Source organism: Gossypium hirsutum, chromosome A10 (genome assembly GCF_007990345.1).
Source record: "Gossypium hirsutum isolate 1008001.06 chromosome A10, Gossypium_hirsutum_v2.1, whole genome shotgun sequence".
In the NCBI taxonomy this organism is placed as follows: domain Eukaryota; kingdom Viridiplantae; phylum Streptophyta; class Magnoliopsida; order Malvales; family Malvaceae; genus Gossypium; species Gossypium hirsutum.
In genome coordinates, this window is record NC_053433.1 from 12,553,643 (window position 1) to 12,625,731 (window position 72,089).

A 72,089-nucleotide genomic window follows, 5' to 3' on the forward strand; every position below is an offset into this window, starting at 1 on the left:
GGCCTATGAGGCTAAAATTTTAGATCTTGTTTCCTTGAAATTGAAATGAAGCAGATCGAAGACGGTGAATCTGAGCTTCCTGAAGTTGCAGTGAAGCAGATTTAAGCCACCAACCTAGCTCCCTAAAGTTGTAGTGGAGTAGGCTAAAATTTCAGATCTCGTTTCCTTGAAGTTGCAGTAAAGCAGATCGAAGACGGCAAATCTGAGCTTCCTGAAGTTGCAGTGAAGCAGATTTAAGCCACCAACCTAGCTCCCTAAAGTTGTAGTGGAGTAGGCTAAAATTTCAGGTCTTGTTTTCCTGAAGTTGCAGTGAAACAGATCGAAGACGGCGAATCTGAGCTTCATGAAGTTGCAGTGAAGGAGATTTAAGCCACCATTCTAGTTTCCTAAGGTTGTAGTGGAGTAGGCTAAAATTTCAGATATTGTTTTCCTGAAGTTGCAGTGAAATAGATCGAAGACGGCGAATCTGAGCTTCCTGAAGTTGCAGTGAAGCAGATTTAAGCCACCATCCTAGCTTCCTAAGGTTGTAGTGGAGTAGGCTGAAGATTATAGATCTTGTTTCCCTGAGATTGTAGTGGGGCAGATCGAAGACGGTGAATCTAGGCTTCCTGATGATGCAGCGAAGCAAATTTAAGCATCCTAGCTCCCTAAGGTTGTAGTGGAGTAAGCTGAAGATTATAGATCTTGTTTTCCTGAAGTTGCAGTGAAACAGATCGAAGACGGCGAATCTGAGCTTCCTGAAGTTGCAGTGAACAGATTTAAGCCACCATCCTAGCTTCCTAAGGTTGTAGTGGAGTAGGCTGAAGATTATAGATCTTGTTTTCCTGAGATTGCAGTGGGGCAGATCGAAGACGGCGAATCTAGGCTTCCTGATGATGCAGCGAAGCAGATTTAAGCATCCTAGCTCCCTAAGGTTGTAGTGGAGTAAGCTGAAGATTATAGATCTTGTTTCCCTGAGATTGCAGTGGGGCAGATCGAAGACGGTGAATCTAGGCTTCCTGATGTTGCAGTAAAGCAAATTTAAGCAAGTCCTAGCTTTCTAAAGTTGTAGTGGAGTAGGCTGAGGATTGTAGATCTCGTCTCCCTGAAGTTGCAGTGAGGCAAATCAAAGACGATAAATCTTGGCTTCCTGAAGATGCAGCGAAGCAGATTTAAGCAAGTCCTAGCTCCTTAAAGTTGTAGTGAAGTGGGCTGAAGATTGTAGGTCTTATCTTCTCGAAGTCGCGATAGAACAGATCAAGCTAATTACAGAAGAATAGATTAAAGCAACAAGCCTCAACTAGCCACAGTGGAGTAGATCAAAGCAACAGTTCTTACACCTTTAGAAATGCAATGGGGCCACTTGAAGAAGAGAAGCACCAAAGAAGTAAAGATCCTGCAAGACCAGACAGATTTGGCGTCTTTGTATTGGCAGAGAGCAGATCGAAGCTAGCAGATTTGGGCGTCTCTGTATTGCCAGAGAGCAGATCAAAGATAGCAGATTTGGCGTCTCTGTATTGGCGGAGAGTCAGATCGAAGATAGCAGATTTGACTTCTCTGTATTGGCGGAGAGCAGATCGAAGATAGCAGATTTGGCGTCTCTGTATTGGCAAAAAGCAGATCGAAGATAGCAGATTTGGCGTCTCTGTATTGGCAGAGAGCATATCGAAGATAGCAGATTTGGCGTCTCTGTATTGGCGGAAAGCAGATCGAAGATAGCAGATTTGGCGTCTCTGTATTGGCGGAGAGCAGATCGAAGATAGTAGATTTGGTGTCTCTGTATTGGCAGAGAGCAGATCGAAGATAGTAGATTTGGCGTCTCTGTATTAGCGGAGAGCAGATCGAAGATAGCAGATTTGGCGTCTCTGTATTGGTGGAGAGCAGATCGAAGATAGTAGATTTGGTGTCTCTGTATTGGCAGAGAGCAGATCGAAGATAGTAGATTTGGTATCTCTGTATTGACAGAGAGCAGATCAAAGATAGCAGATTTGGCGTCTCTGTATCGTCGGAGGGTAGATCGAAGATAGCAGATTTGGTGTCTCTGTATTGTCAGAGGGCAGATCGAAGATGTTAAATTTGGTGTCTCTGTATTGGCAGAGAGCAGATCGAAGATAGCAGATTTGGCGTCTCTGTATCGTTGGAGGGCAGATCGAAGATAGTAAATTTGGCGTCTTTGTATTGGCGGAGAGCAGATCGAAGATAATAGATTTGGCGTCTCTGTATTGTCAGAGAGCGGATCGAAGATGACAGATTTGGCGTCTCTGTATTGGCAGAGGGCAGATCGAAGATGGCAGATTTGGCATCTCTGTGTTGACAGAGAGCAGATTAAAGATGACAGATTTGGCATCTCTGTATTGGCAGAGAACAGCTCGAAAATAACAGATTGGTGTTCCTGAGTTTTCATGAAGCAAGTTGAAGATAGCCAATTTGACCCTCCTGAAGACATCATAATACTTTTGGGGAAGATGAGGATCACGATTTTGAGACTTAGCCAGACCGGGCAAATTTGGTCCTTTTTATAGTCTTTGCTCCATTCTCGTTACACGACAATGAGCAAAGAGGGGCAGCTGTAATGGGCCAAATCTGCCCGGGCCCGTGTAAACACAAAACAAACAAAAACAAAACAAAAAAAATACAAAAAATATATAAAGCCCAATACATGACCCAAAAAACCAAACTTAATATCCTAGCCCAATAAGCCCAATCCCGAATAGCCCAAAAAGCCCAAAAACTTCAACACTTTCGGGAACCCTAGGTCACCCTCTTGCGCCGCAACAGCCTCGCAACGACCGTATCACCTCCGTACCCTAGCCTAGACCCGTACCCGAGCGCCAACGCACAGCCTCGTGCTATGTACCTGCAAAAGAAAACAAACGAAAGCAGCAACAAGCCAATACAAAAGCAGAAGACAAAAATTATTGTTTTCTTTAGTTATTCGGCTATAAAGCCTTTGATTTTCGATTGTAAAAGGGGACTCTTTTTTTAAAAACGGAATATACGCACAAAAAAAACTCATTCGCATACTGAATAGAAAGAGATAGCAAAGAAAAGGTGATTTGAAACGCATTATATTTTTATTCTTCGAATCTCCTTCGTCTTTTTTTCTTTTCGTTTTGTTTTTTCTAGTATAATGAAATAAAATAGCTATTTTACCTCGTGAAAGTATCATGGATTCCGTCTGCTTCGTCGAGATCGGAGTGTAGAAGCTATTCCACGGTCGAAATTGTCGCCCCTTTAAAGCTCGAATCTGTTCGTCACCGCTGATAGGAGCAGATCGGCGCTTAGAGGGATAGTTTTAGGGGCGAATGTGGAGGAAATAAAAAGAGATCTAGGGTTTGCTAAATGAGAAGAAAGGGGGGCTAGGGTGATTCGGCCAAATTTGGCTGATTTTTAGCCTTTTTAAAAGAGTAAAAACGACACCGTTCAAAGGGGGAAGGGTCCGCGCGTCAACCCGCTCCAGGACCCGTACCCGCGCCCTTATACTTCAAATGGGTTATTTACGATAAAAGTCCTTCCCTTTTGCATGGTTATTCGATTATAGGCAATTTGCTTTATTTCTTTTTTGAATTTAGTTCGGCAATTTTGGCGTGTTTGCGCTTTGGTCCGTGCCTCTGTGCTGCGTTTTAGAGCTGGGTTTATTCTCAGTTCTGGTCCCTGTATGCTGGCGCGCTTCGCGCATTGGTCCTTCGTGGAATGTTTTATTCGCAAATCAGCCGTTTTTTTGTTTTAATTTTATTTGAACTAATTTACCCATACACTCATGTATTTTAATATGCTTTGTATGTTTCGTATAAATGTTTTATGTGTGCTATTTTATGTATACATATATACACGTATATAGTTTGTACTAAAGCTTTGTTATAAATGTATATATATACTATTTTCAATTTCATATTATTTTCCTACACATAGTTTTCTTCATATACATATGTAAGTATGCCTTCAAAATTATTATATAATTTATAATAAAATTAACTTCAACTTGCATGTATTTCTACACTTTTACAAGTAATTATTTTTAAAAGTTATACGTATATACTTATAATTGGTAGAATCATTATGTTTTTTAAGATTATATCATATTACACATTATTATTATTTGTAATATATTTTAAACCTTTCATATCACAAATCCTCGTTTTTCAAAACCATGTTATTTAATGTTTTGGTATGATATCCGATTAAAACATTCATTTTATAATATGCATTAAGTACATATCCCTAGTTCTTTTTACGAATAGATTTAAAATGCATCAATTCGTTAATTTGCATGTCGTATGAATTATTGGTTCATTAGATCGTCTTTGTTCCGACATCGTTTTATACCACTTTGACTTTTAAATTCTATTTGTTCTACATGTATTTTGTGGGTTGTTCTATACTATAGCATATACATTATTATTGCATGGTATTCATCTTATTGATATGTCAATTGTCATTCATATGTGATTGAAATTAGGTCATAATTTCTAGCTAATTATATTTAATTGCTCATTTTCTTGGTTGATCGATATTCTTATTCATCAAGTATGGTATCTTATATGCGCCTATTATCCCATCTCATCGTTTTCATTTGGTTTTTCAAAATGTGGTTTTATAAAATCTAATTTCTACGATTAGTTTCATCTCATTTCAAATCGAATTAATACGTTTTAAAGCTAGTTTTATAAGCATTCATTCAAAAATTCTTCAAAAACGAAGACGAGATTCATTGTTTGGCAATTCGCGGAATCGTGCCCTAACGTGTTGGGTTGCAATTTCGCGTTTGCTCAAAATAACCGAATATCACTTCAAAATTTCATTCATGTCTTTTAAAATTCTTCAAAACGAAGACGAGATTCGATATTTAGTAATTCGCGGAATCGTGCCCTAACGTGTTGGGTTACAATTTCGCGTTTGCTCAAAATAATCGAGTATCCCTTCAAGATTTCATTCACATCTTCTAAAAATTATTTAAAACGAAGGAAATATTCGACATTTGACAATTCGAGAATCATGCCCTATCGTGCTGTGTTGTGATTTCTTGTTTGCTCAAAACGATCGAACATTCATTTATATTCTCACTCATGTTTATAAAAAATACTTAAAAAACGAAGACGATGTTTAATGTTTGGCCATTTGAGAATCGTGCCCTACCGTGCTGGGTTGCGCTTTTTCGTTGGTCCGAAACAATTGAAGATCCCTTCGGAATTTCACTCACATTTTCTAAAATCTTTCAAAGTAAAAGCGATGTTCGATTTTGGCGATTTGAGAATCGAGCCCTATCGTGCTGGGCTACGTTTTTTCATTTGTCCAAAATAGTCGAATATCTCCTCGGAATTTCACTCATATTTTTTTTAAGGTGAGGCAATGGTCAATGTTTGGAAATTCGAGGAATCGTGCCCTACTGTGCTGAGTTTCAGTTTTCCGTTGGATTAAATAGTTGAGCATCCTTTTGTGATTTTCAAATTATAAATTTTCAGACTTCGAAACAAAAAGATTTTTGACAATCAACTCAGGTTATTCAACTTTTATTAAAAAGAGCCACATTTCAAAAAACATTTTTTAGACATAAGGATAGTATTTAATTGATTTGGTACCAATTTTGGGCGTAGTGAGGGTGCTAATCCTTGCTCATGCGTAACCGACCCCCGAGCCCGTTTTCTAAAATTTTCGTAGACCAGAGTCGTTGTTTTAATAAATCGCAAATGTTCTATTAAAATAACCAAATTCTTAGGTGATCCGATCACACCCAAAACAAAAAGATCGGTGGCGACTCCATGCATTTGTTTTTCAAAAGACGATTTCCCCTTTTTTTAAATTTAAAAATTTTAAATCGAGGGATGGTTTTGACAGTTTTAATCTTAAATTTAGGATTAAATTCGTTTATGTTTTATTATTAATAATTTTACTAGTCTTTTCTTTCTTGTTTTGTATTTTTATCATTTATTTTATTATATTTATATTTATTCTTTAATTATTATATATAAAAAAAAGAGAGGAAAAATTATAAAAAAACCCTTTGTTATATCCAATTCCTCTTTTTTTTTTCAGTTTTGCTAGGCTTTTATTAACAAAAAAATCCAATACAACAGGGCAATTACAGCCGAGCAAAAAATAAGGCAGGTATAGTGACACCAAACTTCGCAAGTGAATCAGCTAACCCATTTGATTTCCTCAATATATGATGAAAAGACGCGTTCTTAATAGATCAAATCAGCCCATCGATCTCATTAAAAGTCTTTCATAGTCTCCATGGACGAGACTCCACATTGCGTACCCACGAAACTGTAACAAGAGAATCTCATTCAACCACCAAAGACACCTATTCTCAAGATATATTATATAATATTGCCTGTTGATATATCATATAATATATTATGCATATGCATATGCATATGTGATATTATTATTATTATTATTATTATTTTGATAATTGGAAGTAGGGTGAGATTGCTAAATATTGAATCCAAACTCTCATACCATAACACAAATGTTTTTATCATTAGGTAAATCAGTTGTTAGCATATGACATATTATTATTAGTTTCAAACTATATGTTATATCTTTAATATATTATAGTTTTTATACATGCGTCTGTTTATATAATTTTAATTTTGTACATATGCATATGTTGTATTATTACTTGTTTCAAATTATATGTCATATTATTTATATATTTGATTATTTATATTGCAATTTTTATATAAATATAAGTTTTAAAATATAATTTTTACATACGTATATGTGACAGACTTGCTAATATTATATAGTATATATTATAAATTTGCCTGTTGATATATTATATAATATATTCTATAAATATATTTGCATGTATGTGTGTGCGTTTGGAGCTTGGGAGATAGATAGATCTATATATAAATTTATATTACATGTATGGGGTATATAAATATAATATAGGTGAAATTACCTTGAAGGTCTTTATATTAGAAGATGGATTATTTTTTGTCACATCTATTAAAAAAGAAGAAGATAAATTTGTATGTTAGAAAAAAGAATGTAAGTTGATCTTTCTATTAAAAATTTCATATTGCTAAGAGATGATTTGATTTTTTTCAAAGTTTTTTATGTAAGTGGCATGGACTTAAAGGATGAGTAGGATTAGATAAAAGTACCATGGAGGTCTTTGTACTAGGAGCTAGATTGCAATTTACAATTTTCTCTTCTGCTCAAAATGATTAGCAAATTAGTCATTGTACATTAAATCAAAAAGTAATTTGATATTTCTGTTAAAGATTTCATCTATTTCTACTTTTAGGTGATGACGTGACTGACGGAGCAACCAAATAGTGACACATGGTGTGCCATGTGTGCCTCATTCTGATCTGGCATATTTTGCCATCTCAAAAAATATTTAAAAATTAAAAAATCTGAGAAATAAATATTCTTTAAATAATTATTTTAAAAATTACATCCAATATGAATCTAGACAAATGGTCACCCATATTTAAATGAACCTAGGTAAATGGTTGTCCAGGTTCATCTTATGTGTGGTTTTTGAAATAATTATAAAAATTATAGAAAATTATTTTAAAATAATAAAATTTATAAGAAACTATAATTTTTTTAAAATTATTAAAAATGTCTAGAATGAATTTGGACAAATTGTTGTCCAGGTTCAAATAAGACTAGACAAACATGTGTCTAAGTTAATTATGAAGTTGTTTTTTTAAATAATTATACAAAATTATGTATAGAAAATTATTTAAAATTCATTAAGAATTATAATAAATTAATAAAATAGGACTCATCAACTTGATTAACTAAAAATATCAACTAGATTACGAATATGTGGGGGTTTATATTTGAATTCTTTAAACATGCTGTAACACCCCAATACCCGACCCGACCACTGGGTTCAAGTTATAAGGTGTCACATTCATTACCAGAGCAACTACAATCGATAACATCTAATTCAATGTCAATATACATTTAAATACAATTCATGCTAACTAAACAATGCATTATCAATTATAGGCCTTATAAAAGCCTACGAAAGCTCTTTTATTAACCTAAGGTCGAAATGGATCAAATTGTAAATGTTACAAAATTTTGAATTGATGTTGCGACTTTAGGGTTTTCCTCGTCGCGACGTGACTTTCTGACTAGTGTTCGTCATGACCTCGAGGCTACGTTGTCACAATGTGAGCCCTAAACTAATTCTTGTCACGACGTTCGAGGTACGTCGTCGCAACTTGATACTTGCAATTCAAGAACTCCAATTTGGTACCTAAATGAACCTTACCAAAACATCATCAACCATATATATACTAATCTCAAGACTTCAATTTCAGCCATTCCCCATTAAAACAAGCCTAAAATACCACGTTCAACATTAACACATCTTTTATAAACATGTACACTAATCAATTCACATAATTAGCACATATGCATTTACAATAACCATTTGTGACATTAAACAAAATGTCGCTAGGTACATGCCTTAAGACCAAAATGAAATACACTTTACAAACTTTGTTGAGCCAGAAATGGTAGTCTACACACAAAGAAAACAAATCGTACACTGAGCAATAGGGCTCAATGGTACTTTTATGATTCAAAATAGCATAATAACACCATAAGTAAGATATAAACATATGTCAAGACAATGTATGAGATTATGCACTCAAAATCCAAGCCATTGTGTTGCAAAATATCAATCATTCTTACCAATTTACCATTTATTAAAACATACATATATTCATACTTAATTAACTTATCCAAAATCACCATGAGCATGACCAATTCCATATAATTTTCCAATTATCAATATTTAACCCTATACCCACTCAATAGCATTCATGAGTCAAATGCTCACTTTTAGTTGCCTTTGCTAGCATGATGTTTCATACCATATTTGATCTAATATCATTTACCTGATCAACTATCTTTCAATCCATTTTCTTAGAATCGTTTGACTCATTCATGCTCGTTTTCGACCTCTAGGGCTTGTTTTCAAACATTTTATACAATAGCTCATATGCTCTTTCTATCACCATTCACATAAAGTATAAGTGAGGCCTTATCATTAATTATACCATTTCACAAAGTCATTTGTTAATCTTACCATTCATAACCCTATTAACACAACTTGGAATTGAACGGATACACCAATCATCCATCCAACACACCAAATGGGCACCGAAGTACATCATCGGATAAACCAAAAAAAGGTAAAGTGGCATGTAAAGTTTATGCTGGCACACATAGCGCATACTAGCACACGAAGTGCATACTGGAGCACGAAGCGCATCCTGGAACCTGAGGTTCATCTTGGAGCATAAGCCCATAATCTCGTACACAATCAAAACCTATGACATGCCAACTATATCTAACTCAGCCTGACTAGTTAATAAGGTACCAAAGTGCAATAATAATATACAATGTACATATAGCATTTCACATTCATTTGTATATCCATAGCCAATTTTGTCATCAAACGTTTATAATTCATATCATGTTATATGTATGTAACCTATCTCATTTCAATTTTCGTTTTACCTATCACAATTCAAATATTTCAAGCCATTTTCTATTTTATTCATTTTAGTCTTTTAATACGATAATTTATATCACAACTAATCAAAATCATTCACAACCTCATCATTTACTTGCCTTAACATATATTGATGGTCACTAAACTAACTATAAATAAGACTAAGGCAAACCACCTATCGAACAATAGTATAGTTATGGTGAGTAGGGAATATCGTATTCTCTAGGACTAAAAGTACTAGTAATTACCGTTTTTCTATTATTTCGCCAACAAATTGGAGCGATTGTTTTTAATCTAAAATTAGTAAATAATCTAACTAAGAACGCAGCAGAGAATGAAATAGGAAAATAATCGAAGATAACCAATGAGATAGACAATACCTAGGAAAGAATCCACCTAGACTTCACCTATTATTCTGAATCTGAATTAAACAATTTATTCATTTGTGTCTTGATCCTTAGAAATCCCTAAATTATGTTAATATCTCTTTGGAGAGTAAGAACAACTGACTCTAGGTTGATTAATTGAAATCTCTTTCTAATTAAACCCCTATGTCACATTAACTCGATCTATAAATTCCCCTATTAGATTTGACTCTAAACCGGTAGATTTATGTCATCCTATTTCTAGGATTGCATGCAACTCCACTCAATTATGCTAGATTTACTCTTAAACAAGGACTTTTACTCCAATAAAATAAGCACATTAAACATGAATTAATATCCCAAAAATATTAAAACACGAAATAAGCATACATAATTGAGAACAAGAATCAAGTATTTATCACGTAAAAATAGAAATTAAATAATAAGATTCATCATAGGTTTCATCCCCCCTAGGTATCTACGGAATTTAGTTCATAATCCTAAATTGAAACTTCTCAAAGTTAGGATAACCACAAGACATAAAGAAACTCAATAAAACTCCGAAAGAAATTAAATGGAGATCTTTGATCTTGAGGGAGATCCACTTCTAAGTTGATTCTGATGGCATTCTTCGAGTGTTTTCTTCTATCTTCTTTAATTGTCCCCTTAGATATTCTTCTAATTGGTATTTATAGGCTTTAGAATGCTCAAAAAGCCTAAAAATTGGGTTTTTTCGCGTATCTAGGAAGCAGAGTGTGATATCGACATGGGCTGGCACATAGGCGTGTAGCCAGCCCGTTTGGCTCACACGGGTGTGTAGCTAGTCCGTGTGGAAATGCCCAGGCCGTGTGGATCCTGAAAACAACTCTTTTGTCTGATTTTGGCTTATGTTTCGCTCCTTTCACTTCCGTATGCTCACCTAAGTATAGAAACATGAATTTAAAGGATTAGGAGCATCAAATTCACTAATTTACATAATAAATCATCCAAGAACGCATTAAGAATGGGATTAAAATATGTTACTTTTACAGATTATCATATATTCATCAAATTAACACATATAATCAAGAATTCAATCTATTCTAAATCATAGAAGTACAAATTGAGGTTTCGCACGTCACTCGTCAACGATTTTCACTTTTTCTTTCCCTCACGGCTGTTTGGTGTTGTCATTAGCTAAAAATCATCAAACATATCAAATTATCAATTTCCAGCAAACTCATAATCAAATACCAAATTTCACATGTTTTGCAAATTATTTAATTTAGTCCCTAAAATGAGGACAAGCATAACTTTTAATTTAAAGCCTCGGATTAGAATCTGATTTCATCAAAACTCATTAAGGACTCTCTATTTTCTATTCCTACAAAAAATTCATGAAAATTTTTCATTTTATTCAATTTGGTCCCTAATGTAAGAAATTACAATTAAGCTTTACAATTTAGTCCTTTTCATATACTAAGATTAATTTCTAATAATTTCACACCATTTTCATTCAACTTTCAACAATGGAAACTTTTAAAACTTTAGCAGTAAAACAAATTATTACATGGACTAGCTAAATCAAGCTCCCATGACCTCAAATCTATAAAAGTTAATGAAAAATGGCTAGGGACTTGGAATTAGAGATTGAAAGCTTCAAACTATAAAAAATGGTGTTTTTCTCTTAGGTTTCTTCTTTTTTTGATTGGAGAAGATGAATCTATCTTCTCTCCTTCCACTAAGCTTCCTTTTATACATGGTTTAATAGTTAATTAAGCTTTATTTACTTAATTAATCATGTTTCTTAACTATTAAACTTTTATTTTCTTAATTTAATTAATACATGCATGATCGTCTACTAGAATATAATTTAAAAGGTTTATTAACCATTTTGGCCATTTGGATTATTGCAATTTAAGTCATTGAGCCTTATTATAATTAAAAATCTATAGTTATTGGACTTTTACGAATTAGTCCCTGAGCTTTAATTTCTCACAATTTCGACTAAATCTCTTAACCAAATTTCAATTCATCAATATACTAATTTTTTAAATATCCCTATTAAATATTTAAGGACTTGATTTACGAAAATGGAGTCCTAAAATTGCATTTTTCGACAGCACTAAAAATTGAGTCGTTACACATATACGTTTGTATATATAATTTTTATAATTTTTAAAAATTTTAAAAGTTATTTAAATTTTCTTATAATTCATAATAATTTTTAAATATTTTTATAATTATTTAAGAATCCACTCTAGAATGAACCTAGACAAAATGTTGTCCAAGTTCATTCGAGCTTGGACAAACATTTGTCTAGGATCATTCTAGACATTATTTTTATTAATTTTAAATTTTAAAAAATTAGGATTTTTTTAAAAATTTTAAAATATTGTCACGTCAGCATGAGGTACATGAGACATGCCACGTGTTAGTGCTTGGTTTCTCCATTAGCAACATCAGCATTTAACTGTAGAAATGGATGAAATTTTTAACAAAATGACCACTCTGCTCTTTGATCTAAAGTATAATGACTAATTTTCCCATTTTTTGAGTAGAGGGGATAAAATGCAACCCGACTCCTAATATAAGGGCTTCCCTAGTACTTTTACCTAATATTATTCATCATTTTATTCGAAGCCACTTATATATAAGAGAAAAAGCCAAATCATCACTCATTACACCAAAAATATTTTTTCTTGACATTTAAAAAACGTTACAAAAACAACACAAAAAGTCATGAAAAGGTAGTTTTAGAGTTTCGTGACATTTTAGGTGAAATATAGGAAAGCGTAACGCATGAAAAGTAACAAAAAATTTGTGACGCTTTAAAAATGTAAAAGAAATGCACTTTTGTGACAATTTTAAACGTCACAAAAAGTTAAAATGTCACAAAAAATGTTATATTTTCTTTCTCTTATAAGTGTCATGTTGACCAACCAAAATGTCATGAAAAGCTTATCTATTTGCTGATGTTAAAAACGTCATGAAAAGTTAGACAAAAAAAGGTCACAAAATATCTAACTATTTGTAATGTTTAAAAATGTCATGAAAATTTAAACAAAGAGGACACAAAATAAGTATTTTTAGTTACTTTTATTTCTAATCTAAAGTAACAATATAATTATAAAAACATCACAAAAAGTATAAACTCATAATATAAAATAAATCATCACCAAAAGTCATAATATAAATATTAAAAGTCACCAAAAGTCATAATGTAAATAAAGTAACAAATTGTATACAATATGAAGTACTAAGCTCCTGAACCTTAGATTGGAGGTCATGAACTATCCACCACAAAACTAATAGAAGGAGTATCTTAATCGGGGGTCTCTGAAGGCAAAGACATATCAACACCTTGGGAAGATGAGAGCTTGACTTTAGAAGGAGTATCTTTCCCATCCTTTTTTATATCGAACATGAGAGCTTGACTTTAGAAGGATGGCTTTGAAAGGCATCACTATTGTCATAGTCCATAGTAGAGAAGGAAGTGGGTGATAGGAAAAAATGGTGGGGTATGGCTTTTATTCTTCATTGTTTTCTCTGCAGGAAACATGATAATTAAACATAGAATAGACATGAGTACCAGCCAATTATGAAATTTCCAATGAAATGAGGTTTTAGCAAGATGGATTTACTACAATACTTGCACCCAATAATATATAATTTTGAAATTCCCTCAAAAAATAAAACGAAACAGAAATATATAGAAGAAATAATAATAATAAAATAGATTTATAAATTTTCTTACAACAAATCAAGAAAATACAACTTCAGATGGGGATAACTAATGAGGCAACATGAATAATATAACTCATAGAGAACAAAGACAAATTTTATGACCTAAAGGCTTTCAATAAAAAATGACAACTTGTTCTTGGTAAGGTAATTCTTTAGGATGGCACAAGTTATTTTTCAAATTATATTTATGCAAAATTCAATCTCAACAAAATAAAATAAACTTGAAATAAAAATCCCTTCAACACACATATATACATATAAATAAACCATACTTTTCATATGACGTTTATCATAGTCAAGATAACCGCCATTAAATTCAACACTAATATTAAAATTAATTAAACCAACACGAATATACTCCCAAAATACAATTTTTTGCCATAATCAATTTCTATCCAATTAATATATATTATATCCAATGTTTGGGTTTGATTTGTTGGTTGTTGTCATGTGATGTGTTCTAGTTGGGTGGTTAAATACTTAGTGTCTCTGCTTGTGGTTCCATGCTTGGGTCTCCATATGTGTAAGGAATAATTTTTTTTTTAGCAAGCTTGTAAAAGATTTTAGATTTTTATTATACTTCTAAAAATCTGGTTAGTTAAAATTGGGATAAGATTTAAATTCTTTTTGAAATTGGGATAAGATTTAAAGGAATAATTTATTGTTTTATTTTATTTTCCTTCCCAGCCTAGTGTCACGTTTGACTTCTTTTATTTTTATTTTTATTTCATTTTATTTTATTTTGTTTTGAATTTCCAAGTAATCTGCTCCTTTTTTTTTCCCACGTTTGTTTCCTCCTTTCCCTTTTTCACGCCTCCATCTACCCTGCTGTGCAATCGTTCTATTTAGTTCCTTTCTATTCTTTCTTTTGATTCTTGTTCTTTTGTTTTGTTTCTATTTTTATTTTGGCTGTCATATTTTTGTTATATTTTATTCTTTCCTCATGATTTCGAGCTCGGGTGTTGGGTAAGAGATCAGTTCGTCTATTGTACGTTTGGTATTTTATTTTAATTATGGGTTGTTATGTTCAATAGAACAAGGGGTTGTTCACTAGGTTTTGTTTGCAATTGCATCGTTGTGCCTTTAGGAGATGATCAAGGGGTGTTTGGTGTTCCTCCAGAGACTTAGGATTTGCGTAGTGTTGCTCGTTTAATGGTAAGTGTACAGATAAGTTTGTGTAGTGTCGTTTAAGCTCGGTTGTGGTTAATTCTTGGTCAGATTTCATGAATCATTACTAAAATTGGTGGTGTTTATTTGACGTGTTTAGGTATTGGAATATTCGATTTTGAGCATGCATTAGATTTTTGACCTAGGTGTGTAACGAAAAACACGAAAATAGCGATCAACAAAAGCCGAAAAACTGCACAGTCGGTGCCACACGGTCGTGTGCCAAGCCATGTGGTAGGCCGTGTGTGACACACAGTCGTGTGACGAACCGTGTGATGGATCGTGTGTGACACACTGTCTAAGCCGTTTGGGTGTGTGGGCTACACAGACGTGTGGGCCCAAAATTCTAAATTTTTTCCTAAGACTGTAAATATTGTGTTGATCGATCGTAAGCCTTTCATAGGGTCGGTATGTTATAAATTAAGCCATAAAACTCAAAATCTGATCATATGTTAGCGTAAAATTAGATATAAATATGCATGTTTGATATGATATAAGATAGGTAATATGCTATGAATGACCTGAGAAATGTTGTGTATGATCTGATATCCGATAAACATAATTTGAGTTTGATATTGAGCACGTATGAAAAATACATGTATGACATCTGATATTTTTGTATGTGCATTTAGGTTGGGATGGTATATATGAAGTGTGAGCAATATAATAACTTGTCGTATTTGGTGTCTCAACCACACATATTTCTATAAATCTGGCAGCTAAGCTGCAAATATTCTAAAAAATGTCATATTGACACTAAGCGGTGTGTAGGGTTGGATGGGTATTTAATACCCTATATGGTGCGTAGAGATGGTCAGAGATGATGTGTAGCGGATGGGGGTAGGATTGAAAATATGCATCTGATTCTATTTTTGTATGTGATATATGTTTTATGTCTGTTCTATTATGAGATATGCCCGAGATTTAATCTATGATACTGATTTAATGAGTTACACACTGAGTTTTGAAAACTCACTTTCTGTTTGTCTATCTCTTTCAAGTAACCTTTAAACTTAGACGAATCAGTATGTTAGGAGCTTGGTTATAATAATTTGGTATATTTGATTTTTCTTAAATTTGAAAATAAGGTGCTTCGTATATTTTGGACTACTTGGACACCTAGGACTGTTTTAGGTTTGGACTTTATTATTGTTTTTTTGTCTAAAATTGTTTAACCGTTTTTATTGATGATGCTCAATTTTCCTACGAAGTAATGGATTTTCAAAATAACAAATGGTGTTTTTTTCAAAATCTAACACATTAAAGATTTTCGCTCCAAAGTTATACGTTTTAGAAAATGTAAACAAACAAAGTTTCACAAAACGGGAAATAAAGATGTGTTTTCAAATAAACCGAATTTTTGCATAACAAAAGTTAACGATGCTTTTCAAATCAACGAATTTCCAGGTTTTAAAACAAGTCTACAATAACATCTCTAAATTTGGCCATAACATTTAGGCCGAGTTTAAGGTGTTACAAGGTGTCTTAAATAGAAGATGTTAATAAGTTTGCAAGAGCCTAAGTTGTGAAGAGGGTAGCCCAAATGCACTTCAATTGAAGATCAAGCCCATTTAAAGCTCATTTAGATCACTTGAAGACTTAATTACTTTATTTTTATTGGCTTAATTTGTCAATGGCTCAATTAAGACGTTTATTTTTAAGCCCAAGTTAATTTGTTTTCTTGTAAAATTTGGTCCATATACAACTATCATAAAGCTAACCAAATTCATTTAGTATTTTATTTCTTCCTTTTAAGTTTCTTATGAAGTAAGAGTTACCTTTCTTAGTTGCCCACATATTAGTCTACATTTTAGGGATTTGTTTTTATTTCTTAGCCATCATAATTTTATAGGTTAGTTTTTAGGGATTTGTTTCTCTCTTTTTTTAGCTCGCTTTTCGTATAAAAAAGGGTAACCACCCACCATAGGGAGCACCTAACTTTGATTTGAATAAAAGTACTCTTTGAGTTCTTCTCCTTTGCAAGAAATATTTTCTTATTTGTTTTAGAAGAGTTTTCAACTCAATCTTATTTTGAGATTGTTGGTGAGAGTTATTCACCCCTCGGTTTGCCAAGTTATCTAGCTTGGAGGGTCAGTTAAAGTCATTAGTGGAGTTTATTGAAGCTTGTTTTTCGAGGGGTTCCATTATATATCTTTCTTCCCTATCTCGCCATCATCATTTTTATCATTCTTCCATCTCTCTTTATTTATTCTTAGTTTTCTTTTTTTGAAGAACAATATTTGACTTTTCTCCTTCAAAAATTCATAAAAAATAGCTAAATCTATCTCCACTTATTTCAATCTCCTTCTTTTCAAATCAATTATATTTTCATTCTTACTAATCATTTGTTTGTTTAATTTTCAGATTCAAATTCTAAACATTTTTAGCAACTTGGAAATTGATCTATCCACTGCCCTTTATCATTCGGTATCAAATTTTGGAACGCTTTTTATATCCTTGGTGTGCTAAGATTGAATTCATGTCAGTTGTTACTTGGATGCCTCCCAAAGATGTTGTTACTTTATATATATTAAAGTGATAATTTTTTTTTAATTTATAAATTTACTTTGTAATATTATTTGTTTTGGTATTTTTCATGGTCGTTTTACGATCCATGTTCGAAGTTCATGGCTGCCTCTTCAACAATGTCACCTCCAAAGTTCGAATCAGTATCACCCCTTAGGAATACAATGTGCCTTACCACTGCATCCAATACTTATGGGTCAGAGTTAATTTTTTTAATTTATAAATTATTTTTTATATAATAATCATCATTATATTTTAGATTATTCAAGAGATAATATATACAAACTTTAAATATCTTTTTAAATTAAAAAGATTTCTATTTCATTAAAAATTAATTAATAAATTGTAAAAGTTACTTAAGTTTTTTAAAACAAAATTAAAATATATAAATTTGAAAATAAAATTACAAAAGAGAAATGAGTTTTTAAAAGGTTTTTAGGTTTATTTTATTCTCATATTTTAAATTTTTAAATTTTTTTACATAAAAAAATTACATAAATTTTGAAAAGTTTATGTAACCTTTCAAATTTTATTTATTTAAAAATTTTATATGAAAATATAATAATTTAACATAAAAGTTGTTAATGTGTCGTTAAAATAAGTTGTCCACATTAGCTTTGGTCTCAGGCCTTGTAATATATATATGTTATAAAGGGAGGGATTCATTTACGCTGATGTAAAACTAAAGTTATTTTATATTTTTTGTGTATTTTTATACAATTAATTTTTAACGATCCAACTATTAAATTTATTTATATAATTGTACTTGTTGTACATGTAAAGTCTCGAGCGAATCCGATATCTCTATTATATTGATTTAAAATATTGTATATGTTAATATTTATTGAACAATTGACTTTTTTTTACCTAAAATAAATAGTTAAAAATTATCGGTATATGTCAAATTCAACATACATAACCTATTTGGATGAAATATGATAGTTAAATTACTAAAATATTAATTGTATAAAAAAATGAAAGACAATAAAACAACCCCAAAAATGTTCAAACTAATTTCAAAAAAGCTTAGAAAATGTTAACGAGTTTCAAATTTCATATATATTTTTTAAAATTTATCCTTTTATCTTACAGCAACTATGATATAAATTGAAAATAGGTTAATTATGAAAATCATAGTTAAAAAAATAGCTTAGAGTACAGGAAAAACATGAAATTTTTTTATTTATCTGATTTTTTATATTTTAAAATTTATGGTTTATCTTATTAAAATATGAAAATAGGTTAATTAAATATGAGAATCCTATTTTGTTTTTTGGCATAGGAGGAAAGTGCCATATTAAGGTATTGAATGGCATGTATCATTAAATACGGGATGCTATGTGTTATTTAAATAATTGGTCCACATCAAAAATAAATTTAAAACCTTATAAAATGGGGCAAAACACATAATTTATTGTCAAGGAATTAAAATTTAAAAATGCGGATAAGGACAAACACAACGCAGCCGCGGTGTATAAAGGTTGGGTCAGCTCAAAAACTGTTCACACAACATCCATCCTTCCCTACATTCAGGATGTTATCAGTCAACTCCTGCGCGCCTTGTGAATATATTGATTGCGTATATAATAAAATAATAAATATTATTAAAATTATGGAAATGATGACGGAGACATCAAAGGAATTCTTGAATGTTAAATGACAAACTGTTCATCATTCATAGGCCGGAAAGGATAAAGGCATAGCTGAACGCTGGAGCTGTGTATAAATTCTGCTCAATCGCTGCTTCACATCTCACCATTCACAACACAAAATTAATTCACAAATGGATTCCCAATCTCCTTTGAAGCTTCCAGTCATTGATTTCACTAAGCCGGAGCTAAAACCGGGCACCCCTGAGTGGGATTTGGCCAAAGGCCAAGTCCAACAAGCCCTTCAACACTACGGTTGCTTTGAGGCTTTGTTCGACAAGATCCCTCTGGAGACTAGGGAAGCAGTATTTGGAGCCATGGAAGAGTTATTTGATCTCCCCTTACAAATCAAAAGTCGCAATGTTTCCGAAATACCTTATCATGGGTATATTGGCCAACATCCTAAAATACCATTGTTTGAGAGCATTGGCTTTGATGATGCAGATGTTATCGAAAAAGCCGAAGCCCAGACTCGTACATTTTGGCCTCAAGGAAACCCAAGTTTCAGGTTCATAAAGTCATTGCACTTAAAATAATTTCCCAGTAATTTCTCCTCAATCTCTTTATGAATTTTGGTATATATATGTTTGTCTGTATTGATCAGCAAAACTATACAATCCTTCACAAAGCAATTAACAGAGTTAGATCAAATGATAAGAAGAATGATCTTAGAGAGTTTCCAAGTAGAGAAATATGTGGATGAGCACATGGACTCCACAGGCTACCTTCTCAAGGTAATGAAATATGAAGGGCCAAAAACCAGTGGAACGCAGGTTGGACTAGGTGCTCACACAGATCAGGACGTAGTGACCATTCTGTACCAAAATGAGGTTAACGGATTGGAGGTACAGAGCAGCAGCGGAGAATGGATCGGTGTCAAACCATCCAAAGACTCTTTCATTGTCACCATTGGGGAATCTCTCCATGTAATTATCATTCCATGTTTTTTTTTTGTCATAATTGATGAAGTAAATGAATTAGTTGGGTTGGTTTGTTAATGGTGCAGGCATGGTTAAATGGGCGATTGAAGGCTACTTATCATCGAGTGATGATGAGCGGAGACAAGCCAAGGTATTCGCTTGGATTGTTTACAATCCCAAAAGCAGGTTACATGATAAAGGCACCAGAAGAGCTAGTGGATGAAGCACACCCCTTGCTCTACAACCCCTTTGATTACGCTCAATTCTTGGGCTTCTACTTTTCCAACGAGGGTCGATATCAATCTGGTCTTAAAGCTTATTGTGGTGTCCAACACTAGGATAGTCATATAATAATCAAAATAATAAGTTTTAGGATATCTTTATCGGTGTGTTTCTACATCGGTGCTTGACCAGCTTTAGCGGTACTCAAAAACTGAGGTCTCTATTTTTTTTTAATGGAACCCTATGGGCTTCTTGTGATGGTTGCAAGTTATTTTATTTCTTCAATAATCAATCATATCTTGCTTTAACGGTTAGGTGCTGATTTTATGGTAATCTCACATGCATTCTCTATACTAGAATTGAATCTGAAAAAAGAATCCTTTAAATTTTTTTTTTCAAAGTTAATTATATTTTAAAAGAAAAATAAATAAAAAAATGTGTTGTAAATTCATTGATAAATGGAGATCCGTAACTCCCTCAAATTTATCCTATTGTAACCCCTAAAGAATGAATGTTCATAATCCCTTAATGCTTTGTAACTTATGGTATTTGAAGCCATATAAATTGAGGGCATGTACAAGCTTATTGTATCCTAAGTGAAAGTCAAATCACCATTTCATTGCTTTATCTTTCTTTCTCTCTTAATCTTTGTATTCTTCTTTTAGTTTTATAATACACTATCAGCACACATCTCTACAAGTTCATAATGAAGTTAATGTCATTGCAACTATATATAACTTGCCCGTAAAGCTCCCATTGAACTATATATGGTATACATATTTTCATCATTGTTTTAATTTGTTCATCTTATTTCTATAAAAAGAGAATTATTCAAAGCATACAAATTAATTTTATATACATATTTTAATGATAATGTTATGAATATTTTATTATTAAATGGATGTCCATTAAGATCAATATAAGTTTTAATATACTTTAAATTCTAATAGTCATTAGAAGTAGAGTTCTATTTCATTTATACTTCTTATGTCTATAAATATAGATTTTGGAGAATCATTGTAGATTATTTCTGTAACACCTCTAACCCGTGTCCGTTGTCGGATTAGGATTACGAGTCATTAACGAACAAAAATACATTTACGAACAATCACACTCATATATATATATAAGTCATATCCATATATATAAATTAAAAAATATATATAAATTCAATTAAATAATAATCATGATTTCATTAAACATAATATAATGTACAAATCAGATTAAAAGCAACTCAATAATATTCGAATACCTAGAAGAAATCAAACCATTTATATCTTATTTTACTCTAGCACATCTTTAACACTTTAAAATGTTTACATAGTACTTTATTCAATAGCAAAAACATACAATATTATCAACTTTATTGAATGGTCTTATAAATAAGTCATATAGTTAACTGTAATTTAATAATGAACCTCCATCCAAAATACATCAAACAACTATGTTTATTCACTTAAACCAAATCCGTATATTCAACATCAATTTTATATACTTACACCATTTTTGTATACGAATAACAATTTCTGCATATTATTACATAATTTAACAAGAAATTATTCATGCAACTTAATACATTATAACATGACTAATCATGTAATTAGGGTTTTAGTTACATAATACGAATTTGCCTTAGTTTCAAAGCCACATTTAACAAATAAATTCATACCACATAATTGATTAAAACAATCATGGAATATTTTTCCTAACTCAATACCTAGCATAGCCGAATCACAAATTGTAATATATTCAAAACATAAATCTTGCATACCATGTTATAAACATATCAAAACATATTTATATCAAGTTCAGATATAGCTAAACAACTTTAGATGCCAATTCACTTATAACACATTAACTAATTACAACAAACTAATGCACGTATATACTTTTACCTATGCATATCATAGCCAAACCAGCCACACATTCAACCAAATTCTTTAACCATTCTAAAACATATAACACCATTCATCCATAGCACATCACACTATAACCAAGAATGAATTCAAACACAACCAAGCATAACCGAATTTAACATATAAATTAAGCCATTTTTCATGGCCTATATACATAACCCAAGGTTCATTATTTCAAAATGTAATCTAGCCTATACATGCCATAATTCAAGTTCAACCTTTTAAGTACCGAAACAGTAGATAGTGTGATGAACTTTGCTGACGATCCCCGAGCTTGTAACGTGAATCCAAAATCTATAAAACAAGGTAAACATGTACACACAGAGTAAGCTAACTTAGCTTAGTAAGTCATAAGCAAATAAATAGCACAATGATATAAATATCTCATTTTAAACTAAACTAAATTGTATTAAAGATAAATGCTTAACCTTAAATTACTAATACATAATTAATACATTTTCATACACATTCCATAGCAAAAATTAACCAAATGACATTCAACTTTCAAAGCTATGAAGTCATTATTTAATCATTTATACATATACTCATGAAAATAAGCTCGAAAATCATAATAAAACATTATGAACATGTACCTCTTATTTGGCCAAATATGCATGGTCATAATTACACACATATATATATATATCAAAGGCCGAATATTCATACTAAATTCACATGAAATCCACATTTGCATTATACATAATTTGTAACATGTTTCAAGTCACATACTTACCATATTTCAAGTAGACAACAAGCTAACCCATACTTGTCCATTTAGCTCATTTTATACATTCGATCACAACTTAGCTTTACCCGATGAACCATTCGGAATTGGATAGGACACTAGGATAATCACACATATCGTACAATGCCAATGTCCCAGACGTGGTCTTACATGTAATAACATATCGATGCCACTGTCCCTGCAGGGTCTTACTCGCACACATATATCGGGATCACATATTGATGCCATGGTCTTACTCGCACACATATATTGGAATCCTATGTTATGACATATGTATCCTAACTATTCTTAAGGTTCATACGGGGCTTTCGAACGTCATAACTCGGTCGACACGAATTCAGAAATATAGTAACCAAGCTTTTTCATGTTCGGCCATAACATATATAATTTCATAAATTTAATTTCAGCATGTATATTTAGCATTTAATTAAGATTAAGTACGTCTATTTGCTTATAAACTTACCTCGGACGATACAAAACGGAACAGGGCAGCTAGTCGACAACTTTCATTTTCCCCCAATCCAAATCTGATTTCTGTGGTTCTTGATCAAACATATTCAAATTAAGATCATTCAAACATATTTTTATTCAATTAAGTCCAAAAACACATAAATGGGCAAATTACCATTTTATCCTAATATTAACACTTTTTACAATTTACTCCCTATTACACTAAACACAAAATATGCAAAATTTCCCTATACCCATGTTGGGCCGAATTTTACCCATGCTTATACAAGTCCATATATTTCATTTATTTCACATTTTATTCCCTCAGATTATTATTTTTTCAATTTAGTCCTAATTACTCAAAATCATCAAAAACTCCAATACAAAACATGTTAATCTAAAACATATCTTTCATTTTTTATAATCAAACAACAAAAATCACAAACTCTCATCAAGACATAACTCAAAATATTCATCAAAATAAAAAATTCAAGCACGGGTTTTGTAGTACTTGAAGCAACGATCTCAAAAACGTAGAAATTATCAAAAACCGAACTGAACTCTTACCTTGATTGAGCTTGAATGAAGTCGAACCCTAGTTCTTTTTCTTTTTCTTTCTTATTTATGTTTTCTGTGGATAATAATATAAGAACATGGCTTTATTTATTTTTATGTTATAAGATATAAAATAACTTAACATTTATTTTACCTTTTTAACCTTAGTTAAAAACATTATACTTTCACTTATAAATGTCCATTGTCGTCCACCCATTTTAATAATGGCCTAGTTACTTCATAAAGGCTTCCATTTAAAAATTCAATAGCATATTGGCCCTTTATACATTAAACTACCAAATTTTTAATTTACGCAATTTAGTCCATTTTATTTAATCGGACACTCAAACAATAAAATTAATTCACGAAAATTTCACACATGCTAATTCACATACAATAAACACAGAAAATAATTTTAAAATATTTTTCTGACTCAGATTCATGGTCCCGAAACCACCGTTCCGAGTAGGGTCTAAATCGGGTTGTTACAACTCTCCCCCCTTAAGGATTTTCGTCCTCGAAAATCTTACCGGTGAATAGGTTCGGATAACGTTCTCTCGTTGCATCCTCTGGCTCCCACGTTGCTTTCTCAACTCCGTGTTTATGCCACAGTACTTTAACTAACGGAATTTTTTTTATTTCGCAACTCTTTAATCTCAAGAGCCAAAATACGAATCGGTTCTTCCTCGTACGTTATATCGGGCTTAATCTCAACCTCAGCTAGACTAATCACATGTGAGTGATCAGATCGATATCTACGAAGCATCGAAACATGAAATAAATTATGGATCTTTTCTAGTTTAGGTGGCAATGACAGTCTATAAGCAACTGGCCCGATACGCTCTATAATCACATACGACCCAATAAATCTCAAACTCAATTTGCCTTTACGACCGAATGAGTATTTTCTTCCATGGTGAAATCTTTAAGAAGACTTTATCTCCGATCTGAAACTTTATATCTTTACGTTTCAAGTCCGCATATGATTTTTGACAATCTGAAGCTGCTTTCAGACTTTCATGGATCACTTTTACTTTCTATTCAGTTTCTCTGATCAAATCGACCCTGTGTATCTTACTTTCACTGAGCTCAGTCTAATACAATGGTGTATGACATTTACGACCGTACAAAGCCTTGTAAGGTGTCATTTTGATACTCGATTGAAAACTTTTATTATACACAAATTCAATCAGAGGTAGGTATCGTTCCCACGTACCTTCAAACTCGAGAATGTAACATCTCAACATATCCTCAAGTATCTGAATGATTCGTTCAGACTGACCATCTGTTTGCGGATGGAAAGTAGTGCTGAAATGCAATTTCTTACCTAATGCATCTTGCAGTTTCTTCTAAAACCACAATGTAAACCTCGGATCTCTATCCGAAACAATAGATATAGGTACCCCGTGTAATCTCACAATCTGAGAAACATACAATTCAGCTAGCTTATGAAGTGAGTAGTCTATACGTATCGGAACAAAATGAGCTAATTTAGTCAATCTATCAACAATAACCCAAATTACATCTTTCTTGCTTGGTGTTAACGGTAAACTGGATACAAAATCCATAGTAACTCTGTCTCATTTCTACTCCAGTATCATAATCGGCTGAAGCAATCCAGAAGGTACCTGATGTTTAGCTTTTACTTGTTGACAGATTAAGCATTTTGAAACAAAGTCAGAAATGTCTCGTTTCATACCGTGCCACCAATAAAGCTGTTTCAAATTATTATACATCTTCGTACTACATGGGTGAACAGATAACCGACTGCTGTGAGCTTCATTCAAAATCATCTAAATCAACTCTGAATTCTTCGGGACACATATTCAGTTTTTGAATCTCAAACAGTCATCAGCATCAACTCGAAACTCTAAATCTGCATTTGAATAACATTGAGCTCGTTTTGCTTTCAACTCATTATCAACCTTCTGGGCATCACAAATTTGTTGAACAAATAATGGTCTTGCTTTCAATTCAGCTATTATTGAACCATCATCAGATAGCCATATGCGCATTCATTACACGCAAAGCAAACAGTGATTTTCAGCTTAAAGCATCAGCAACAACATTAGCCTTTTCCCGGGTGATAGTCAATTACAAGCTCGTAGTCTTTTAGCAATTCTAACCATCGGTGTTGTTTCAAATTAAGATCTTTTGAGTCATCAAGTATTTCAGGCTTTTATGATTAGAATAAACATGACATTTCTCACCGAACAAATAGTGGCGCCAAATTTTCAATGCAAACACGATAGCTGCCAATTCTAGGTTGTGTGTCGGATAGTTCTTTTCATATGGTTTTAACTGTCTTGAGGCATAAGCTATAACTCTACCTTCCTGCATCAAAACATAGCCCAAACCATTTAAAGATGCATCACTATAGATAACAAATTCTTTACTCGATTCTAGCTGAACTAGCACTGGAGCTTCGGTCAAAAGGGCTTTCAACTGATCAAAGCTTTTCTAGCACTTTTCTGACCACTTAAACTTAACATCTTTCTGTAATAGCTTTGTTATCGGGGCTGCAATCATAGAGAAGCCTTTCACGAACCGTCTATAATAACCAGCAAGTCCCAAAAAGCTTCAAACTTTAGAAACATTCTTAGGAGGTTTCCAATCGAGTATAGCTGAAATTTTACTCAGATCAACCTGAATACCCGATCCTGATACAACATGGCCTAAAAAATTGACTTCGCTTAACCAGAACTCACATTTACTGAACTTCACATACAACTGTTTATCTCGCAAAGTCTGTAACACAAGTCTCAGATGTTCGGCATGTTTGGTTTCATCACGAGAGTAGATCAAAATGTCATCTATGAACACAACCACAAACCAATCCAAGTACTGTCTGAAGATCTGATTCATCAAATCCATAAAAATAGTAGGTGCATTAGTAAGTCTAAAAGGCATAACCAAAAACTCATGTGTCTGTACCTCGTTCAAAAAGCAGTCTTTGGCACATCAGAGTTTTTAACTCGCAATTGATAATAGCCTGATCTTAAATCTATCTTCAAAAAATGTTGTAGCCTCTTTCAGTTGATCAAACAGATTATCAATCCATGGCAACGGATTCTTATTCTTTATAGTCACCTTATTGAGCTGTCTATAATCAATGCACATTCTCATAGTTCCATATTTCTTTTTCACAAACAGTACTGGTGTACCCCAATGAGAGAAACTCAGCTGCGCGAAACCTCTATCTGTCAACTCTTGCAACTGAGCTTTCAATTCTTTTAATTCTGTAGGTGTCATTCTGTACGGAGCTATGGATATCGGGGTCGTCCCAGGCATTAACTCAATACCAAACTCTACCTCCTGAATTGGTGGCAAACTCAGTACTTCTTCAAGAAACACATCCGGATACTCGCACACAACAAGTACTGATTCAATGTTTCTTTCGGCCACTTTACTGTCAAGCACATATGCAAAGTAAGCTTCACAGCCTTTTCTCACATATTTCTGAGCTAACATAAAAGAAATCACTGCTAGTAACCCATTCAGATTATTAGATTCAATCCGAATAATCTCATCATTCTGGCACCGTAAATCAATAGTCTTTCTTTTACAGTTTACAACAGTATCATGCAAAGTTAACCAATCCATACCCAAAATTATGTCGAACTCATCAAATGGCAACAACATCAAATCAGCCGAAAACACAAATCTTGAACTATTAAAGGAGAATTCTTACACACTTTGTCAACCATAACACACCGACCTAAGGGGTTTGACACTCTAATCACAAACTCAGTAGACTCAACAGGTAAAGTCTTACTGAATACTAATGCCTCACACACATAAGAATGAGTAGAACCAGGATCAATCAATGCAATTACATTTGTATCATAAAGAGTGAATGTACCAGTAATGACATCTGGGGATGAAGCCTCCTCTCGTGAGCAAATAGCATAGGCTCTGGCAGGTGCACGAGCCTTAGATCTGGCTGCTGCATCTTTAGTCACTCTCTGACTGCCACTCGTATTACCCGTATTTCTGGGTGGCCTACATGGAGCTACAGTATTACCCGATCTCGTATTCTATACTGGATTTTCTTCAGCTAATACTGGGCAATCATGAATATAATGATCCATCGATCCACATTTAAAACAGGCCCGATCATGCAATCTGCAACTACCAGGATGTCGTTTGCCACAATGTTTACACTCGAGTTGATTTGATCTGACATTACCCACACTAGCTACTGAGGTAGCTCTTGAGCTCAGAGGTGGTCTACTCTGATCTTGTCGAGAATAACCCGAAGTAGATTTTGAATGGCTGAAATCATCTCTGAACTTCTTTGGTACCGATTAGAATGACTTACCAAATGTTATTTTACGTGCATCTCTAGCTTCAAAGTCATCTTTCCTTTTCTCTTTCCTGAGCTCTTCAGCTTTGCAGGCTTGCTCAACCAGTACTACGAACTCTTTTATCTCAAGTATGCCAACTAACAGTTTAATGTCTTCGTTCAGCCCATCTTCAAATCTTTTAGACATTATGGCTTCGTAGAAACACACTCTCGATCATACCAACTGAGTCTCTCAAATTTCCGCTCATACTCTGTCACAGTCATACGACCCTGTTTCAACTCCAGAAATTTCTTACGCTTCTGGTCGATAAATCTCTGGTTGAAATATTTCTTATGAAATTCAGTCTGAAAGAACTCCCAGGTCACCCGCACTTTCAGAACCACTGATACTAAGGTATTCCACTAGTGATATGTTGTGTCTTGAAACAAAGATATAGCACATTTCAAATATTCATCCGAAGTACAACATAGCTCATCAAACACACGGATAGTATTATCAAGCCAGAACTCAGCCCGTTTAGCATCATCATCAGTAGCTTTAAACTCTTCAGCCCCGTATTTTTTAATTTTATCAACAGGTGGCTTATACAATCTCAACGGATCACTTACTTGACGTACAGCAAGAATCGAAGATGGATTAGTCGGGGGTGGAGGTTGTTGTGCAGCCAAGTTAGTCCGGATATACTGAGTAAACCAGTCATTCATCATTTGGTAAAAGGCTTGCCTAGACTCTCCTTCCTAGTTACTCGACATCGGTCGAGAATCAACCGAAGATGTTCCTTGCGAGGGAGCAGGCACTACACTCTCGACATCATCGGCTACAGCTCTGTCGGGATCCATTTACTATATGAAAACACATTTTCAATTGTTAGAAGTCATTATACTATCACAGTATATAATATGGCATGTATAGCTAAACTCACACCGTTATATTAGTCCTAGAATGAACTAAACCGTAGCTCTGATACCAATAAAATGTAACACCCCTAACCAATGTCCGTCGCCAAATTAGGGTTACGAGGCATTAACGAACAAAAACAAATTTATGAACAATCACACTCATCTATAAGCATATCCATATACATAAATTTAAAAAAAAACATAAATTCAATTAAATAATAATCATGATTTCATTAAACATAATATAATGTACAAATCAGATTAAAACCAACTTAATAATATTCGAATACCTAGAAGAAATCAAACCATTTATATCTTATTTTACTCTAGCATATCTTTAACACTTTAAAATGTTTACATAATACTTTATTCAATAGCGAAAACATACAGTATTATCAAATTTATTGAATGGTCTTATAAATAAGTCATATAGTTAACTGTAATTTAATAATGAACCTCCATCCAAAATACATCAAACAACTATGTTTATTCACTTAAACCAAATCCGTATATTCAACATCAATTTTATATACTTACACCATTTTCGTATACAAATAACAACTTCTGCACATACTCTTAATAAAATCAATCAAAAACTTATTACATAATTTAACTAGAAATTATTCAAGCAACTTAATACATTATAACATGAATAATCATGTAATTAGGGTTTTAGTTACATAATATGAATTTGCCCTAGTTTCAAAGCCACATTTAACAAATAAATTCATACCAAATAATTGATTAAAACAATCATGGAACATTTTTCCTAACTCAATACCTTGCATAGCCGAATCACAAATTGTAATATATTCAAAACATAAATCTTGCATACCATGTTATAAACATATCAAAACATATTTATATCAAGTTTGGATATAGCTAAACAACTTTAGATGCCAATTCACTTATAACACATTAACTAACTACATCAACCTAATGCACGTATATACTTTTATCTATGCATATCATAGCCGAACTAGCCACATATTCAACCAAATTCTTTAACCATTTCTAAAACATATAACACCATTCATCCATAGCATATCACACTATAACCAAGAATGAATTCAAACACAACCAAGCATAACCGAATTTAACATATAAATTAAACCATTTTCGCATGGCCTATATACATAACCCAAGGTTCATTATTTCAAAATGTAATCCAGCCTATACATGCCATAATTCAAGTTTAACCTTTTAAGTATCGAAACAGTAGATAGTGTGATGAAATTTGCTGACGATCCTTGAGCTTGTAACATGAATCCAAAATCTATAAAACAAGGTAAACATGTGCAGCAGAGTAAGCTAACTTAGCTTAGTAAGTCATAAGCAAATAAATAGCACAATGATATAAATATCTCATTTTAAACTAGACCAAATTGTATTAACGATACATGCTTAACCTTAAATTACTAATACATAATTAATACATTTTCATAAACATTCTATATCTTGGCCGAATACTCACATAAGCAAAAATTAACCAAATGTCATTTAACTTTCAAAGCTATGAAGTCGTTATTTAATCATTTATACATATACTCATGAAAATAAGCTCGAAAATCATAATAAAACATTATGAACATGTACTTCTTATTTGGCCGAATATGCATGTCATAATTACATATATATATGTATCAAAGGCCAAATATTCATACTAAATTCACATGAAATCCACATTTGCATTATACATAATTTGTAACATGTTTCAAGTCACATACTTACCATATTTCAAGTAGACAACAAGCTAACCCATACCCGTCCATTTAGCTCATTTTATACATTATATCACAAGTTAGCTTTACCGGATGAACCATTTGGAATTGGATAGGACACTCGGATAATCACACATATTGTACAATGTCAACGTCCCAGACGTGGTCTTACATGTAATCACATATCGATGCTACTATCCCTAACAAGGTCTTACTCGCACACATATATCGAGATCACATATTGATGCCATGGTCTTACTCGCACACATATATCAGAATCCTATGTCATGACATATGTATCCTAACTGTTCCTAAGGTTTATACGGGGCTTTCGGACGTCGTAACTCGGTCGAAACGAATTCGAAAATATAGTAACCAAGCTTTTTCATGTTCGGCCATAACATATATAATTTCATAAATTTCATTTCAGCATGTATATTTAGTATTTAATTAAGATTAAGTACGTCTATTTGCTTATAAACTTACCTCGGACGACACAAAACGGAACAGGGCAGCTAGTCGACAACTTTCGTTTTCCCTCGATCCAGATCCGATTTCTTTAGTTCTTGATCTAAACATATTCAAACTAAGCTCATTCAAACATATTTTCATTCATTTAAGTCCAAAAACACATAAATGGGAAAATTATCATTTTACCCCTAACATTTACACTTTTTACAATTTAGTCCCTATTACACTAAACACAAAATATGCAAAATTTCCCTATACCCATGTTGGACTGAATTTTACCCATGCTTATACAAGTCCATATATATCATTTATTCCACATTTTAGTCCCTCAAATTATTATTTTTGCAATTTAGTCCTTGTTACTCAAAATCATCAAAAACTTCAATACAAAACATGTTAATATAAACATATCTTTCATTTTTCATCATCAAACAACAAAAATCACAAACTCTCATCAATGGCATAACTCAAAATATTCATCAAAATCAAAAATTCAAGCACGGGTTTTGTAGTACTCGAAGCAACGATCTCAAAAACGTAGAAATTATCAAAAATCGAACTGAACTCTTACCTTGATTGAGCTTGAATGAAGCCGAACCCTAGTTATTTTTCTTTTTCTTTCTTATTTATTTTTTCGGTGGATGATAATATAAGAACATGGCTTTGTTTATTTTTATGTTGTAAGATATATAATAACTTAACATTTATTTTACCTTTTTAACCTTAGTTAATAACATTATACTTTCACTTATAAATGTCCATTACCGTCCACCCATTTTAATAATGGCCTAGTTACTTCATAAAGGCTTCCATTTAAAAAGCCAATAGCATTTTGGCCCTTTATACATTAAAATACCAAATTTTTTATTTAAGCGATTTAGTCCTTTTTATTTAATCGGACACTCAAACAATAAAATTAAATCACAAAAATTTCATACATGCTAATTCACACACAATAAACACAGAAAATAATTTTAAAATATTTTTCTAACTCGGATTTGTGGTCCCGAAACTACCGTTCCGAGTAGGGTCTAAATCGGGCTGTTACAATTTCTATTGATCAATAAAATACATCTCTCTTTTACTCTATCGTTTTCTTTTTTCTTTGTTATTTACTCTCTATCTTTTTATTTTATAACATATTATCAGCATGATGATTCTCTATTTTCTTTTTCACTTCAAAATCTTTTGAAGTCTTCATCTCCAAGATGTTAAAAGATTCAATTTCAAAATAGATCATGGTTCTTATTCCCAATCTTCGATTTATCATTGTACAAGCATGAGTAAAGTATAGAATTAGTAAGAAACTTTTATATTTTGATATTATTTTCTTTTTCAATTAAGGTATGACTACTACTAATTTTTATTTAACATAAATTTCACATTATAATCGTATTTGATTTTTGCCTCTCTAGGTTCATTTTTTTATGTAAAAGATATAATTGTTGGTTAGATATATTTGCTATCAATATGGTATATATCACTTTTTGATAACTTATTTTTTTAGGATGAGTCCTCTTTGATTAGATTATTTCATGAGTTATTTCATGAGTTATTTTTTTGATATCTTTTATCATGAGTTATTTCATTTCTTTCATAGTTGAGTTATGATTAACTTATATATCAAAATTGTTAAGTGATTGTTTTTGTGCTCTATTAATGAATAAATCAAAATTGTTAAGTGATTTTTTTTTTGTGCTCTATTAATGAATAAAACAATTATAATCCTCTTTGACTTATTGATTTATTTTTTTATTTTTAAAATATATATTATCTTAACATTATTTGTATATATGTCATGTGAGACATTATTTTATCTCTAAATTGGTTTCCTACTTTTAGCCAAATTTTGTGAAATTATTGAATTATAGAGATTTCAATCAATTGAAATAGTTTGAAGTAGGTGCTTGTCGATGAAGCATTAATAAATTATATATTTTTGTGATTTAAAGTAGGTGCTTGTGGATGAAGCACTAAGAATTTATATATATATATATATATATATTTGTGATATTATTTTAAATTATGTGATTTAATTATAGGTTATGATTAAATAAAGAAAGATATGGCCAAAAGAATATGATAGTTTTATGATTAGATGCATTTGAAAGATCTCCTGACGTTACAAGTTTTTAAAATCATAAGTATAACTCTACAATATTCAGAACAAGTTCTAAATTAAATTCATGTGAAAAAAAATTATTACTGATGAGAACTTGCAAGAGAAAACTTATTCAACTTTTCATGCTTCAAATGTACTCTTACAGTAGCAATATCATGAATATTTTCTTCAAGAGTTAATATCATGATTACTTATTATTGAACAAAAGTTTTTAATCACGAAACCTAACCATTCCTTGAAGAGAAGGTAACAATATGTAATAGTTTCAAAAGGCATAATCTTAGACATGGATGTTTTAAGTTGGACAGTAATAAAATTCAAAGGGGATGGTCTTAATAAAATTTCTCACCACCAGAAGTGGAAAAATGAAGAAAGTAAGAAAAGAACAAGAATTCTTAAGAACTCTTTAAGGAGTGGAGATAACTTATATTATCACTATGGTATGGAAAGTCATTAGTTGCATACCTGTCGTACACCTAAACATTTAGTTGAACTCTATCAAACGGAAAGGAGACAATGCGAAAATGAATAATAAGAATGGTGTTGAATCAAATTTGGCATACCAGATTGATCATTCTGATGAATTTAAACAATAAAAGGATATTAACATTTTCTTTATTATGGTGATCATTTTAAATATTAGTATGTCAATTTTAGGATTTTTTTATAATCCATATTCAATTTTAGGATTTTTATATAATCCATATTAAGGAATTTGTTGCTAGAATTTAATGTTATTGATATTCATTACTAAACTTTAAGTTAATGACTTGATTTTGATATTTATATGCAATCTTATAGTCAATTTTTTTAGGATTATATGTATTTTGTTAAAGACGAAATCTTTAGTATAAGTTGCATTCTTTTTTTGTGAATTGTGACGCTCATTGCTTAATTCCTGGATATCTTACTAGTAATATTTCTTTTCGCCATTAGAAGTGAAACAAGAGAGATAAATAAGAGAACAACAAGAGTTCTCGGTAATATTAAATGTAAAATTAGTACTTGAACTTGTCCACTTCTCCCATATTGGTATCTATGGTTTTTTTTGTCCCAGATTGGTACCCGAACTTTTTTTTTGTTCACTAGTTTGGTACTTGAGCCTAACGACGTTAAAATTTTGTTAACATGGCAATGCTGGCCACTTGCGCACTACCACGTGTCACACTCCCAAGAACCTTTTGGCCGGTGTTTTTTTACTGTGCACTAATTTTGCATAGAACTTATCCCGCCTTCTCTCTGTTTGCTGGAATACGAAACTGTATCTTCTTCATCCTCTTCACTTCACCACATACCTTCTATTCCCTTATCCCTTTCCCTTTTGGTTTTTTCTTTCCCTTTCATCACCATTACACTGTTAATCCCTATCCCAATATCTGGGTTTTTGAAGGAAAATGTAACACCCAGATTTATTAAATCCTGTTTTTACGAATCATATCATAAATAAGTATTTGCTTCAGTGGTTAATTGGTTGATATGTACACCTTAAATCTTGAGTTCGAGTCTTAGCATGAGCAAGATGGTTTTATTTTTTCTCCTTTAAAGCATCTTAATGGTAGAGTTTGGAGTAAAGTTGAATTCTGATGAGTGGGTTAGTTGTAGAAGTCTATTTAGCAGAATATTTTATTTTTATTTGACTTTATATTTTCCTTTTTTCCCCAAAAACTGCGCCATTTTACTTCATGTTTGTTTCCCTAAAAGAACCCACCATTCACGTTATTTTTTTTTCATGTGCTAGTTTCTTTATTGTTTGATTTCTTGGTTTTTGTGCCTTCTCTTCAATTTTTGTTTGTCTTTCTATTTTGAATCTTGATTTTATTCCTTAGATTTTTCTATTACAATTGTTGGTGGTCGTTGCTGCTATTCAATTGTCAAGTAAGTGCTGATGTTTTCGAAGTTTGGCTTCTTATTTTTGTTTGGTTAGGATGTTGTGATTTTGTTGTGAAATAGGGGCATGATTCATTTAACCTAATCATTTACACACTGTTAGGTGGGGATCGAGAGCAGTGGTTGTTCTTCCAGCGCTTTAGGATTGGTGTGGTAGCGGTTCGTTCAACGATAAATACGAGGATGTGTTTTTGTAGGGCCATTTTAGTTCGAATGTGGTTGATTATTTGTTAAATTTCAAGAATTACTACTGAAATTAGTGGTGTTAATTGTTGTTTTAGGTGTGGGATTGTTCATGTTTGGGATTGTTTTCTGAAAATACAAGGTGTGAAATAAGAAACTCAAAAAATGGCGATCGGCAAAAGCTGAAATTAGGGCCTGTCGACGCCACACGGTTGTGTGGCTGACCATGTAGTAGGCCATGTGTAACAAGGTTACACCATTTTGGGTCGTGTAGGCCACATGAGTATGTGGGCACAAATTTTAGAATTTTTTCCTAGGGTCATACATGTCATCCTGATCGACTATGGGCCTTCTGTGGGGTCAGTATGTGTTTGGTTAAGCCTTAAAGCATGAAATATGATAATCTCATTGTATGAATTTGACGTAAATAATGTTTAAATCCATGTAATGTAATGCAAAATGTATTATCTGTTATGTATATACATGTTTATTATTTGTTATACGAGCTAGCTTAATATAATAATTATGGTATCTGATAACTCTGTTATATCTGGTTTTTTTTTTGTATCTGACTATGGAGCGGGATATGTAATATGTGGAGGAAGTGTTCTGTGTGGGTGATATCTCGTCATTATACTAGCAGCATAACTGCGATTATTCTGAAAGGTGTCGTATAGACACTATGCGGTGTGTAGGGTTGAGTGGGTGTTTTATACCCCACGTGGTGTGTTGGGATGGTCGGAGTTGGTGTGTAGAGGATGTGGGTAGGACTATGCATATTTGAATCTATACGACTCTGTTATAAATCTGATTTTGTAAAAGACTTATGTTTGCATCTGTTTTGCTATGTGATTCAATCTGAATTTATGTTTAAGTATGCGTTACACATTGAGTTATCAAAACTCACTCTTTGATTGTCTATTACTTTCAGGAAACCTTTAGGCTTAGACGGGTTAGTGTGACGGGAGCTCGGTTGTGTCCACAATGCCGTAAAACTATTTTTACTTTAATTTAGCTTACTTAAATTTCAATTTTGAGAGTTTTATATAATTTGGACTCTCCGGACTTTTGGGATTGTTTTTGGTTTCAGATTTTTTTTATTTTGGTTTTCCAACATAATGTTTGATAAAACAGTTTTTACGAAAACGATAATTTTTCTAAAAATAATGATTTTCAAAGAAATAACTCGATTTACCAAAAGATAACGTTTTAAGAAACTCCACTATGAAAATTTGATTTACTTGAAAGACGTAAACAAACAACGATTTTAAATTAAATAAGTACATCCACACATTTTCCAAACAAATCAAGCTTACTAAGTAACAACGATTTACGATGATTTCAAATAAAAAAGAAGTTGGATTTATAATGTTTCTTTGTAACACTTCTAGATTCGGTCGTAACGTCTAAGTCGAGTTTAGTGTATTATAGAAAACCAAAAAGAGAAAGGAATAATAATAATAATAAGAAACCTCATTCTTTTTCTTTCTCTATTTTTAAGTGATTCAATTTTAACCTTTCATCTCTTTTGATTCAATTTATCATCTCATTTTTTTTAAATGAACCTATTATTCTTTATTAACCTAACCCAAGACGGATTGAAAAAAATTGCCACTTACAAAGCTGTTGAGTTCGTTGAGATGAGTTCGGGCACAGGTCCAATAGCCAAACATGTCATAGGTCGAATCGGGGAGTTACTCCAACAAGGCATTGTTCATCTACCACACCAAAACCCTTTTGATAATGCTCCGACAAGGAATTGAAAAAAATTTCCACTTACAAAGCTATTGAGTTAGTTGAGTTGAGTCCGGGCAGGGGTTTAATCGCCAAACATATCGTGGATCGAATCGGGGAGTTGCTCCGACAAGGCATTGTTCATCTACCACACCAAAACCCTTTTGATAATACTCTAAAATGGCATACTTTTATGTGTTAATTACATATATATTTTTAGTATGATCGTACTAATTTGGGCTGTTTATGGTTTTTTTTATCTTGTAGGGACTAAATTGAAGGCAAGAGGAAATTTGGAGACAAAAAGTGTGAATTTAAAGACAAAATGGGTCAACATGTGAAAGAAGAAAGAAGTGGTGCCAAAAATACAAAGTGTGGAAGGCTTGGGGAAAAAATTCAAATAAGATATTTATGAACATAACACTTTATTTAAATTTGAATTTTAGTTTTAGGATTATTGTTAGGATTATTATGATATCGTTTAGGTTTAGTTTCAAATTATATCTTTTAAACATTACCATCCAGAGTTTAAATAGGAACAAACTAGGTTTTTTATGTACTATAAATAATGGATGGAGTGGCATAAATATTCACTATTCACTTCTATAAAAAAACTCCTTCCCCCTAAGGCTCTTAGCTTTTTTGTTTCTTTTTCAATAAAATTCCATTTCATTAAAACTTGTGTTTTTTTCTCGAAAAGCATGAGTCACTAAACTCATCTAGCCAAAAGTTATCAAGACTCCTCCAAAAGAGTTCATGAGGCTTAGAACCCGCACTTAGCCTTTCTCAATGAGTATTCATCATTTCTCTGCATTACGGGATTGATGCTTCCTTTCATGTCCTTCTAACAGTAATCTTTTCATCTTGTGCAAAGACGACCGATTTGTATGTTTTATGAAGGTTGCACAGTCGATTCGCTAACTTATTGAGTTAGAGGTTGTCGAGCCCAAGAGACAAAATGATGTGGTATTCGCCATTAGGAAATGATGATCTAGTGTAAGACGGTCCCATAGAATTGACAGTTGGCTAGAGTTAGGTTCCTCTAGATCACAAGGCTATAACCTAAATGGAGCTGATGGTCGTAGGCATCCTCTTCCACTATAACTAACTTATTTGGTCATGAGAAAAATCACCTAAAAAGCCTATGATTGAACCAAAGGATGATCGAGATAACTGGAGGTTGGAATCCCTCAAGATTGAAAAACCCCTTTCCTTACTCTATTTCTTTTTACAATTAAAATTTCAATTTATTTAATTTCAACTTATCCATATTTCTAATTTTGTTTTTTTTTTAATTTTTTCCAGGTCAAACATTTTTCTTGGGCACAATTGTGCCCAGTGTGTAGGTTCACTACCATCACCCACTTATCACAGAAGCAACTTGATGATCGTTTTATGAATCACTAAATTAGACTACGATCACGACTAAGGAAAGCGCACCTATCGAATGGTAGTATAACTATGGTGAGTCCAGAATATCGTATCCACAAGGACTAAAAGTACTAGTATTAACTATCTTTCTATCATTTAACCTAAAATAAAAGGGATTTATTTTAATCTAAGATTAACTAAACTAATTAACTAATGAACGCAACAGAGAGTGAAGGAAATAATTGAATAAACCAATGACAAAGACAATACCTAAGGAAGAATCCACCTAGACTTCACTTATTATTCTGACTCTGAATTAAATGATTTATTCACCTGTCTTGATCCGTAGAAAGCCCTAAATTATGTTAATATCTCTTTCGAGACTAAGAACAATGGACTCTAGATTGATTAATTGAAATCTCTTTCTAATTAAAACCCCTATTGTCGCATTAACTCGATCTATAGATTTCCTTATTAGATTTGACTCTAATCTGGCAGATTTATGTCGTCCTATTTCTAGGATTGAAATCAAGTCCGCTTAATTATGCTAGATCTACTCTTAAACATGGACTTTTGCTCCACTAAATAAGCACATCAAACTTGAATTAATATCTTGAAAATATTAAGGCAAGAATTAATAACACATAATTAAGAATAAGAACAAGTATTTATCATGTAATTTAGAAAATTAAATAATAAGATTCATCATAGGTTTCATCTTCCCTAGGTATCTAAGGAATTTAGTTCATAATTTTGGGGAAAAACATCTCAAAAATAGCAAAACAACAAAACATAAAGAAACCCAAAAACTTCGAGAGAAATTGAAGGGAGATCTTCAGTCTTGAAGGATATCCTGCTTTCGAGTTGAATCCGTTGGCGTTCTTCGCATAATTTATGCTTTCTACTCCGCGTGCCCCCCTTTAGGTCCTCTTCTAGTGTGTATTTATAGACTCCAGAATGCTCAGAAACCCTAAAATTTGGGTTTTTCCACGAAACAGGGAAGCAGGGTGCGAAATCGACACGGACTAGCACATGGGCATGTGGCCAGCCCGTGTGGCTAGCTCGTGTGGCTTACATGGGCATGTGGCCAACCTGTGTGGAAATGCCCAGGTCGTGTAGATCCTAGAACAACTCTTTTTGCCCAATTTTGGCTCGTTTTTTGCTCTTTTCGCTCCCCTATGCTCACTTAAATATAGAAACATGAATTTAAAAAAATACGAGCATCAAATTCACTAATCCATATAATAAATCATCGAAAAACACATCAAGAATGAGATTAAAAACATGTTACTTTTATGGCTTATCAAATATCCCCACACTTAAGCATTTGCTTGTCCTCGAGCAAAATCCTCAACTTACAATTAAAATTAATCTTTCTCAACTTGTAATTCTCATCAATATTGTTTTGTCATAATTCAAAAATAATCACACATTGATAATTCAACTAAAAGAGCCCTAAAGATTCAAACAATCCAAGTCATACATTTTTTTAAGACATGAAAACATAAGTATCTCCCCTTATCTAAGTAATTACCTTTAACTTAAAATTGACAAGGTTTTACATCTTCACAAAGATTCACTCAAAGTGTTTAAGGTTCAAAAATTAAGCACTCAAAAGTCAATTATGAAATGTCATTACCATAGGCTTGCATGAAAATCAAATCTCCACCACTATAAAATGATATGATACACAAATCAAAAGGTTTTTAAAGGGTTGTAACGGGGATTGGGTTAAAGGTGTGGATAAAGGCTGAAAAAGAAGGTTAGAATCGAGATCGAATTAATAAATTACCTAACTAGAAAAATAAACTAATATTGATTAATTATATTAATCAAAATTATTTAAGAATAACACGAGCTTCTTCTCAGAATATCTAACTACTTAAGCTCAAAAACATAAAACTAGTAATAATCAACATAAATGTATTTTTTTCACTTATTTTTTTTTCACTTTTTTTTTTGAGAACAATGGATAAGAAGAGAAAATTTAACAACTGAAATAAAAGAATATAGTTAAGCAACTAACCAAATCAAATCTCGACAAAAAAGGAGTTAATAAAACGGGAAACAATTCTCAATGAATCAAAAAAAAAGTTATGGGTTAATATTAAAGGGTAAATCAAGAAACGATTTGCTAGGCTTAAAGGGGGTTCACTAAGGGCAAATTATGAAGGTAGGCTTATGGGATAAGTGGGTTAAAAACTAGGTGTCTTTATCATCTCAGTATATCAAATCAAATGTGTGGTCTTGACATGTATAATCTAAGCAAGTTCTAGAATTACCAATCAGTATTGACACACTCATAACCAATAATTTAGTGAGCAAGAAAAGTGTATGCTCTAAAGGCTCAAAATCTCACAAAAATTATGGTTTTTGATGTTAATCTTGCAAATCTCAAACTTCAAGGTAATACTTCAGTTTAGGGAAACAACCTAAATTTTTTAATTCTGAAAATAGACTTATACTTATCATACTTGATTCTCTAGTGTCTTAAAGTTTAAACAATCAATGCACAATTACTTATGAATTTAATCTAAAACACATCAATGATAATCATAAATCAATTAGAATATATTCTAATAGTAATGTGAGAAAATTACTTAAACACAAGATATAATTCAGGGATTTTCTAATAATTCTACAGATAACCTCCCCACACTTAATATGTACATTGTCCTCAATGTACAAACATATATAACCACAGTATAAACAGAATATCATAAGAGAGGGAGAAAACTGAAACTGCCCTGAATATTGGATGAAATCTTTAGAATAGTGAAAAGCGGAATTGCAGTCAAATTTAAATGTAACTCATGATTCCAAGCAAACTAACAAGAAAATAAACACAAATAATAAAGAAGATTAAGGGGTTATAACTAGATTAGAAACAACCATAAATCTTTCAAAAGATAATAATGAAAATAAGTTGAAGAGAAAAAAATAAAATAAAACAACTAAAACAAAATTAAAAAGAAAGATAAATAATAATAATAATAAACTTAATGATATCAATAAACTTAAAAGGTAATTGTAATGATAATAGTAAAAAAATAAGAAAGAAAAAAATAGAAATAGCAAAATAAAAATAATAATTATAATAAATTAAAAATATAAGTATAAGAAAAATAAATTAATTAATTAATTATTAAAATAAAAATAAATAATATAACAATTAAAAATAAAACAAAATTAGGGTGATTAACCCAATTTTCACATGGCCATGGACATGCCTGTGTGTCCAAGCTGTATGGGTCACATAGCCATGTCGCCAGGCCGTGTGTGTTTCCTTCGCTTCTCCCAAGCCCATGTGAGATCCCACACACCCGTGTGGCCAAGCTGTGTAACTCTCTGACTTTGAAAAAAATTAGCTCCAGGTTTCACACGGCCTAGGACACACCCGTGTGTCCAGGTCGTGTGGGTTACATGGCCATGTCACCAGGCTGTGTGTGTTTTCCTTAGCTTCTCCCACGTCCATGTAAGATCCCACACACCCATGTGGCCAGGCTATATGGGTCAAAAACACACTTTTTTTTTAGATTTTGAAAATTAATTAATTTAAAAAAATCGTGAAATAATGTTAAGAAAATTAGCAGTGTTACACTCAAGTTGTCTCCCGAGAAGTGCTTATTTAAAGTCTAAGCTCGACTTACCTCGTATTCGCACGATTACGGTGGTTTACGGAGCCGAAACTCCTATTTGTCATTGTCATTCCTATTATCAACAAAAGGTTTTAGCCGAGTAATATTTACCTTAAAAGTGCCAAATTTAGAATGATTTACCTCAACTGTATCATGTGGGAAAATATTCAGTACCGTAAAAGGAGTTGCTTCGTTTGCATTAAGCTCTGAAGTGGCGATTTGAGGGTCCATTTTATCCAACAATACCTGATCGCCAATCTTAAATTGGTTTTTCCTATCCTTAAGCTCGCCATGGAGTCGTTTTGGTTCATCATGTATTCTAGGTTTCTCCTTGACGTGTGTCCGCCATTCATCTAGTTCATCGATTTGTAATATTCTTTCTTCATTATTTGTTCTGTTTTTTTTATGTAAGCTAGACTGCGGCTTTGTCATGTTTTTCCAAGGTGTTTCCTGCAAAGAATGTTGAGCCAAAAGGTTATTAACATTAACAGTGCTCGTAATATCATCTCGATCATTAGATATCCTAACAGAATCACGAGCTTGGATTTTAATCGTGTCATCACCAACACGAAGTATTAACTCACCTGTACCAACATCTATAATAGTTCTAGCAGTTGCTAAAAAGGGTCGTCCTAAAATCAATGGTACGTTACTATCTTTATCCATGTCTAGAACAACAAAATCAACTAGGAAAATAAATTTATCAATTTTGACGAGTACGTCTTCAACAATACCCCTAGGAAATTCAATTGTTCTATCTGCCAATTAAATGTTCATCCTAGTTTGTTTAGGTTTCCTAAGACCTAGTTGCTTAAATATTTTGTAGGGCATGACATTAATACTAGCCCCTAAATCAGCCAAAGCATTATTAACACTTAAACTACCAATTAAACAAGGAATAGTAAAACTCCCTGGATCTTTCAATTTGTTGGGTAGTTTATTCTACAAAATGGCTAAGCACACTGCATTTAGCTCCACGTGTGACGAATAATCTAACTTCCGCTTATTTGCTAAAAGCTCCTTTGAAAATTTAACGGAATTTGGCATCTGCGAAAGAGCTTTAATAAACGGTAAGTTAATATGTAATTTTTTCAATAGTTTAAGGAATTTATTGAATTGTTCGTTTGTGTGGTCTTTCCTTGTCGCATTTGGATATGGCACATGAAGTTTATATTCCTTACCGAACGAATCTTGCTTATTTTGGCTTACCTTAACCTTACCATTGCTTACCACAGTTTCTTGTCTAGATTCAGATTCAGATTCAGTTAACCCTTCTTCATCTCGAATAGTGATCGCATGAAGCTGCTCTCTTGGGTTAGTTTTGGTGTTGCTTGGCAAGCTACCTTGTAGTCGTTCTGAAATCATCTTTGCCAATTGACCGATTTGATTCTCAAGCCCTTGAATCAATGTTTGTTGATTTTTGAGTGCTGTTTCGGTGTTTTGGAAATGAGTTTCTAACACTGAAATAAACTTTTTCAACATCTCCTCAAGGTTCGGCTTCTTCTCTTGCTGGTAAGGTGGTTGAAAGCCTGGACCACCCCAAGAGAATTTGGATGGTTCCTTCAACCTGCATTATAAGTGTTACTATACGGATTATTCTGAGGTCTATAATTATTACCCATATAGTTGACTTGTTCGTCTTCTATGCTTAGGTTGTAGGATCGATTTTCTGGATGGTTCCCTCCTCCATTTGCATCGTATTGCATCACTGGATGTACCTACGTAGAACCAGATAAACCATCAATTTTTTCATTCAAAAGTTCTACTTGATTTGACAATATGGTGACAGTATCAACGTTAAAAACACCAACTTCTTTCATCGGCTTTGTCCTCATGACTTGCCACTTATAATTATTCAGTGACATCTCTTCTATAAACTCGTAAGCCTCTTCAGGTGTTTTGTTATTCAAAGTCCCACCGGTAATTAAGGGGTTCAAACCGTTGTAAAAAGTTTGAACCTGTAGCTATAGAGGTAATCCATGGTGAGGGCACCTTCTTAATAAATCCTTATACCTCTCACATGCATCATATAAAGTCTCTAAATCCATTTGTACAAAGGAAGAGATATCATTCCTCAATTTGGCTGTCTTAGCCGGTGGGAAGTACTTCAGCAAAAACTTCTCGATCATTTGATCCCAAATAGTGATAAAACCTCATGGTAGGGAGTTCAACCACTGCTTAGTCTTATTTCTCAACGATAAGGGGAATAACCGTAGGTGAATGGCATCATCAGAAACGCCATTTATCTTAAAAGTATCGCAGAATTCTAGGAAATTAGCCAAATGAGTATTTGGGTCTTCGTCCTACAAACCATTAAACTGAACAAACTGTTGAATCATTTGAATAGTATTAGGTTTCAGTTCAAAATTATTTGTAGCAACAGTAGGTCTAATAATACTCGATTCAGCCCCAGTTAAATTGGGCTTGGCATAATCGTACATAGTATGAGGAGCAGGATTCAGATTTACAAGATTTATAGCAACCACAAGAGATAACTGATTATTATGATTTTCTATCATCTCCTCAGTATTAATAATAATATCCTCTTGCTCTTCTATTGTACTTTGTTCACTTTGCCTTGCTTTTCTACGGTTTCTGCGAGCTGTACTTTCGATCTCGCTGTCAAATACTAAAAGTCCTGACGGGTTTCTTCTAGTCATAAACTAAAGACACCTGCCAGAAGCAAATAAAAGAAATGTTAGTAAATTAAAAGTAAAACAAAAAATAAAATAAAAATAAAAATAGCTAAAGTAATAAAAATCTAGTGTTAGTCATAAACTAAAGGAACCTGCCAGAAGCAAATAAAAGAAACGTAAGTAAATTAAAAGTAAAAATGAAATAAAATAAAAATAAAAATAGATAAAGTAATAAAAATCTAGTGTTCCTAATATTTTAGTCCCCGGCAACGGTGCCAAAAACTTGATAATTGTTTTATGAATCACTAAACTAGACTACAATCACGACTAAGACAAGCGCACCTATCGAATGGTAGTATAGCTATGGTGAGTCCAGAATATCGGATCCGCAATGACTAAAAGTACTAGTATTAACTATCTTTCTATTATTTAGCCTAAAATAAAAGGGATTTGTTTTAATCTAAGATTAACTAAACTAATTAACTAATGAATGCGACAAAGAGTGAAGGAAATAATCGAATAAACCAATGATAAAGACAATACCTAAGGAAGAATCCACCTAGACTTCACTTATTATTCTGACTCTGAATTAAATTCTTTATTCACTTGTCTTGATTCGTAGAAATCCCTAAATTATGTTAATATCTCTTTCGAGACTAAGAACAACTGAATCTAGGTTGATTAATTGAAATCTCTTTCTAATTAAAACCCATATTGTCGCATTAACTCGATCTATGGATTCCCTTATTAGATTTTACTCTAATCTGGCAGATTTACGTCGTCCTATTTCTAGGATTGTAATCAACTGCTTAATTATGCTAGATCTACTCTTAAATAGGGACTTTTGCTCCACTGAATAAGCACATCAAACTTGAATTAATATCCTGAAAATATTAAGGCAAGAATTAATAACACATAATTAAGAACAAGAACAAGTATTTATCATGTAATTCAGAAAATTAAATAATAAGATCGGTCATAGGTTTCATGTTCCCTGGGTATCTAGGGAATTTAGTTCATAATTTTTGGGAAAAAATCCCAAAAATAGGAAAACAACAAAACATAAAGAAACCCAAAAACTTCGAGAGAAATTGAAGGGAGATCTTCAGTCTTGAAGGATATCCTGCTTCCGAGTTGAATCCATCAGCATTCTTCGCGTAATTTTTGCTTTTTACTCCGTGTGCCCCCCTTTAGGTTCTCTTCTAGTGTGTATTTATAGACTCTAGAATGCTTAGAAACCTTAAAAATTGGGTTTTTCTGTGAAACAGGGAAGAAGGGTGCGAAATCCACACAGACTGGCACATGGGCGTGTGGCCAGCCAGTGTGGCTCACATGGGCGTATGGCCAGCCCGTGTGGAAATGTCCAGGCTGTGTGGATCCTGGAAACAGCTCTTTTTGCCCAATTTTGGCTCGTTTTTCACTTTTTCGCTCCCCTATGCTCAACTAAGTATAGAAACATGAATTTAAAAGATTAGGAGCATCAAATTCACTAATTCATATCATAAATCATCCAAAAACGCATCAAGAATGGGATGAAAAACATGTTACTTTTATGGCTTATCAGAACTGTTTGTTTTGATTAAAGGTGTAAACTTTATATTTTGATTTTTGACTTCTTTTTGGTTTGTGAGAATGTGAAGGAAAATGAAAGAAAATCCTTTAAGTTCTTTGGAAACTTCACCATTTTATTTTTTAAAAGAAAAGGATACCTTTTCACACCAATTTCACACCAAATACATGGGATCCTATATTTGATTTTTTTTAACAAGTCAAAACATGTCTAATCTGGTGCAGTAAATGAGTATTTCATTTAAAACTTATGCATGGAAGGGTCGGGAGTTTTATAATAACATAGAACTGGAAGTTTGTTCTTCAAGTTTCACCAGGAAGGTAAGAATCTGTATGTCAAGAACCCAAAGAAGCAAAGAAAAGAAGTTTCTCTTTTTTAATGCAAAAAACAAAGATTTAAAAGATAAAATTTTTCAAGAAAGTTACTAGGTTAAAGAAAAACAAAGAGTCGGAAGAAAAATGACGAGACAAGCAAAGTTAAAATGGGTGTCTTGGAAATGCGGCACGTGGTGGTGTGTGAGTGGCCATCGTTGCCACGTCAACAAAATGTTAACGGTGTTAGGCTTAGGTACCGAACCGATAGACAAAAAAGAAGTTTGGGTACCAATTTGGAACAAAGAAAATCATAGGTACCAATCTGGGAGAAGTGGACAAGTTCAGGTACTAATTTTATATTTAGCCCTTCTCGATATAAACTTTCAAAGAAGAGAGACAACTTATATATAAAAAGCCATTGGTTATATACCTGTTGTACACCTGGAAAATAATATCCACTCTCAAAGTTTACTATTAATAAATTTTGATTGGATTCAAAGTCTACTACTTGAGTTTAATTTACTTACTACTTAATAAAATCGTCAAGACTCAACGTAGAACAAAAAAGGTACATCTTTAACTATTAAATTGACTTGATATATTGTTTAAATGTTTGAGATGGTTTTTTTTTTAGTTTTGATTACATAGGTTACATATTGTTTTAAGCATCTTATTTATTCATGAAAATGAATATTAACTGGTTTATTTATGTCGCTATAGTAGGTTTTATAATTAAATAACATATTTGACTAAAACATATCTAGTATGCAAATTCGTGTTAATAAACCAATGAATTTTTTGATTATTCAGATTTAATTTAGTTCAAAGAATTGTTAAAGTTAGTAGTTCATACATTTTATATTATTCTATTTGTTAATTATTTAGAGAAATGACATGAGCAGTTGTAAATGAAAAGTTCTACGAGCATGAATGATTGGATTTTGAATTAAGTTTCATGCATGTTTATGATGATGGCTATGAAAGAAAAAAAATGCTAGTTTTTTATTATGTCATATTTTTATGTTTGAGATGTGAGTTTTATTGATATATTTAATTTAGGTTTGTTTCTATATATTACCTAACTAGTTATTCTTGGTAGTTAACTGATTATGCAAAACTCTTAATCTCATATCTCCTTATGGCTAAACAAAATAATGAGTTATTCGTTTCATCAGTTATGCTCCATTCCCTAAAATGAGTGTAGCAATACATAACAATTATGAAATTTTAACTTTTCGTCATTATTGAAAAATAGATAAAAAGAAGATGGACAATTCAAAATGTTTTCAAATGTTTATTCTTAGTACAGAATGCTCAATGAGTTACACTAATTTATCATTCCCTAAAGCAAATGATATCTATATAATCCTATTGGTAAGAAATATGATATATGCGTATATTATTGTCTGAATTATTTTTGCTCATTCCTTGAAGTGAATGTCTCCAATAAATATAATAAATTTTATAATCATTTTTTTATCATTAAAGTTAATTTGGACATTTGAAGATTCTTCCATATTCCCTAAAGCGAATATTGCATATAATTGTTTGGAAATTATGTTTATTTTGTTGACTTAGTGGCATTATAGACTTTACATTGATTTAGGCATTTCTAGTAGTAAATGTCACAATAGTACTTATATGTGGATACAAAGTAAAAGGAATGACAGTAAAATTATCAATTTGCCACAATTTATATTGATATTATTAGTACAATTGAAATGCATGTTAAAGTAAACCAAAAGTTTACTGATACAAATATATTTACTACTTGGCATGGCTAGTTAGACCATCCTGGATCATATATGATCCGAAAATTAATTAAGAATTCATATGGACATTCATTAAAGAACCAAAAAATTCTTTAATTTAAAGAATTCTCATTTGTTGCTTGTTCTGAATGAAAATTGATTATCAGAAACTCACTAGCTAAAGTTGAGATTTAATGTCTTGAATTTCTGAAATGAATATGGGCCCATTCATCCATCATGTGGATGGTTTTGATATTATTTAATTTTGATAGATGCATCTACAAAATAATACATATGTGTTATCAACTTGTAACCTATCGTTTGCAAGATTGCTTGTTTAAATAATTAATTTCATATTATACAATTAAGACAATTCATCTTGCTAATGCTGATGAGTTTATATCTTAGTCTTTTATTGATTGTTGTATATGAGTTTCAAAAAAATTTGTAAAAAACTTGTTATTTATGTGCATAATAGTTTAGAGAAATTATTGATTGAAAATTTCTGATTAATATCTAAACCATTACTTATGATAACTAAATTTCCTATTCTAACGTGAAGTTATATTGATTTATTTGTTGTGCGCATCAAACCAATAAGTTATAAATACTCCCCATTACAATTGGTTTTTAGTCAATAGCTAAATATTTCTCATCTTTGCATTTTTGTATATGCATATATGTTCTAATTGCTCCATCACAACACATAAAGATGAGTGAGTCCTTAAAGAAAGTTGGGAATATATATTAATTACGAGTCTTTTTGTATTATTAGATGTTTTTTATGTATTGGAGATTCAATTATGACATGATTTGTGGTTACTATTTTGATTTGATAATTTTCTCGACATTAGAGGGAGAGAAATAATAGTTAAATAAAATCAACGCTTGTATTTACAAACTTAATGAGAATAACCAAGTGTTATATATCATCTAATGTTTTAATTTGAATCAAAGTCTTAGTAGGACAATCAGTTAAAATAAATGATAGATTGATCAATTCCAAAGATGAAAATTCTTCTAGATGGTCATATAGTGGAGGCGGGTGATCTAGAAGAGACCTAAGACATAACTAATAACTAAAACTCTAGAAGAGACTTAAGTACTTGAAATTGAAAATAAAAATAATGAAAATAAAAAAATCTTGATAAGTTATGTTAATTCAAGAAAATGTGGAACCGATAATAAAAGTAGTCGACAATGATCATACAATATTATTGTCGAAATAATGAAATAAAAGGAGGATCGTGAATAAATCTATTAAGAAATATATATGTAACAGCCTGTTTTCAATGATGTCGAAAACAGTGGTTTCGGGACCATAATTTCTACGATTAAATTATTATTTTAGTATTTATTTAATGTCTAAGGGATTATATTAAGGTCTTACTACAATTTCGTTAAGAAATTTTGATGTTTAAATGGTTAATTAGGTGAAAAGGACTAAATCATAAAAGTGTAAAAATTGGGTTCTATTAGCTAAAGCGGCTAAATGGCTTTGGAAATGAAAGTTAATGGAATTGAATGGTAATTATTCCATATATGTTGATAGTTGATGTACATGGATAGGTTTTAATGAAATTGTAATAGTTTTTAAATGTTAAAATGGTAATTAAACAAATTAAACTTAAACTAAATGAAACAAAAATTGCTTCATCTTCCTCACTTGATCTCTCCATCAAAATTAAGAGAGGAGATAGTCATTTTTATACTTTGAAGGTTCGGTCAAGCTTGCTTTTTGCATGTAAGTGATTCCAAGTCCCATTTTTAATGATTTTTATGTTTTTGAATCCGTTTTAGCTTAATCTAGCTAGCCCGGGGATTAATTTGTAAAATGTTAAAAGTTTTAGGGACTTTCCATAGATTTTTTTGAATGAGTTTTGATATTAGTTGGTAGATTATGAATCCTTGTTGAAAAATAAACATGTTTTGTTAAATGATTTTTGATAAATTTTAGAATTAGGGATTTAATTGTTAAAGGTGTAAATCTATAGGCTTTGTTGTGAAATGTTGGTATTGATGAGTTAATTCAAGGTCTCTTGTAACATTGGTTAACATGGATTTAGGTTAAAATGGTTAGATTTTAAGTTATGAGCTTAAGGACTAAATTGTGAAAAGTTAAAATATTAGGGGAAATTTTGTAATTTTTCATAAATATGAATTATGGATTAAATTGAATTCTAGAATTACTTAATTGAATGAAATTATTTATTTAGATAAAGATAAACCACAATCGGACTTAGATCAAAGAAAAGCTAAAGCTTTAGATTAGTTCGAGTATACTACACCCTAGTTATCGAGGTAAGGTCGTATGAACTGTAATCGTTTTAATGTTTACTAAGTTGTTTTAATGTAAATGAATCAATATATGAATGTGTTCATACTATGATGAATTGACGGATATCGAGTCTTAGTTAAACCTTAAGAATTCTTGGGATACAAATGACATGTCATTAAGGATTTCATATTGTGGGTGCTGGTCTTGAATGTTCTACCGTTGGCTGAGGTCTTGCATTTGTTGCAGGTTCTCTTCAACTCATGTGAGCAACATCGTGTAGCTTACATTCCAACCCACAACTCATGTGAGCATTGATGTAAAGGAAAGGTTACGATTATTTGTAAAGGCACACTATGTGTCTCCCGAATATCCGATTTAATTCTAGATGGTTCAACGGGTAAGAAAAGGAATAGATCAATAAGTAAGTTAATGGAAATATTCATGATCTATGAAAAGGTTGATGCATATGTAATGTATCTTGTAAACTCTATTTATGGTATAAATGAGCTTATATGTAATGCTGATGAACCTACTAACATGTGAGATTGATAATGTTTGAATAGGCTTATTCTAAGCTGATGGCATTGGTAATGGTTTATGCTTATTCTATGAATTGTGTATCGAGGTGGTAAGTTATGTTTAAGTTTATACGAGCTTTCTAAGTACTTATTGCTTACGTAGTTGTTTTCCTTTGTTTTATAGATCATCAGAAGCTCGATTTGGTTAGAAGCTCATCGGAGACCTATCATACTATCCAACAATCATTTTGATAGTTTTTGAGCATTTTGGCCAAGGTTAATAATAGCATGTATAGGTATTTTATGTTTATGGTTTATAGATGTATAAAATGATTGATTTAGTATACTTATGTCTTTAAAGTTTATGTTTAGTTGACAAACTTATAAAGCTTGTTAAGTAAAGTCCTGTTGACTACTTTAGGATAATTGAAATGTGTGGTGTTTTGGTATGCTTGAAATGGCTTGAAAGTGGTAAATGTGGTATGATTTGGTAGGTGTTGAATTAGGTATTTATGTTTGGAAAAATGGCAAGTTTTGATAGTTGATGTTTTAGTACAATTGTGGTGCCTTTGAATGGCATATTGGTTAGGTGAATTAGGTTGTTTGAAATGGCATATTTATGTATGTTTGGATGATAATTGAACCTTTTGAATGTATGCCCAAATGGTAAGAATGGTTAGGTAGGAAATAGTTTTGAAATGACTTGATTTTAAGTAAATTTTGGGTTCACACAGCCTGGTGAGACGGTCATGCGAGGCATACGATTGTGTGTCATCTGAGGATTTTTTTGGGTTCAATACAATGAGTTACATAGCCTAGCACACGGGCATGTGGGGCAACTCAAGAAAATATAGCAGCACAAATCCAACTTGTTCAAGAAACGAAATAAAAATAAACTATTAATGGACTGGCAGCATAAGTGACCAAAATAACTTACACTGCAAATGGAATATGACCCCAGCAACAAAATGCACAAAATAAACAATAGTATTCAAAAAAATGAAAGAGGAAAAGAAGGAAAAGGAAAAACAACCAAGAGAATGGAAGAAGAAAACGGCAGGATAGGGAAACAAAAGAAAACGTGCAGCAAAGGGATTTGGTCAAAAATAAATTAAAATAAATTACATAAGAGATTTAATTTGATCTAAATCCCACCCAAATTTTTTTAGAATTTAAGCTAAAATCAATAACTAACAAGTGCAATCGACAAAAACATTACACTCACGTGCAACACAAGATTTGAACACAAGACCAAAGGGTATACGGAAGCTTAATCACTAAACCAGTAGTCTCATTCTGGTTACAACCCAACGAAAAATATAAAATAAGCCGTAAGGCTCAAGCTTAACATAAAGACCTAAAGAAAACTTACAAGGCACTTAACCAACACACCAAGTCAAATTATTTAACATGCTTGCACAAAATAAAATCAAGAGTTTCGGGGCATTACAAATTTGACCAACAACTCTTTCTTCTCAAATGCTTCTAGGAATTCAAATTTATTTGAAATATGGCTTTAAATCCTTCAAAGGATTAAAGCAATAGTTAAACTAATATCATATCCTTCTCTAATATTGAAATGATTAAAAAAGAAAATTCTTCTATATCAAACAAAAAGTAAACCTAAAGTAGTCTGCTACATATGCTTCAAAGTATGGATATCTTTGCTCAAAAAAGATTGTTGAATCAGTTTTTTTAATTAATAGTCAATAAAGCATGAATATCTTTTGATTTGGAATGGTGGTAATGGTCAAAGTTCCTCAACTTGCTTGATAGTCATTCAGCTAGTTTCATGAATTATGATTGTGTTGTTTGGATTATGGGTTTTGGAACTATCATTTGGTTAATTTGGTTATGTAGAAATGATTATGTGTTCAATGTTAAGGAGGTTGAGACTTGCACATTGGGTGCAAACCAAGAGGTCTACCAAGGTTCTTACATCTTGGTCTGCTCCTTCCAAAGGAATGATTAAGTTTAAAGTTGATAGCTCCGCTATCCATAATCCTAGTCCAACCAGGATTGGTATGGCTAGGAAAGTTCTATGGTATACATGATGCTTTTTTAGTTGATTTTTTTGCAAATAAAGAAGCAATTGTAACTTATGTTGATTCACCATAAAAAAACTCCTAGAATCCCAGTGATTGTGGTTGTAGTGTAGAGTCCAAAGATTGAGGTTCATGATTGATAAAATTAATTCTATTGAGTTCAGAGTTGGCAAATGGAAAGGCTCTACTTAATGAATTATTGTCTTATTTCTTTATGAATACTTGTAGGTACATGCATGCTTTTACTTCAAATGATATTCGTTAAATTGGGTAGCTCGATGAATATGTTTGAAATGATTGAATGGATTTTAACTATTACAAGTGCTTTTGAGTTGTATTATGTATTTTTAGGATAGAAAGGTGTTTTGGAATGGTTTTGGAGTATTTTTAACTTGTATTTTGGTTTTGTGCTTATAGCTAGACGGAGGCCGGCAGGGACCCGACCTACCCCAAAATGGAAAATTTTTCATATAAGCTCTTTTATATTTATAAGATTTTAAATTAGTGATAGTAAAATTGCACTTTGACCCCCTCAAAAATGATAAAAAAATTCATTTAATCCTTTAAAAATTTATAAAGCTATAGGCTATTAAAATGGTGAAATTATATTTTTACTATCGTAAAAATATACAATTTAATTTCGACACCTAAAAAAATTTTCTACTTTTGCCCCTACTTATAAATATCGGAACCTAAAAAGTTAAAGACCAAAATTTTCCTACGAAACTCGAGTTTTAGAACATATGTAGTATGTATTGGAACATTGCTTGATGGTAGCCAAAAAACTACAGTGTCCAGGCTAAGGTACTAATATACTGCCATAGGCATTGATACCTTGTGCCCAATCTAGTCCTATTACACTGTTGTTGCTATTTTGGACTCTTCGTGGATCATTTTGATCTCAAACACCTCCAATCACCCACCCACGTAAAGTTTCTAAATGATTTTAATATGTTTTAAAGCTTTCAAAATGATATTATATTATTGTTTAAGATTTTTTAAAATTGTTATGCATGCATTCTGGTACTACCACCTATTTGTACCAAACATCATAACGGGTAAAAGGTGTTACAAAATGTGGCGTTCTACATTTGATTGTCTTTCGGACCGGGTGTAAGGTATTACATGAGCACAATTAGAAACTTGCATGCACTAGGGAGTTTATTGTTGAGGACAAAAAAATTGTGGCCAGTAAGATTAAAGTTAATTGTTGCGACGAGTATTGCGAGGAAACTAAGAAGGATTGATGTTGCATTGTACAACTGCGATAATGATATGAGAAGATATTTGTTTCTCCTCATATGAGAAAAAGATTTCATGATCAACAAGTTTCTAAAAGTGCTTTTCACATTCAATTGGTGTTGGACAAGTCTAGATAAAGGCAGAAACTTCTCGATATTTTGGACCAAAACCCCTAAGTATCTTGATTGTAAGTTCTTCAAGACTAATTGGAGAACTAACTCATATGTGGTGGCCTTGATTTGTTTTAGATGCTCTACAACATTTTTAGCTTGCATTGTGACTCTAGTAAGTTGGTCACAGAGGCTGTAGATTCATGTGCGACTTTTGTTTGAATATATAGTATGTAGAATGATAAGTGCATAATTTCCAATTTATATTTTATACTTATCCTCTTGAATTACTTTATTTAAGTTCTTAATTATATTCTTTAGAATTATATTCTATTTAGTATGTATTTAGGGAAGTAATTGGAGAAAAATGAGCTTTAAGTTTATTTTGGCAAGTTTTTGTAGACTAGACTTTTAACAAAATTTCTTCAGTATTTTAGTCATAACTTAAGCTATAGAAATCCATTTTGGACTCATAATATATCATTTCAAAGGAATTAAAAGATCTAGCTGAAGTTATTTCACGATTCGAGTACAAAAAATGTCAAGAAAGTGTCTAAAAATGACGTGGAAGTTTGAAACGAGAATCTGCCAAAATTCTACTTTATTTAATTAGGGGAAGTTTTGTATTTTCTCCATTATGTGATTTTTTTTCATATGAAAGGACATTATTAGGTTAATGCCTAGAGATAGTCACCTTTAGTAGCTTTTTATTATTGTATTTTATTTTCTCCATGAATTTATAAACTATTTTTCTAATAAAAATGATTTCAAAGTTTGATTCTAAAAGTTTGTGAGATCTAATTGCTCTCCATCTTTTTTTATTCTTTATTCTTTTATTTAAATTACAAATATTCAGGTTTGTTGAGTATTGGTACCATATTCAATTACTTAGAATATTTGTCTTATCAAATAGAATAGTTAAATCTGTAATTATTTAATTGATTTTAATACATGTGACAAATAGCATGATTGGGTATAAGCTATGTATGCAATCCATGTTATGCGAGCATGTGATCTAATTTAAATGAATCGTGCTTGTGTGTATTTATTGGTTAGAATTAGGTCTTTTCTCATTCTTAATGCTATTAATAAGACTCTAGGCGCGAAGTTAAATGGTTGTTTATTGATAAGGAGAATAATTTCAACGAGCTTCCTCTTAGTTATCGACAATGTATGAAGATATTGGTTGCTAGATGCGACGTCAACAACTATAATTAATTTATTAAAGCACGCGAAAATTATCTTTGCATTGATTATCAAACTCACTAATCAAAACTGAATTTTATCTTTGATTAGACTCTCGTTATATTGATTTTATTATATTTTACTTGGCAATAACATTTTACATAGTTTTAATTTCAAACCCACTTTTGTTTTTATTTTGATTTTTTACTAAAGAAATAAAATTATTACCGTACACAAAAGGCCCCATGCTTTTTGTGAAGTATGAGTGGAAACAATCGTGAAGGCACTTGAGCTATCAACATAAACATCATGGCTTGTTGAATGAGTTAATCTTGGCAAAACCAAATATGATAAGAAGAAATTGTTTCAGTGTGTTATTCCCTTCAACATGTTTTTGTAGAGGGAGTTTGGTGCCATCAAGATGATCTTAAAATCATGTCCATCTAACAGCATCGTAAATTCGAAGAGTTAGAACTACCTTGAAGCTTAAAAGGTGATTCAGAATTTGAATTGTTGTAGGAGTAGCAGTGGTGTGGGAGGGGACTGTTGAGGGGTTGGTAACCATGACTAAAAAGTTTGATATGGAAAAGAAAAGTATACTTTATTTATTGATAATTGATTAAATTTATACAAAATAGGAAAACGATAATTATTGAATAACAAAAGGAAGCAACAATTAATTAAATAACAAAAAAATTTCAAATAATAGCTATCAATGAAACTGCATTCAAAGACGCATAAAAATTGAAACATACAAAGAAATGTACTCTGTGAAAACTGAAACCATATTTCTAATGTTAGTGGAGGTGTTCCTTCAATCATGTTTGAGATGGGACCGACCATTCAACCATATTCTCTTCAATTATGAACTGAGCAATGCAAAGATAAGTTATCTGGAATTTATTTAACTCATGCTAGGAATTTCCTTTCTTCTTGCTGCTAATTGAGGTAAAAGAAGTTGGTCGACAGCCGACAGGGAAAAGGAATGTGTGCTTGTTTGGTTTCTTTATGGAGCATGACAACAAATGAAGAAACGGTAAAAACTGCAACATCTTGGACAAGGTAGGGTTCTCAAAACTGTTAAGAAATGGCTTAAAATTGGTAGTGGATTGTTGTTGTTGGTAGTGGGTTGTTGGTGGTAGTGGATTAGTGGATGGTTGTTGGTGTCCATTTTCAACCACAAATCTTTGCCAAAGTTTTGGACAATTATGTCCTTGAACTCTCTTATAAATAGAGAGGTTCATTAGCCATATTGATCATCCCAAACCAAGAGAGAGCAAAGCTTGTTCTTTGAAAGCTAGGATTTTAGCTTTCGGGTTTTCTATAGGGGTTGAGAGTTGTGAGGTTCTCGGGTTGTGTCTTGAGTGTAAAACACTTGTAATCTTCATCTTGTTATAGTGAAATTTCTTTTTCGCCTCTGCCCGTGGACGTAGGCATTAAAGCCGAACCACGTAAATCCTTGTGTTCACTTTATTTTTTTCGTTCCGGTCAATTTACTTGTAGTCATATCGGAGTTCTCGAATCGATCCTTTCCGCAACAAATTGGTATCAGAGCATAGTTGAAGGAGTGATAATATTTTCTGAATTGCCCTGTGACTGCAGCTTTGTCTGATCTTTCACATCAGGAAGAAAATATTATCATTCATTCAAAGGTTCCAAATTATGGCTACAAGTGTTTCATCGACTAAGTATGATGTCGAGAAATTTACCGGGAAAAATAGTTTCAGTTTATGGCGCATCAAGATGCGGGCAGTGCTGGTTCAACAAGGATTGCTAAAAGCATTGTCTGGTAAAGATAAATTACCAAGCACGCTTTCGGAAGAGCAAAAGGATGACATGCTAGAAAGAGCACATAGTGCTATTCTGCTATGTCTAGGAGATGAAGTGCTACGAGAAGTAGCGGATGAGAAAACCGCGTCCGGTTTGTGGCTCCGGTTAGAGAGCAAGTACATGACGAAGTCATTGACGAACCGGCTCTACCTCAAGCAAAGACTCTATGCCCTGAAGATGGAGGAAGGTACACCTGTTTCCCAGCACCTGGATAAATTCAATTCCATTATCATGGATTTGAATAATATCGATAACAAAATCGATGATGAGGACCAAGCAATAATTGTTTTGTGTTCTTTGCCTCCCTCGTATGAGAATTTTGTTGATACAATGATGTACGGTCGTGATGACCTGACTCTAGAGGAGGTGAAAAATGCCTTAAGTTCCAGTGAGTTGAGGAAGAAAATCACTGGTAAGGTGGTCGAAAACAATGAAGGCGAAGGCTTGGTTGCTCGAGGAAGATCCAAGGCAAAGGGTGGAAGTTCAAGTAAAAGCCATCCTAGATCGCAGTCCAAGAAGAGAATACAGTGCTACTACTGTAAGAAGTACGGGCACATGAAGGTAGATTGTCCGAAAAGGAAGGAGAAATCAGAATCACAGGAGCAACAAAATGATCGTGCGAATGTAGCTGATGCAGATTCTTCAAGTGATGCCGAGATCATTCTTGCAGTATCCGACTCTTACGCTGGTGGGAGATGGATTCTTGATACGGGAGCTACATTTCATATAAGTACTTCGAAAGATGCATTCTCAACATACGAGAAGCATTCTGGTTCAGTACTAATGGGAAATGACCACGCATGTCAAGTCATGGGGATTGGCACAGTTCGTATAAAGATGTTTGACGGTATTGTTAGAACTCTAACTGATGTTCGGCACATTCCAGAAATGAAGAAAAATTTGATCTCTTTGAGTACGTTGGACAAGAAAGGCTTTCGGTACTCTGCTGAAGGTGGAGTTCTCAAGGTATTCTCGGGTGCTTTGACTGTGATACGTGGTAATTTGGAGCGGGGCCTTTACTTCCTCGATGGTTCCTCGGTTACAGGTGTTGCGGGAGTGTCATCATCAGATGATCTAGATTCTGACACCACGAAGTTATGGCATATGCGGCTCGGGCATATGAGCGAGAGAGGCTTATCGGTGCTAAGCAAACGAGGATTATTGTCTGGGCAGTGTACAGGAAAGTTGAATTTCTGTGAGCACTGCGTCTTCGGTAAGCAGACTCGGGTAAAGTTCAGCACTGGGATTCACAAGACAAAAGGCACAGTGGATTACTTCCATTCTGACCTTTGGGGGCCTTCTCCGACAATTTCTAAAGGTGGTTACAGATATCTGCTTACCTTTATCGATGATTACTCGAGAAAGGTTTGGGTGTATTTTCTAAAGAGCAAGTATGAGGTTCTCATCAACTTCAAGCAATTTAAAGCTTTGATCGAAAATCAAACAGGAAAGAAGATCAAGCGATTCCGGACGGATAATGGCTTGGAGTTTTGCTCAGGTGAATTCAATGAGTTCTGCAAAAATGAAGGAATAGTGAGACACCGCACTGTTCGTCGAACACCACAACAAAATGGAGTTGCAGAACGCATGAATAGAACTCTCTTGGAGCGAGCTCGTTGCATGCGATCAAATGCTGGGCTCGGTGAAGAATTTTGGGCTGAAGCTGTTAATACTGCTTGTTATTTGGTTAACAGATCTCCGTCAACAGCTATTGAGCTGAAGACTCCTGAGGAAGTATGGTCTGGTTCTCCTGCTGATTACTCTGGTTTAAGAGTGTTTGGCTGCCCTGCGTATGCTCATGTAAATGAGGGAAAACTCAAACCGAGGGCGAAGAAATGCATATTTCTTGGATACGGCCAAGGGGTGAAAGGATACAGGTTGTGGTGTCCTGATCCGGTTTCGTCCAAGTTCATCATCAGCAGAGATGTGACTTTTGATGAGTCATCCATGCTTCGATCCACCACAAATTCCCGGGAAAAGGAGGAGTCAGATAGAATGGGAGATCACGGTGTTGAGAAGCAGGTGGAGTGTCAGGTGGACGCTCCAATTCCTACGGAAGGTACTTCAGTCCAGGATGATCAAGTTGAGGTGCAAGATTCCGATGAAGATGAGTCACCTCAAGAAAAACCATATAGCATTGCCACTGGAAGAACGAAGAGACAAATCAAACCAAATCCGCGTTACGCTAATCTGGTGTCTTTCGCGCTCAGTGTGGCGGAGTCCATTGGTATAGAACCTTCCAGTTATAATGAGGCTGTCACGTGTGATGAGTCGGCACAGTGGGCAATTGCTATGAGTGAGGAGATAGAATCTCTTCACAAGAACCATACTTGGGAGTTGGTTAAGCCGCCAAGTAACCAGAAGATAGTTGGTTGCAAATGGGTCTTCAAGAAAAAGGAAGGCATCCTAGGGGTTGAAGCAACTAGATTCAAGGCACGATTGGTTGCTAAAGGCTTCACTCAGAAAGAGGGGATTGACTACAATGAAGTTTTCTCCCCAGTCGTAAAGCATTCTTCCATTCGTGTATTACTTGCCATGGTGGCCAAGTCTGATCTAGAACTTGAGCAGCTTGACGTAAAAACGGCGTTCTTGCATGGTGAGCTCGAGGAAACAATCTACATGCGTCAACCAGAGGGTTTTACAGTTCCTGGTAAAGAAGACCATGTCTGTCTATTAAAGAAGTCTTTATATGGATTGAAACAATCCCCAAGGCAGTGGTACAAGCGGTTTGATAGCTTCATGATTCAGCATGGTTACACAAGATGTGACTATGATGCTTGTGTCTATCATCGGAAGCTCTCAGATGGTTCGCACATTTATTTGTTGCTGTATGTTGATGACATGTTAATTGCTTCCAAAAACATGTCGGAAATCAACAAGTTAAAGTCGCAGTTGAGTGGTGAGTTCGAGATGAAGGATCTGGGTGCTGCCAAGAAAATTTTGGGCATGGATATTCACAGAGATCGCAAGGCGGGCAAGCTTCGTGTGTCGCAGAAGAACTACATTGAAAAGGTTCTTCAACGCTTCGGCATGGATAAAGCGAAAACTGTGAGTACTCCGTTGGCACCACATTTCAAACTCTCTGCAGAGTTGTCACCACAATCTGATGAAGAAAAGCAGCAAATGTCTCACATTCCATACTCGAGTGCAGTTGGAAGCGTGATGTATGCAATGGTTTGCACTCGTCCAGACATTTCACATGCAGTTAGTGTGGTCAGCAGATACATGAGTTGTCCTGGCAAGGAACACTGGCAGGCCGTGAAATGGATTCTCAGGTACTTGAGAGGTTCTGCAGATTTATGCTTGGTATATGATCAGAGTGACTGCACTAGCAGTGTCACGGGCTATGTGGACTCTGATTATGCTGGAGATCTGGACAAAGAAGATCTCTGACGGGTTATGTTTTCACTTATTCTGGAGGAGCCATTAGTTGGAAAGCTGTGTTACAGTCTACCGTAGCCTTATCTACGACTGAGGCGGAATATATGGCGTTAGCAGAAGCAGTGAAAGAAGCATTGTGGATGAAAGGTCTAGTAAGCAGTTTGGGTTTACAACAGGATTTCACTGTTGTATTTTGCGATAGCCAGAGTGCCATACATCTGACTAAAAATCAGATGTTTCATGAACGGACCAAACACATTGATGTCAGATATCATTTTGTTCGGGAACATGTTACGCAAGGTGACATTGTTATCAGCAAGGTTGCTACCGAGAAGAATCCTGCAGATATGTTAACTAAGGTGATCCCTGCATATAAGTTCAAGCATTGCTTGGACTTGATAGGTATTCGGGATTGATTAGCGCCAGAGAGGCGTTTGGAAGAGGTGATCCAGTTCGAGGAATTCACTATGATGTTCAGCTTGGTAAATTTCAAGCCAAGGTGGAGATTTGTTAAGAAATGGCTTAAAATTGGTAGTGGATTGTTGTTGTTGGTAGTGGGTTGTTGGTGGTAGTGGATTAGTGGATGGTTGTTGGTGTCCATTTTCAACCACAAATCTTTGCCAAAGTTTTGGACAATTATGTCCTTGAACTCTCTTATAAATAGAGAGGTTCATTAGCCATATTGATCATCCCAAACCAAGAGAGAGCAAAGCTTGTTCTTTGAAAGCTAGGATTTTAGCTTTCGGGTTTTCTATAGGGGTTGAGAGTTGTGAGGTTCTCGGGTTGTGTCTTGAGTGTAAAACACTTGTAATCTTCATCTTGTTATAGTGAAATTTCTTTTTCGCCTCTGCCCGTGGACGTAGGCATTAAAGCCGAACCACGTAAATCCTTGTGTTCACTTTATTTTTTTCGTTCCGGTCAATTTACTTGTAGTCATATCGGAGTTCTCGAATCGATCCTTTCCGCAACAAAAACTGACTACCCAATGTGGACTTGCACGTGGTTGCAGAGGCAATATCATCTTCAGTTTTCACAGCATTTTTCCTGAATCCAAATCACTTCTGTCTCTTCAATAATGCTCAAACTTTCAAGCATAACAAAAATCGTTGATAACATTGTTTCTTCTTGGAATCTTAGCCGCACTTCTTCCTTATCTTATTGAACTTTATGTACAATGATTTAACTGACTTTACTGTTTTATTCTTTGGATGGGATCTTCCTCTATATATCCTATCCGGGGCTAAAAGATATGGGGAATGTCTTTTTACATGATATTCAAATAAGGAATCTTTAGTCAATCTATGTCAACACAAAGACAAAACACATAATAGAGATATCGTTCAAATTTTGCATTATAATTAACCGATAAAAATTAAAAATTAGGTATGAAATATGAAAATCAAATTTTTGTCCTGCTGTTCATATCTGGCCTTCATTGAATCTGATGGCAACAAAAGATGAGTCATTAATTTATATTAACAACTCTAGCTTGGGGTTAATATTAAGAAATTAGAGAAATAAAATTTCCTATGTCCCAAACACTATGCTCCAAAATAGTAGGGTAGGGTCCCATATAACGTCCAAACCAATGGAGACATGGGAAGGAACAATATAAGTGAAACAAAACAAAATCTCTCTCTCTCTTAGCCAACTGTAACGCTATTATTCTGTTCATTTACATCACCCAATCCATTTAGAGGAACTCAAACCCGAACCGATGAGAGTGCCTTGTTGAAATGTTTAGCTTTGGTGTGAAGGTACTCGTTCCAAGTAACCGGTCGATAGAGGGGTGGGTGAGTTGGCCCTACTAATTTTGGATGGGGTGATATTTCCACAGTAGACGGTGGCCCATATAAATAAGCCGAGGATAGCCGGTGATGGCTACGGTTCACCATGGCCCGGTGAAGAACACTCTGGTATGACCCGTTGGACAGTATATGCATAAGGTCACCAACGTTGATCACAAGCCCCCCCGGTACCGGAGGAACCGCGACCCATCCGGCTCCCTCTTTAAAGACCTGCAACCCACTAGTGCTGTTTTGGTAGAGGATGGTGAGGAGAGTGGAGTCGGTGTGCGGGGCGAGACCCATGGCTCGGTCCGGGTCCGGACAAGCCGGGTAGTAATTCAACTGTAAAGCTGCTGAGGCCTCTTTGAAGTCAGTTTTTGGGCCGGCCCACTTGATATCCTCTTTGGCAATTATGCCTAGGGAGCCCAGCATGAGCCACATCAATCTCCCGGCTAACTTTTTCATTTCTTCCTTGTATTCTTTAATCACATCACTGAGGAAGAAACAAATAAATGAAACAATCAAATTACAAAAGAATCAGAATACTGTATGCAACAGTGAAGCTGCTATTATGCTGGTGATACAACAAGCAAACACTTGACAAGTGGGTTGGTTTTTTTTTTTAACTCCATTACTACTGCTAATCTACTTCGTGGGTCCATAGCTTTCATTGTAATCTTTGCTAATTGCATTAAGAAAAGCAAATGGGAGGGGGGGGGGGGGTTGGGTTTTGCCACAAAAGAGAAAAATATCAGAACAAAGAGATTCAATAATAATCAGAATTTGCACGTGCATTCGCATGTGTGCAATGGGTGCTCACCAGTGGTAGCTGAAATCTTGGGGCCAAAGTTGGCGAAAATGCTCGTCTGGTGGCCCAACAATAGTGAACCCCTCAGACCACATAAGCTTAGAAAAAAAGGAGGAAATCCTGGCAAATCCATAGCCGGAGACGCCATCAGGAGACCTTGCAGCTTTAAGTTTTTGGTGAACTGGTAAAGAGAAAAGGGAGCGGCAAGTGTGCTCCACCATATCAAGGAGACTTGTGGAGATACCATGGTTGGTGACTTGGAAAATTCCCCAAGTTTTGCATGCATGGCCAATACCTTGAAGAGCATTAGGATCGTTAAGATCGACAAGTGGCACTGATTCAGTGGCGAAGGTTTCTGGGGAAGGGTCATCGCGTTGATTCCATGCGTAAGAGTCGGGCAGTTCGTGGAGTGAGGTGAAGTCGGGGTGTTTGAGTTGTTGTTGGGGGTGGGCTCTAAAGGCGTCTGAGAACCTCGAAGGCATTGTCGATATCAAAGAAAGGAAGAACCCGTACTTGCTATATAAGGGAGAAACCCTGAAATAAATATGGGTTGGGTGGCTCTTAATGAGTTAAAAAGGTGTACTTTGCAGCGAGGAAACAGAGAAAATGAGCGAACACATATGATGGCTTCTAGTGTATATATAGAGAGAGCACGAGACACAATATCTAATTCAAAAGTATTAATATAAAACTTAAAATAAACTCAACTCCTATTATATTATCCATAACAAAATATTATCAAATTCCTCGTCTTCAAAAGTCTTTTTTTACTTTTAAACTTATCTTTTTTGTAAAATTATTATCAAAATGTTTGAAAAAATTAATATTTTTTAACTTTACTGATATGGCATAAACATAGATGACAAGATAACATTTAATTAATTTTTTAAAATTTTAAAATTTCAAAAAATTATAAAAATTATTTTTAAAAATTAAAAATCATTAAATTATTTAAAAATATGAAAATTATAAAAAAAATATTTTTTAGTATTTTAGAAAATTAATTAAATGATGACATGTCATCTATGTGGCAATCCATGTATATGCCACATCAGTAAAGTTAAAACATGTTAATTTTTCATTCATTTTAGGATGATTTGACAAAAAAATACAAGTTTAAGAGCTAAAAGAGACAAAAATTAAATGGAATGTTAAAATAACTTTATTTTTTAGTAAAATTAGAGAATTAAAAAATTAGTATAACAAGTAATTATTAGGTGATTAAGTCTTATTTTGATTGACATTATTGTAATTCAAATACCCTGAAGTGAATTATATTATCAACTTCCTTTACTTTAAGAATTGGAAGTTAGAAAGTAGTTTAGAAACTTTTACATTTTGTAACTAAGATTAGCAGGGTAATTATATTCTCTTCTTTTCTTTTCTTTTCTTTTTTTATTTTTCATATATGATTTACAAAACATGTTCGGGGTTTATAACTGTTTCTCCCAATAATATTGTTTACAATGTTTGAACTAGACCTGTTCAATAGTTGAATAGCTCGTCCGGCCCAATAGGCCTAACCTGACTAGGGTCGAACCTGAACAAGGAATTTCGCACCTCAGCCAAACAAATTCAATTTAAATAATATTTTTTAAAAAATTTAAATTTAATTATAAAAGTACGTAAAAGTATCAATTAAAAATATAATTTTTAATATTTATTATTTCTGGAATAGCGAAATTGACTTTTTTGGTGAACTAAATTGACCCGAAAATGGACTTAGACTTAGAATTTTTTGAGAATCAAACCTCGGCCCAATCCAAACCAACCGATGGACACTTCTTGTTTAAAATTATATCTCTCATTAATAGTACAATATAATTTATCATTACACCCAACACTTATTGATAAAATAAATTATCTTTATAATTTAATAAAAAATCTCAAAATAAAATAAAATCTAATTAAAATCATTCACAATTAAGGGAATTCAGATTATCACAATAACCTTAATTTCAAATCATTTTATATCAAAATTTTAAACTAAAGATATTAAAATTAAGATTCAGCGGTCATAAATATTTACTTAAAATTATATATATATGCAACAAACTTTTTTTCCTACAAACACTTAACACACCTTTTTTTAATTTTTTTAAATCACATATAACATTTCATAAAAAAAAATCTTTTTAATTTTTTTTTAATTTCGAAATTGAACAAATTAATCTCTTTCAAAATAACTGAAGCAATTTAATCTCTATATTGTAAACTGCTTGTTTTATTTTGTTTTATTTTGTCGTAATCAGGGTATCCACAATCAATAATAATGATTAATCTCCTTATCGTGGGTACTCTTCGTAGAAGTAAACGGTTGATCATAAAATATGTTATATCCTCATAAACAAGAATCAAACCTACAACCACATGTTTAAAGAATGAAGTAAACAACTACTACATACAACTTATTTTTTCTCTATGTGTTTATAACACAAATATAGCACATTTTTCCCAATATAGTCAAGTGGAGGCAGTTGCCTATAAGAGACAAAACGGTGGCTCGGTGTCCAGGACTGCTGTAATGTTGTGTGCTTACCATCACTAAGATTTTACGATTTTACGAATAACATTAACAAAAGGACATGTACTTTTAAGGCTTAATTAAGTAATGTTGGTTAATTTCTAAGCGGGGATGATTGGACTACATGGAGCAAGAGACCCTTAAGGTAGCAAAAGTTGAGAGCATTCTACTGTTGAAAGAATAAAGGGTAGAGCAATAGAGGCTATATACCTTTTACGGGGGCTTCCCGATAGGTCAACTTAAGATACTACCTTTTCTTCTTCTTATCTAATGGGTTAGTGGAGCAAGAAGCAGAGAATCTTCTTGTTTCGTCAACGGACACTCTTTATAGGCAGCTGCTTCTTTTCTGACCTTAACCTATTTCCTTATTGACATGTAACCATATTACAAATTCTACAAAAAGAAAATGAATCAAATTAAAAAACTTCATGATGGATCAAACATAATTTATTATATATTTAAATAATTATTCAAAAGATCAATATTTTTGAAATTTTATTTGACTAATCAGTTGAACCAATTAAATTAAAATTATTTAATTTATTGACTTCAATATCTCATATAATCGAGATTGGACAAAACCGTCACTATTGAATCAGAATCTAAAAAATTGGGTATAAAATTGGATAAATTAATTTTGATATTATTAGGATCAAGATTGTCCAAAATTGATACTTCGATATTTATTTTAAACACCTATTCAGGCAAACTTTTGAAATTATCTAAACAGTATTAAATGTTGCCATTTTTTACTTCAGCCTTCACATGTATTTCTCCGTAGCAAATGGACTCCAAGACATGTGATATTTTGTTTCAAACCATGACTATCGAAAGTGATGGGTTAAAGAAGACTGAAATCGACATGCTTTATAGTATTTGGTTTTCAAACTTTATCTAAAGACAAGTTTTGAGAATTTAATTACCCAGGATTATTATGCTACTAATAATGATCTTATCTCTACTTGGACTGATAGACTAGACTACCATTTTGAGCCTATAAATAGGCAACTAGTTTGCTATGAAGTTGCATCTTTTTTTTAGAGTGACATGCCTATTTGCTTAGAAATTTTGTAGTGTTTTACTTTTTTTACTTTTGCACTCATTTTATAGGTATTATTTGTCTAAACTATTTGTAATTGAAAGATTAGAGTGAGTGATTATAATAAGTTGAGGTCATCTATTAGGGTTGTATTTAATTTTTGTGAAATGGTAAATTGGACGTTAGCTAATGAGATATTGAATTGATTTTTTATTAAATCAATCACTAAATAAGGCTCTCTAGAGTAGGATTGTTTCTAAATTATGTTAACAAAATTATTTGTTTTGTTTACTATTCACTTTTGTTTACTATTCACTCCCTTGTTCAAACTCGTGTCTAATCAATTTGTTTAAACAACAAGCTGACTAGTTTATTTAATATATGTTTTTTTTCTTTGGTTAATTTGACTTATATTATTTGGTTTTTTCAGTTAATTTTTGTTTTAGATTAATATTTGGTATATTAGCAGTGTACCTTTTTTTAGTTCCACAAATATACTTAAAAAACTATCACATGTCTCATTTCTTTTATATATTTATTTTTTAAATATTTTATCATACTCTATTGGACACTTCTCAACATTCTAACCTTGCATGTGACATTGATAGCCAATCTAGTGGTGACATGTGGTAGCCTTCGTATACTATGTGGTGGGCATAAATTAAGAAATTAAAAAATCTTTAAAATTATATAAATTAATAAAAAAATTTGTTTTTTTCACATAAAAAATGAACTTGGACATATGATTGTCCAAACACATTTGAATCTAGACAATAATTGTCCAGATTCATTCTAGATGTATTTTCTAATAAGTTCATACATATGTATATTTATAAAATATTAATTTTTAGGTTATTATTTTTTTTTAAATATACAATATAAAATTATAAATTTATGAAAATATAAAATTATGTACCATTAAAAATATACAAAAGTGTATAATATTTTGAAATATATATAAAAATTTATAATATATAATATAAAAATTAATAAAAAATTATAAATATATATACTAAAAAGCATGTCTATAATGAATACAGAAAAATAGTTGTCCAGATGAATTTAAATCTAGTTAACTAGTTGTCTAAATTCATTCTTAATGTAAATTTTTTATATTTTTAATAATTTATATAATTTAAAATTTTTATATATTTTAATTTTCAATTGATAATAATAATATAAACAACATGATATTTTATTTAAAAAAATATAAACTTACTAAAAAATACATCTGGATTGGACAACCACTTATCTATGTTCATTCTTGATGTGAAAAAGAAATTATATTTTTTTATTAACTTATATGTTTTTAAATATTTTTTAATTTATGACCGTGACATGGTATACTGAGAAGGTATCACATAGCACTATGAAATTGACTATCAATGCTACATCAGCATAAATTAACTGTGTTAGTACAAAAATATCAACTTAAATAACAAAATATAAATTTAAGTACCACCTAAATATTTTTAAACAAGTTCGAAATACAAATTACATATTAACTTTTTTGACAATGAAAACTAAAAAGTAACTTTAGAGAAAAGGTCGGACCTCTTCCGTCACCACTTAATCCACCCGTGGGGTAGAGTTGTGAATAGAGGTAGGAGGGGACAAGGAATGATAGGAGAGTGAAAGTTTTGTACTAAACAAAAGGAAGGACAAAAACGGAAAAGACCATCTTGTCCTCTACAATGCCCGTATTGAAGAGCATCTCAATCCTCAAAAGAGGGTAAAAATGAATTGAACAAAAAAAGGGAAAATGAGAAAATGGGGGCCTTCCTCTCCATGTGCCTTTGTCTTGTCCTCAAGTAGAAAAACATCTATATCAACCACCCCCTAACTCATCTCTCTCCATTGTCCACCTTTACTTGCCTAATATCATCCAATTGCCTCCTCTTTATCCTTTGTGGAGTAATCCGATTATCCCATTAGCATTTATTTACTAAGTTAATTTTAAATAAAAATTTAAATATATTATTTTTTCTTTTTCTTTTTCTATTTTAATTACATTGCTGTAAAATAAATTATTTATCTTTTTTCATACAAATTATATTTAGCTTCACTTGGAATTCGTAATGCCCTGGCTTTTTTATTTCTGTTTTGTTAGTTTTTGACACAAATATCTGTCTGCTTTAGTGGTTTAGTGACTGGGTGTTTGTGTGAGGTCTTAGGTTAAGTATCACCCTTGGTAATTTTGGTTATTTTTTATCCAAGCCTTATCTTTGTTCAATGGGCTTATATTAAATTTCCTGTAAAATCATATCAGAATGAACCTGCTGGTTCAAGTGGTAAGGGGGTGGTATGTTGGAGGTCATATATTCAAATCTGTGCGCGAGCGTGGGTATTATTTTTGCTCAGTTGCATGTGAGAGTTTCGGTGGAGTTGGGTTTCTGAGAAGGTTGATTGTTAATAGGTTAGTGGGGAGAGATTTGAGGGATTTTGGGGAGTTAATATGGTATTATCTTATTTTTATTCTTTTTTTCAAAAAAATTCCCTCTCTTTCTGGGAAAGATTGACGTCCACTTTTCTTTTGTCTTTGCTCTACTCTTTTGCTTCTCATTTGTTTTCCTACTTCTTTTTATTATTCCGGTTTGTCAATGAATCTCTGTCTCTCATTGTCCTACCTTCTTTCAATTGATAGGTAAGTGGGGTTTGTGTTTATGAAGTTTCGTTTTCAACATTGCCAATTGAAGCCTTATTTTCTATTTTGGTAGTTGTGATTCACGAAGAACAAGGCTCTCCTCTCGCGAAATTGTAATCGAAATCGTTCGGGGTGTAGGGGTAAGTGTTGGTTGTTTGAATGGAATTGTTTTTGATTTCGTAGTTTTGATTTAATCGTGGATTAAGTCTGACTCTGAGCTTTGGTATGCTGATTATAGGTTCTGATGGTCTCAGGAGGGTTTTTTGCAGCAAAATGATACCAGGTGTGTACCCGAAATGCAGAAAACGAGGCTTCGACAAAAGCTGAAAAATGAATTGTCGATGTCAGATGGGTGTGTGGTCGCTCTTGTTGATGTCGTGTGCAAGACACGGCTATGTGGTCAATGAATGTATGGTCATGCGCGACACACAACCGTGTGGTGGCTTGAGTGTGGCCATGTGGGCCACACGGGCTAGGCCAAGTTGGGTGTGTAGGCTACACGGGTGTGTGAACCCACACAAGCATATCATACGGGCATGTAAATTTTGGGCCAGGTTGTGTGGGCCACACTAACAAGGCTAATCTGGGCATGTGGGCCCATACAGGTAATCCACACGGGCATGTGAGCTCATTTTTCTGAAATTTCTGCTAAGGTCGCACAGGCCATACCAATCGACTGTAGGCCTACCGTAGGGTCAATAAGGGCTAATCAAACCCCAAAACTGTAGATCTAATAGTTTGATATTCTATTCTCGGTATGATAATGCTATGCATGTCTGATTATTCTGATATCTATACGTAAGCATGTTGAGCATGTCTAGTATGTTATTCTGTATCTATTTCTATATATGATTGTGGGGTAAGATTTATATATGAGGAGGAAGTATTCTGTTTGGCATTAAATGTCTATATTCTGGCAGCTCGACTGCATATTATTTGATATGTGTCTTAAAGGCACGACACGGTGCGTAATGATGGGTGGGTGTTGTTAACCCTACATGGTGTGATGAGATGGACGGAGTTGGTGTGTAGAGGATGGGGGTAAGATTTCTGCATATCTATTTCTGTGATCTGAATCTGAATCTGAATCTGTTTCTGACTGTGTCTATGGGTCTATATGTTTGCATGCTTAATTCTGTTGGGTTACATACTAAGTTTATGTAAACTCACATCTGTTTATCTGCTCTGTCAGGTAATCCACAGAGTTAGGCGGATCGGTGCTGCAGAGACTCAATGGTGACCACTTGACTGTAAACTACTTTTAATTATTAAATTATGATTTTATTTACGATTTTGGTTTTATTCTGAGAGTTGTTAATTTCTGTGACTCTCTAGACTTTATAACTTTTAACTATTAATTTTTGGCTTGATAATAATTTGCATGCATTGATAAATAATTTTATGAAATCGATGATTTTCACGCAAAAGAGGTTTTTTTCTAAAATACGAATCGAATTTCCAAACTGTATCGGTTTGTTTGACTTCCGCTGTAAAATAGGTTTGACATGTAAACTAATTAATTAACGTTTTCGAAAATGGACATAAAGTATACAAGTTAAATGACTGAAATAATTTTACATAACTAAACTCATTCTATGTGATACCTCCAGATTCGGTCATAACGTCTAGGTTGGGTTTGGGGTGTTACATTTAGTGGTATCATAGTCAAGTTGCAAAACTCAGCTGTAAATTTTGGGTTTCAAAATTGTGTTTAAAAAAGAATTTTTTTAAATAATGTGAATAATTTGATAAAGTATGTGGTACACTGAGTTTCCAGCGCCGTTCCTGTAAGTATTTCTGAAACTTAGTTAGAACTGCTCTGAAACACTGTTGGTAGTACGTTCTGAAACTGTACTGAGATAGCTAGAGGGTGAAACATCTGGAAACAATTCTAAACTTCTGATAAATTATACATAAAACATATATTAATAAATACTAGAACTAATGCATAAAATTTTATAATATAGATAAAACACGAATTATACGATTAGCGCTCATGGAACTCGGGGACGTCGTATTCGAGGTAGTGGTAAAGGTCGTAAGAGGCTCGAGCTGAGTCTTCCTCTCTAGGCAGCATACTGAACTTAAATACGAGTGAGACACCAGTTTCATCTACTACTGAGACTGGGTCTCAAAGTCGCTCGACTGGGGACAACGCACTGTCCCAAGCCATGCTGAGGATTTTGGAGAGGGTCGCTGGATCCCATTCTAGAGCTAGGGACCAAGGGTCGGTAACTAAACGACTCTGGTCTAATGATGCTGAGTTTTTTAAGGGGTCACTAGATTCGCCTTTAATGTGGCCAGTATTGGTTGGAGGCCACAAGGAGGATCATGAATGATCTAGACTGTACTCCTGAGCAGAGACTAAAAGGTGCAGT

The 72,089-nt window shown here is 33.1% G+C and overlaps 2 protein-coding genes and 1 non-coding gene across 3 annotated transcripts; 2 read left to right on the forward strand and 1 right to left on the reverse strand.

Moving 5' to 3' along the window:
- The first annotated feature begins 18,763 nt into the window (after positions 1-18,763).
- On the forward strand, positions 18,764-20,358 carry LOC107897228 (probable 2-oxoglutarate-dependent dioxygenase AOP1). The gene is made up of 3 exons (XM_016822602.2): positions 18,764-19,416; positions 19,513-19,834; positions 19,915-20,358. Exons 1-3 carry the CDS (start codon positions 19,043-19,045, stop codon positions 20,164-20,166), a joined length of 948 nt encoding a protein of 315 aa, XP_016678091.1. The 5' UTR covers positions 18,764-19,042; the 3' UTR covers positions 20,167-20,358.
- A 23,665-nt stretch (positions 20,359-44,023) lies between these two features.
- On the forward strand, positions 44,024-44,130 carry LOC121208740 (small nucleolar RNA R71). Its single transcript, XR_005903867.1, has one exon. It is a non-coding gene; the product is annotated as a small nucleolar RNA R71 (small nucleolar RNA).
- An 18,172-nt stretch (positions 44,131-62,302) lies between these two features.
- LOC107897230 (gibberellin 3-beta-dioxygenase 1) lies at positions 62,303-64,111 on the reverse strand. Its single transcript, XM_016822604.2, has 2 exons — positions 63,517-64,111; positions 62,303-63,189 (listed from the first exon to the last, which is right to left on the reverse strand). The coding sequence occupies exons 1-2, from the start codon at positions 63,984-63,986 to the stop codon at positions 62,613-62,615; spliced, it is 1,047 nt and encodes a 348-aa protein (XP_016678093.1). The 5' UTR covers positions 63,987-64,111; the 3' UTR covers positions 62,303-62,612.
- Between the last annotated feature and the right edge of the window lie 7,978 nt (positions 64,112-72,089).

Excerpts from the sequence above, each read along its gene's own strand:
- LOC107897228 (XM_016822602.2), top strand. The coding sequence starts at position 19,043 with ATGGATTCCCAATCTCCTTTGAAGCTTCCAGTCATTGATTTCACTAAG. Across the intron at positions 19,417-19,512 it reads CAAGGAAACCCAAGTTTCAG|CAAAACTATACAATCCTTCA; the intron begins GTTCATAAAGTC and ends TGTATTGATCAG. Across the intron at positions 19,835-19,914 it reads CCATTGGGGAATCTCTCCAT|GCATGGTTAAATGGGCGATT; the intron begins GTAATTATCATT and ends TTAATGGTGCAG.
- LOC107897230 (XM_016822604.2), bottom strand. The coding sequence starts at position 63,986 with ATGCCTTCGAGGTTCTCAGACGCCTTTAGAGCCCACCCCCAACAACAA. Across the intron at positions 63,190-63,516 it reads CAAGATTTCAGCTACCACTG|TGATGTGATTAAAGAATACA; the intron begins GTGAGCACCCAT and ends TTTCTTCCTCAG.